Consider the following 72,089-nt stretch of genomic DNA (forward strand, 5'->3'; position numbering starts at 1 on the left):
ATATTTGCTTGAGGACAAGTAAAATGCTGTTTGGGGGTGGTTTGATAAGAGCCCAAAACTGTAGTTTCAATCCATTAATAGTATTATATTTAGGCCAATTATATTTATAATAAATAAGAGTTAGTAATGTTTACATATTTTTGTATATTTCAGGTCTTGGAATCAATTATATGAAGAAATACGTCACTTTTGCAAGATAAAGGAGTCAAATTGCTTGCTAGAGAAATTATATGATTAAAGCCCAAGTTTCAAGGAGAAAAAACCTTTTTAAAGCCTAGTCAAAGCTGAAAAGTCAAAGTCAACGTGGATAGAAAAATAGCATAAAAGTCAATAGAACTTCCACAAGCCGTATCTTTGTACTAAGACCTCGGGATTGGGCCTATTATATGTAAAAAGGACCGGCTCAGAAAAAAATTTATAATGGTCCAAGCCTTGACCTAATCAGAGCAATAAAAGTGGACGAAAAGGGTATTGCAGTAAATTCCCATAGAGAAACCCTTTTTGGACTTAAGTAATTAGGTTTTGGGCTTGATTTAGTAGCCCAAAACACAGCTCCAAAGCCCATGCACGAAATTGTAAACCTAACCCTCTCCTATATAAAGAGGGTTAACGCTAAACAAAACTTGGCTACTCCCCTATTTAGTTTAGTTGTAAACTAGAATTTAACCCGTAGCGATGCCACTCGATTGTTATTATGGGTGAATTTATTGAATCAAACGTATGTTTAAACACCATTTTACACCAATTTATTTTAAAAAAAATTGGCATGGTTTCCCTATCTTTTTTTACATTTGAAATGAACCTGTATGGCGTCATATGAATTATAAATAACTTCACACAACAATGTGCCATTTTAGTTATTTATAAATTCATTTTTCAAAGCATACAATAACTCAAAACATGTCTAAGAAGACAATGAAAAGAATTACTGAGCAACACTATGAACTATGACAATAACTTAACGAAAATTCCAAATCATTATCAGCAAGCAATTCAAACCACACAAAATTAAAAATATATACAGTAAGCACCCACATTAGTTATGATGGCACATGAAACCATATGCAGATCTAACTAATAAGCACCACAGATTAACGGTAAGTATGGATAGGTTTCTCTATTGATCAATGATATTCATTCGTAATTTTGAAGTTGAAAAACAGAGATGCTTCATTTATCATTCATTAGATTCCCTGCATCATCACACAACCAATTAAATAATGGCCAAAATTAATCAATGTTCAAATTGTACCCCACAAAAACAATAGTGCTTAGTCTTCACTGATCATGCATACTCCTTAACTTTCTAGTACATACACCTTTGATAGGAAGAGTGTGAGCATCCAACACAAATATTTTGGGGTCTAATGTATAATAGAAATTTTGAGATGAATTGGTGTTCCTCGCTTGGATGTTCCACAATGTAAATACATAGTACTATTGAACTAATAACCTTTTGAACTACATTATCTCAAAGTCATGCAAAGTATTAAAAATTGAGTCCATTCCTAGTGTGAGATAACCTGCCAAAACACTTATTTTAAGTTTCTGATAAGTTCAATCATAAACTAATTTAGAGGCTCCATTATTGTAAAGTTGATTGATACAAAAATAAATAATAAATAATAAATACTCTGGCTAGCTTTCTCAAGGAATATGGTGGACTGTAGTTGCCAGTCGGTATAAGTCGACGGGGTAGCATAAGTGAATTGCTAAGAAGAAGGCAATAAGGTGACAATCAAACTAAGAATTAAAGACTCACATAAGAATTGGATGAAAACACCATCTATTGCCATTAGAAAATATTTTTTATATGTAAATTATTTGCATGAACGTAAAGGGGTAGATCTAAGATGCAATGTGTTATGATAACTATTATGAGCAGATTTGGTATAGGCAGAGCTTTAGAAGCTTAGGTAGGCTTGGGCACAACCTAACTGCTTAGAGTAGCCTTAAGCAAGACGAAAAAACTCTAGCAGATTGCAAATTGTATTGTTGGGCCAACTTGCGCCTAGAAATTTGTGAAGGTATGAAAGCATTGGTGGAAATGACTCCAAGAGTTAACTGTGGAGGTGCCACGACAATCTCTTGAGCTAATTGGACTTGGTAGTTCTCATGCAATTGTTTGTTTATAACCTATACATCACAAAATTAACGTATGACAGAAAACAAACATTGTATATATGACAATATAATACATATATACCTTAATAATAATTTGGTCGGAATAACTGTAATAGTTGACTGTGGAGGTGTGACTACTACCTCATGAGCTGATTGGACTTGATGTGAAGGTATTTCTGAGGTTGACGAATTAGCACTTATGCGCTCTCTCTATCTTCTTCTGTGTTGAGCCAACTTGCACTTAGAAGGAGTAACACTAAGTAGAGTTGACCGTGGAGATATCTCGACAACCTCATGAGCTTATTGGACTTGATGGTTTTCATGTAACTGTTTGTTCATAACCTTTATTTTGTAATTGGTGAAAGGTTAAATACATTAAAAAAAAAATAAAATAACAATATTAACGTAAGCATAAAACAAACATTATATAGATTGTGAAGTTTTACAATTCATGTAAAGAACCCCCTTGAAAGAATAAAAAAAAAAAAAAAAAAGTTTAAAAATACCTCGACAAATGCAAAGACGTTCATTTGGTAGAAGTAGTTTGTGTCTTATCCATCTTTGAGGAGAAAAAATGTAAAACAATAAAAATTTGACGAGAACATGGCAGACTACAAAATATTGATAATCAATGACTTGTTGAGCAAAAAACAAAATAAATATGACTGCAAAGAGTTAAAGAAGACACTTTTAGTAGAAGATAATTGAATGTTAAAGATCAATGAACAGCTTAAACCAAGAAATATTAGTTGGGTAAGGGTTAGTTAGACTTACACTTTTATTTGTAAGATCCAACGGCGGTTAGATTTCTTCATCTGGAAAAAAAATCTCGTAGCTGTTGGATCTTGCAATTTGGGGTGGGGGGTAAGTCTAACTAACCCTTACCCAACTAATATTTCTTGGTTTAAAAGGGGTAAGTAAGTCTAACTAACCCATATTAGTTTTCTACTCAGCCTAATGAACGCTAGAAGTAAACTTTGTGACAAAAGATGATGTTTCTACATGATAACCATTTATAGAATGAAACATAGTGCACAATCATCTCAATTTGCTTGGGTTGATGTCCAAGTATGGACATAATGGACACAATATATGCTCTAAAGAGCCTCCAGGAATATTATCATATAGGTTTTTTCTGTTAATGACTGGATGTAAAAATATAATCACTCTCAATAGGTTTGTTAGGAATAGAGAACTACATAACAGAACAATAACCAAAAATTTGAACAACAAAACAATTCTTCCTAATAGAATTTTGTTCTTATGAAGTGTGAACAAAGGTTTAAAAATTACACAATTGCACCTTTTATGGAAAATATGAAACTGAATAGAAATACACTCATTGTCAACCTTCACTCCTATGTTTACGGAATGCAAAGAATCCATGGGAACCATCATTCATACCATGCTAAGTTAAATTGTAAGTAATAGGGACCATGTGAGGTGCGTGGATACAGTTCATATAATAACGCCGAAATCAATTACAAATCACAATCCAACTTATTCTAGAATTATGTGCGGCTGCCTACATTATCAGCAAAGCAACCATTCAAAGAAAAAATAACTAAATACCTAGTTCGAGAAGTTAAGTAATGTGAAAGTAGAACAAAATATCAATTTTTAACTAAAATCAATTTTTTCATATGAAATCTGTAGAACAAAATATAATATAATTATTTCGTTGAGAGGAAGGAAGCCCTCACTAAACTTAGAGATGAGAGAATGCATCGAGATAGAGAGAAAAATGTTTCAGGTATAGGCAATATGTAGAGAAGATTGAGTATTAAAGGTATACACATTAATAAAAATTAGTGGAGAATACAATTTAATATGTGAAATCACGTCACTACACTTGTTGAAGAATCTTGGAGCGGTGGAGATAACTTGGAGCAATGGAGAAGAATCACCCTTGTTGAGTTTCTGGTGGTCGAGAGTTTCTGGTGGTGGAGTCTCCTGTACGTTTGTTTCAAACGAAGGGTTTGAGTACGTTTTCATAAGTTTCAAACGAAGGGGTTTTTTTTTTTTTTTTTTGTGAGGGTCTTTGTTTCCTAATTAAAATCAACTTGGTCTTTGTTTCCTAATTAAAATCAACTTGGTCTTTGTTTCCTAATTAAAATCAACTTACTACTAACTCTTAATTGTACTATTAATCGTCAGATGTACTAATTATATAAGCTTTTAGCCGTCGAATGTAGGTTTCACACAAAGCGCTTAAAAATCAAGTTGTTTTATTATATAGATAGAAGTTCAATCTTTTGGTTTAAGTTTACTTACAAAGAGTTAGGGATTCAACCTACTTGGACCGGTTAGATGTGCGAGGCGAGTAGTGTAACATCACACTCGCGCATCTCAACCCAGGTCGAGTCCACGCGACCTGGAGATGTAAGCGAATGAGATTGGTTTCCAATGCAGGGGTTTTTATTTCAGGTGGGGATTTTGTTGGCAAGCTTTTTTGGAGTAAGTAAGACCCTTTAGTTTATAATAAGTAGGACTCTTAAAAGAAATTGATTTCGGGTGGTGATTTTGTTAGCAAGTTTTAGGACTCTTTAGTTTAGAGTAAGTAGGACTCTTAAAAGAAATTGATTTATCACCTTAGGGCTTCGGATCATCCCAAAACTGTTTTCTCCCTGACCGCTCGATATAACAGCATAAAAAACCAAGCTGCCTTATTATATAGATTAGGGTTCTCTCTCTCTCTCCCTACCATTAGTTAGAATAATTTAGCTCTCCCTCTCCCACTTAGTTTACTTTAATTAGGGTTTATAATTGTAGCCTCCATAAAACCTCCATTAAAATACCTTTAAGTTATTATTATTATTCAATTCAATTGCTTCTCTTTCTATTATGTCTTTTTTTCATTCTTTTGTTCATGATAGTCCTACGAATCAAAGCTAAACTCCCATTAGAGGGAGTTTGAATGGAGCTTTGAGAGGACTTGATTTGTTAGTATAGAATTGTTGTTTAGGGTTTCAAGTTTAGGTTTTTCTTGACTTAGAGATAAGAAGAGTTTAACCTAAACTAGATAATAGTGAGTTTGCCATGAGAATGGGAACAAGCTTTCTCTCATGCTAATTAGTTTATGACAGAGATAGTATAAAGTAATTAGGGATTATTAAAAGTCTCGTCTTTATATTTTAACCTTGTGTGAGAATATATAGACTAGGGTTTTCTATACAAATCTATGTGAGCATATTAAGAAATTAAAAAGTGGATTTCAATCTCTCTCTATTCTTCTCCATATTTTAATCAAGACATATTCAATTGCTTTAGTTAAATTAGTATAAGTTAAATTCATATATTTAGTTTTGTAGTATAAATTCACGTCCATAAATATTGCTCTCACCATTGTTTCCTTGTGTTTGATTAGTTGAATTCGTTTAAGTCTAGATATGAGAGAATAGGGGAGAAAAAAGGTTTGATAAGAGCCCAAAACTGTAGTTTCAACCCCTTAATAGTATTATATTTAAGCCAATTATATTTATAATAAATAAGAGTTAGTAATGTTTACATGTTTTTGTGTATTTCAGGTCTTAGAAACAATTATGTGAAGAAATACGTCACTTTTGCAAAAAAAAAATAAGTCAAATTGTTTGTTAGAGAAATTATATGATTAAAGCCCAAGTTTCAAAGAGAAAAAGCCTAGTCAAAGCTGAAAAGTCAAAATTAACGCGGGTAGAAAAAGAGCAGAAAAGTCAATAGAACTTCCATAGGCTGTATCTTTTGACTCAGACCTCGGAATTGGACCTATTATATGTCAAAACGACCGGCTTGGAAAGAGATTTATAATGGTCCCATCCTTGACCCAATTAGAGTGGTAAAAGTGGACAAAAAGGGTATTATAGTAAATTCACACAGAGAAACCCTTTTTGGACTTAAATAATTAGGTTTTGGGCTTGATTTAGTGGCCCAAAACACAGCTTCAAAGCCCATGCACGAAATTGTAAACCTAACCCTCTCCTATATAAGATTAAGGCTAAACAAAACTTGGCTACTCCCCTCTTTAGTTTAGTTGTTAATTAGGGTTCTCTCTCTCTCTCTCTCTCTCTCTCTCTCTCTCTCTCTCCTCTTTCTTTAGTTTAGTATAGTTTAAGAAATTAAAGTTTATAATTGTAGCCTCTATAAAACCTCCATTAAAATACATTCAACTTATTATTATTATTCAATTCAATTGCTTCTCTTTCTATTATGTTTTTTTTTTCATTCTTTTGTTTATGATAGTCCCATGAATCAAAGTTGTTCCCATTAGAGGGAGTTTGAATAAAGCTTTGAGAGGACTTGATTTGTTAGTATAGATTATTGTTTAGGGTTTCAAGTTTAGGTTTTTCTTGACTTAGAGATAAAAAAAGTTTAACCTAAACTAGAGAATAGTGAGTTTGCCATGAGAATAGAAACAACCTTTCTCTCATGTTAATTAGTTTATGACTAGAGATAGTAGAAAGTAATTACGGATCATTAAAGGTCTAGTCTTTATATTTTAACCTTGTGTGAGAATATCTAGACTAGGGTTTTCTATACAAATTCATGCTAGCATGTTAAGAAATTAAAAAGTGGATTTCAATCTCTCTCTATTCTTCTCCATATTTTATTCAAATCATATTCAATTATTTTATTTAAATTAGTATAAGTTAAATTCATATATTTAGTTTCGTAGTATAAATTCACATCCATAAATATTGCTCTCACCACTGTTTCCTTGTATTTGATTAGTTGAATTTGTTTAAGTCTAGAAATTTAAGAGTGGAACTGTTGTGTACGCTATATATTGCATGAATATACATATGAGAGTAGAAAATAAATAATTAATAATGTAAGAATATGTTAGAGAAGCTAGTGTGTTTTTACGTTTATCACTCTCTAGGATTTTCCAACCGGAAAAGGGTCTCAATGTTGCTTCCCAATAATACAACTTTCACATCTAATATCAGGAACATAAATACCCGGCAACCCTGAAACCGTCTCTTTCTTTGCAAGCAATTCCAAACTTCTAAAGTTTATATGCCCCAACCGCATATGCCACAACCAAGATTCACTATTCACGATTGAATTAAAGCAAGATACTTTTCCATACTGGATATTTAACGGAAATAAACGATTTTTAGTCGTATATACCTTAGCCAATAATCCTTTCGTGCTATCAATTATAGTGTAAACTCCATTAGAATTCCGCATATCATACCCCTTTTCAGATAACTGATCCATACTCGACAAATTCTAATGCAAACCAGGGACATTAACACATCCGAAATATGATTTTGAGAACCATTTTTTAGTGCAATGCCAATTCTTCCTTTTCCTATAACTGGAACTGATGTATTATTTCCAAACTTCACTTCTGACCGAATTGTTTCGTCCAAATTAGAAAGCAACTCTTTAGTCCCACACACGTAATTACTACACCCAGTATCTAAAAACCACTTGTTTTGATCAACTTCTGCAACAGTGCAAGCTAACAACAAAGTTTGAGATTCTTCTATTGTATTTTTAGTAGTAATATTAGCCCTTCCTCCCTTTTTGTCATCTTGAAACCCACACTCAGATTGATAATAACCAAACTTATTGCAATTATAACACTAAATATATATGAGCTTTGTTTCTTTCAGTATTATTATCCTTAAGCCAACACTCAGACTAATAATGACCAAATCCATTGCAATTGTAGCACTAAATTTGAGATTTATCAAAATTTTGGTTCTCATCTCTTCGTTGAGTACATACACCATTGGGTTGCCACATGTTTTTGTTGCTTGAATTTTTGCCTTGTTGATGATCACGAGACTGTGAATCACCTTTCTTTAAGTTCGTCTGACTCTGTAATGCTTCTTCAACTCTAACTTGTTTTTCATCCTTCTCATTAATTCTTTGTTTATATGCTTGTAGAGAACCCATCAATTCTTCTATAGACAGCGTTGACACATCTTTCGATTCTTCTATTGCAGTTACTACATAGTTAAAATGATTTAAAAGACAAAGTAGAATTTTTTCCACAATTTTGAGATCTTCTACCTTGTCTCTGTTAGTCCGCATCTAATTTACAAGTGCCGAAGTTCTAAAAAAATAGTCAAAAATTGTTTCCGACTTTTCCATCTGAAGAAGCTCGTATTGTCGTCGTAAAGTCTACAAATGCACCTTTTTAACTTTGTCAGCACCTTTGTAATAATTGAACAGAGTGTCCCAAGCCTTTTTTGGTGACTGAACATAAGAAATCTTTTGATAAACGTCATAATCAATCGCTCAATGAATGCACAATAAAGCTTTATAGTCTTTGCTTGAAATTCAGTTATCACCTTCTTTTCTGCGTCGGTTAGTTTCGATTCATCTATAGTGAAGCCTTTATCAACTACATCTCATACATCTTGATATTTACATAAAATCTTCATCTGAAATTGTCAATCATCGAAATTCTTTCCATCGAACATAGGAATTATATGATGCAAAAAAAAAATCATTAGTTGCCATCGATCAAACTGGATTTTCAATTAACGCTCGCTTTGATACCAGATGTGAGATCTAATTTAGTTGAGATCTCAAACTAGCGGACTTAATACGTGTAGATAGATTGAACATATGATATGAACAATAAACATGACTCATACAACTCAAGGACTCCTCACTCTTATTCTCATCTTCAACACAACTCAAGGACCCCTCACTCTTATTCTCATCTTCAACGTCTTGTACCTAAACTATATATAGGTTTCTGCCAAGCTTTCTCTTTCACAACTATTTGTATTTCTAACCAAACTCCAATTACTAATACCAACATAGTTTCTAACGTAATACCAACTCAAACATTCTAAACACATAACTTTCCAATTGACTTAATTAGCTATTACTCAAAAACTTTCTATTCTCAATTTAGAATTCCAGTTCAAAGTCAACGATGTGCAATGGGGTAGTCCCCTATCGACACAATCGAGATCCATAATCATCGAGAATTTGCAATCAAACCAGAAATGTAGGGTAACCTAATGCAAAATATATTAAGTCTTGAAACCACAAGGGTTAACTAGCATCTCCACACACACACCACCCCTAGAGATGGGAAATTAGGGTCCCCCAAATACACACTGACCAGTGTGGTCAGTATGTATTTGCCCTAATTTCCCATCTAAATGAGAGAGAAATTTTAATTAGCTCATCTAGTGGGGGTAATAGTAGTTAACCCAAACCACATTAACGATTCTCTCCGTGTTTAGCATCAAAGAAGATAGTAGACCGCGGACTCGTCGACTTGTTAGGCATTACAACCTATTGATTTGGGTTTATCACACATAACACAAAGTCACAAAAAAAAAAAAAAAAAAAACACATCTTTTAGACAAATGCAGCCCTCCGACAGTGACTGCAGTCAAGAAAACGAGTGTTACCAACCTCGATGTCAAGGCTCAAGCTACTTGCCCCAAGTTTTCTCGTTGAATGCTGACTCGGAAATATTTTGCTAAATTATCCACTCAAAATTACTTATTCTCAGGTTTAAATATTTCTATTAGAAGAGCCAATCAGCTCCTTGGTTTAGAAAAGCCAATTTGAGACTCTAGACATTCATTCTTTGGTAGTTTTTAATAAGAATTTCATACAAGGCTACATGTATTGATAATGAAACCTTTTATTTCCTTAATTAAACTTATCCTTTACTTCAAAGGAACATTGGTTGAAGTTATATCTTCCAGACTTTTCTTTTAATAGTTTGGTCGAGATGTAGTTATGCCTTATTATCAGCTAAAGTGCCATATCAATAACTTTAAGAGAGAACCTGTCATACTCGACAGCTATGCAGTTCAAAGCACAGGCGCTAGCTAGGCGCGGAGGTGATTATGTAGGAGCTAGCATTCCGCCTTAAGCGCGAGGCGTTAGGGGTGAGCCTAGAGCCTTAGTGTGCTTTTGAATGCGTACCTTGACATAGGTACAACCAGAAAGAGGTTAAACAATTGAATTAAGAATCAGATGAGACATGGACTCATGACCCAGAATCCTATAAAATTGTTCATATGGGCAACAATTTAATATGACTAGGCTTCCAAGCTTCAGCAAATGCATAGCGTTGTATATATATAACCCACCAAATGGCAGCCGAAATTCAGACAGAATTGAAGGAGTTAACTTCAACACTGGTTTCATGGATTAGGTGACACAGGAGGCGTTTCACAGGGCATCTCTAATTATAATAACATTACATCTAAATGTTATTATAATAAAGTTAATAAGCATAACCAACATTATCTTGACCATTATGCGGTATGAGCTGTATAACATAGAAGTTGTCCGCAGATTGTTTATATCTTGATTGTATTTAGTTGCTTGGTATGTACATAACCAGAATGTTGCTCAGCGTCGACAATTTAAATTATATTATCCTAAACATCAGCTAAACCAAACACTTACCCATCAATTAGTTGAAGGCATGTGCAGGCAGGGCAGGTGCTTTGGTCAGACTTCGCTCTCATACTGGGTCTTGTCATGAAAAATTCAACTGATCTGTAATGCATATTCGCTAGAACTCTGTACCGAGTGACCATTCTATTATGTCCACCTTGGCTAACTCCTATATCAATGAATTGCCTAATGTATAGGATTATGGCGTAGGACTGTAGGGGAAAATATAAAACATGACATGACAACGCTGACTGTCCCAGCCTGTGAAGTTGGATCGACTGTTGAGACTGCAACAGGTAGAGTTCATTTGACTGTTACCTCTGATGCAAGAAATAATTTCAGCTCAAACAAAATGCCCTCTGATCCCTTGTAGGTGGCCGTTGAAAATGACAAGCTGGATGATGAGTCCTTACACTCCTCCGTTCATCTGCCACTATTTTGTATGTCAATTTAGTATAGAATCACAAATATATGATGTTATATATAGCAGAAAGGTAACATGGCAAAGGCTTGCATGTTCCTACCAGTGACTGAGCGCGTGTGTTGGTGCATGTATGGGTGTGGGGGGTTAAAGAATCTGTGAAAAATAATTTCTTACATAGGCTTTGTGCTAAGTAATCGCATGGAGATACTGAGAACAACATCAAGCAATTTACACAAATGATGCAGATGTACAGCATATCGTGCACTCTTGGGCAGAAAGGTATCTATTGTACCTGGGGATCTGATATTTGATTGAGTATCTCGGATTTGGAATCAAATAGGACAGACTCTAATACGTAATAACAAATGCAGACACTATCTTTTACTCGCAACAAATTCACATACCCCAAATTTGGATCAGTCTCATATTTGCTGCTTATAAATTCAGCAATCCTTGTAGTTCTATGGCTTTATCTTGCTTTTTCAAAGTTTAAATAGGAATTTTCGATGAGAACAGAAACGCAATGATTTCAGATCCCAAAAGTAAAAAAAAGCACGGAGGTTAAATGATTTAGTGAATTGTCTATTAATGCTGAAGTCAAACTGCGATAAAGTCTAATTTTGGGTCAAGCAACCCATCGCCAAACCTACCCTAACTCAAATGCTTAGAAATTCAAGTAACAAGGATGCAAGAGGAAGTTCTTACCATATATACACACGACCATTGGTGTTAACGGGCAGCTGATAGGCCACCTGTGGAAACTTTAGGCTTTACAGCAAATGGAAGAGTGATTTCTGCAGGGATGGAATTCTCTTCTTCCTCCTTGAAGGGTACTTCAAAGGACAGAGATTGATACAGGCATACCTCATCCTCCTTGCAGTAGTAAACCTGACAAATACAAATCAAGATGGGTTTACACGTGAAAAGGATCAACTCATAAAGGAATTTTTCTTTCTTTTTTCTTTAGCACATTAACAATGAATGGAATACAATGCATTCGTTAGTCGTTACACATGAGGTGAATAGGCGTCTAAATGGAAACTAAGGCATCCCAACAAGATTTCCACCCCTTAGCCATTATCATACGCTGTTCCACCTCTTGCTCCCTTAACAATGAGCTAGGTAAGCATAAAACCAAGACTTCAAACCCAACACATATTAACATCGAGTTTAAATATGTTTTTAATAACAATTTTCTAATACTGATTTCTGATAGCTAACTAGTATTGACACACAATGTTAGGGAGCATTGTTAAACACTATAAAACAGATTGTGCCGAGGCAAATGTTAAGATTACTTGAATTAAGTTTGGACTTGAGACCGATATACTAAAAGTTGACATCTTTGCACTAAGTGCGACTCTAAGAGGTTTATGCCTCTCAAAAAGTTATTATATGTTGGAACTTGGTAAATGCAGGATCAATCCCGAGTCATTAAAGCTGTAATGTTTTACCACTTTATATTCAGTTATATTCAATGAGGATGGCACCATACTATGTTGGTAAACTTGTTTTGCGCTTAGAATTTTCAATAACAATGTTAGCATGTTTCCATCCTCTTACAATCACCTAATGAGAAAATATTGACAAAAAATGATTCCCCTAGAGTCCCGACAAAGTAGCACAGAACTCACGGAACATTAATTTAAAACACCATGGGCATTTATAAGCAGAACTTCAATGCTAGATTACTATTTTTAAAAGGGTGAACTAGTGTTACACCCCCCCCCCACTAGATGGGAAATTAGGGTCTCCCCCCCAAATACACACAAAAATAATTCGGTCAACCCAATTTGACTTTTTTTTGGTTAACCCTTTTTAAAATCAGAGATTTTAAAAATAGTTAGGTACTGAGAACCAATTCTTTTCATCTCTGTACAAAAATTCATTAAGAGGCAAACCTTGCAGTTTATTCTCCCGATGGAAGGTGTGGAAGAAGATCTCTTGAAATAGAGTGAGGCAGATCCCTCCGGACTGAGATTTCCATCCAAGGGTTGAATGAGCACTACATTATCTGGCTCGATTTCTACATTGAATTTACTGCGAGCTTCCTGCACTTGGAAATAACAAACAAAGACTAAACCATGCTAGACTGAATGAACTTCCAGTTAATTAACTGATATTCGAGAAAGCAAGCAGACGTTGATAGCTGTACAATAAATTCAGTCAAGAGAAGACCTTCGAGAAATGATATCCTTCTGGCACCGATATTTTAAGATGCAAGTTGCCTTCTTTAGATGAAACACCATCAACTATGATGGTTTGTGTGTCAGCTAATGACCGCCTTCGAAGGCGTTTTAAAGATTTTGATTTTGGTGCAGGAGGCTTTACTCCTTTCAGCTCTAATGTCAGGACTTCAGCAACCTCATCAGACAAGTCTAAATATCTAATCACACTGTTGTTTGTGTCCGCTATGAAAATCTTTCCTGCAAGATACAGATGCAATCCTTTCAATTCTAGCTTATTAATACAACTAGTAGAAGCAAAGGAGGAGAGCAATAGCGGGTCACATCTCCTTCATGAAAATTGCTTACGTAAAAAAATCTCTCAATTGCCACATTGGTTGACAAACCATGGATATTAGGTAGTTAGTGGAAAATGATAATTTACCAATAGGGTCAAGAAGTGATGTAGAACATTAAGTTGAGTCCAAGCCCATGGGTCGTAAGCCCATTAGTTTAGTTGCTACTTTATTGTTATTAGTATAAATAAGAGGCTTGTAATTAGGGTTGGGGGTGTTGAAGTTTATGAGTTGTGAGATTCAATAAAAGAGAGATTTTTAGGTTTTCTTTTAAACGAAACATGTGAATATTCATACAGGGAGGACAACCTCGAGTTGCTTTGTTATTCATCATAATAACAATAAAAATTGATTATTTTTCAAGAAACAATTCGCAGTAAACAGTAACCAGGTGAACAGTAACACGTTAAATAGTGTTTTGGTGAACAGTACTCATGAATAGTAATCCCGTGAATCAATCTGCTCCGATACCAAATAATGTAGATTTTGACTGGCGGAAGTTTCAATTAAATAAAATCTACACTTTAATTGAAACACAAATTAAAAAAAACCTAAAAATCTCTCTTTTATTAAATCTCACAACTCATAAACTTCAACACCCCGAAACCCTAATTACAAGCCTCTTATTTATACTAATAAAACAATAAAGCAGCGGCTCACGACCCATGAGCTTAGACTCGACGTAATGTTCTACATCAAGAAGTCTATAAAAGGCCATAAAATGCACAGAAGAACACATTTTTAAACAAACTTAACAGAATGCAATCCACCTATACAACTTAACTTTGTGAGTCTTCAACTTTTCTTTTTAAGACATCCGGCTCCACAAGAGATTGGGTATCTTTAATTGGTCTCTCTAGCTCTCCTTATTGGTTCATCAATAAATGCTGATTTGAGGCAGTCACACCATGATCCGTGTTTGCGTCATCAATGAGGAGCATCTCAATAGCAACACATTTTTTAATTCATTCCCCCGACAAGTCCGAGTTGTAATTTATTTGTTGAGTTTGAGAGGTTTCTCTATTAAGAGTGTTATTCTAATTGTGGGGTGTGAATCAGGGAATCGAACCCTAGTTTCATTTAATACGTGAAAATTCTTCCAGATGTCTACATTCTTGATCTATAAAGGATCAAATACAAATGAATTACTGTTGAGATTATAATCATATATCGGGTGTCTAAGGCCTTGCAAATCAAATATATAATTCTAGAGGTCTCTCCACTTAACGTCTTAACACCAATTGGCTTTAAGTTGGATGCTCATCTTTAATATGGTATCAAAGCAGGCTATTTCTCTGGCCTAAAGGACCCATGTTACTCCCTATCACCCGTTTAAAAATTGTCAATGTGTTGGGCTCAAGATACACCACAAGTGAGGGGGGCGTGTTGAGATTATAATCCCAGATCGGGTGTCAGAAGTATTGCAATCAAATTTATAAATCCTAGAATCCACTTGACACCAAGTGGTTTTAACTTCGATGCCTATCTTTAATAATTACAACAACATGGAAAGGTTGAGCGTACCATCTTTAAAATACCATATACAGTAGTATGTACGAGAAGCAGCTGGACAATACACCAAATCAACCAAAAAAATAATTTCGTATAAACCATATCTACTTTTGGACTCTTTTGGATAATAGAAACTTAATTCTAATGTTTGAGAAAGTTATTCTTCTTAACAACCACTCCACTCAAGAAGCAGTAGCTAATGGAGAGGTGAAAATATATATGAATGGAAACAAGGGTATAACAGTGGGCAGCATATGCCTAATAACACCACGGAGGAAGGCACAACCTTCGAACTCACACCCCAGCCTTTTTCTAAGCAGTAGCATTAGGCTGAAAATTTTCATTCCCTACCTCTAAGAATCTACTGAACTGATACCATAATGGAAAACACTATCACAAACCCGAAGTGATGGAGAGGCGCAACAATGAGTATCAAATGGGACCACAGGTCTGACATGAGGCTGGCTGAGGACAAGCCTAACCCTTTTTTTTAATAGGCATTATGAGGTGCTCAATATCCAGGTCGCAGGCACTCAGTTGACATTCACTCCAAAAAACAAAGTGCTACTAAAACTAGAATATGCAATGAGAAAGATAGAATCACCATTTCCTGCTTCAGCAATTCCTGATGGCTCTGAAAGCTGCAGCAACAATATATACATCCAAAGAAAAATTTTATGTTAGTTGGAGATAACAGGGAGCATGGTTGCAGCAAAGGAAACCAGTGTCAGTAACATCTTCACCATAATCATATGGGCCTTACCATGTTAGTCAGCAGCAACACATGGGCATCAATTTTATGCTTAGTTCATAGACAATCAAGTACACAAGATAAATAAGTATTGGCAAATATCGGATTCTTAGAACATGGATCATGCTTCTCAAAAAAACAAAATGGGGGAAAAAAAGTCAGAGAAAGTTAATACTATGTTATTTGCTTTACAAGAACCTTACAGACTCTGTCGTGTTCATTAGTCGATGATGGTGTATGTATATACTAAATTTGGAGTAAGGATTTTGGAAACTGTGTTTGCCAAAACTTATTGCAACTGACTCATTCATGGAATAGTTGATGTCATATACAGCTATAGCATAAATTATCTATTGAGTGAGTGAGCAAATGCTACCTGCATGAAGACTCAAGATCAAACACCAGGAGATTGTAAGCACTAATGCACAAATAGGATATGAACGCATGCGGAAGAATGTTAAACTGGTTATTGGTAAGCCACTATGACAACCGACTAGAAACTCACAATTTCAGTTATTGGTAAGCCCTGTAATTTACGATTTATAACCAAACATCTAGACACATGAAATCCTTTCCCTAAAACACAATTTTAACTTAACAGTCAGCCAGTTTTGGGCAAAGGGCCTTCAAGTTTATTTATAACCTTAAGTGACAGGAAAACTTAAACCCTATATTCTAATGCATATAGGAAAGTAGATATGTAAAAATAAAAATAAAACTAAAAATTTGAGATAACAATATAAAAGCTGAAACTACTAGCGAGTAGCGATACTAAGCCCAACTAATTAGGTCTCCCATTTGGCTTCAAATTGGGGGAAATTATAGTTAACCTAGAATGTGCATCAAGATTTGTGAAGAATTGATCCAGGTGCTACCTTTCGTGTATGTCACAAGTCCACCCCTATATGTTGGATAATACTAAATTACATTTAGTGATCATGACATAAGATCAGTTAAAACTGAACTAAGTACATTTTGTGATCACTGATCAGGGATATCTGGTGTTCCTGCCTTTAGATTTGCAAGAGTATATCAATGTGTCATTGATGTATTTACTGTGTACTGTTTGGTGCCTTCTTTATTAACAATAACATCTCAAACCAACAAAAAATTGGAAGTTACAACTTACAAACCCTACACGGGTATGATAGATACTTTCCAGGTATAACTGAACATAATGGAGGATTTTGAATGAAGACAAAGATGAAGTTAATTTGATTATTTTTTGAGGTGAATACATCAACCTATTGAATGGGTTTAAACAGAAAATTCAAATAAAGTGAATAAAGAAACTGACCTAATCAAATCGGCAATTATAAGTAGGATCTCAGCGAGATTAGACTATACTAAGACATGATCATTCCAGAAAATTAATCCAATTTCAATTACAACTAATCACTCTCTGACTCTCGTAAACTTTTTAGGGGCATTCAACTCAAAACCAATTGGCGATGAGTGAAGAGGCCAAAGAACTTTTATACTATACTGCAAGGCCTTAAACATCCCATGTGGGACTATACTAACATCTCAATACAACCCCTCACGTGTGGATTTACTTGAGCCTAACACATGGACAACATACTTCGGTGACGTGGAGTAAACGGGCCGTTTGGGGGAAATACAATAGTCCGCTCTAATACCGTCTTAAACTTTATAGGGGCATCCAACTCAAAACTAATTGGTGATGAGTGGAGAGGCCCATGAATTTAATAATAGTACAACAAGGTTTTAAACTTCCCATGCAGGACTATACTAACATTTCAGCAGATGTGGCCGCATGATAACAAGAAAGCATTATGCTGTTATGCACATCCTGTATATACCAAAAGTTCCCATATATGATTGCAAATGTTTCACGCTCTTCTTGCTAAATATCTAAATCAATATTTCATTTCGATCCAGGTCAACCGGTTGATTAGAAAGAGAGGCTACGTGTTCAGCTTACAGGTATCTTCCTCTTTGATTTAGTCTAACATTCTCAGAACGAAATATTCTTGAACCCTCTTTACCCAGGATGCTAGCAGTGTGCTAAACTGACAACAAGATGAACAGTTTCTTTTCTTCTCTTCCACTGCCTCTTCAAGCCCAGGCGGCCAACACATTAGCTGAGAAGCATAACACGTTGTGCCTCACCTTGCCCCTGACAAAATAGCATTTGAGAACTGCAGGTTCGCCGGAACCTAACTGTCTTAGATAAACTCCTCCAGCAATCTTCACCCAATTGATCCAGGCAACTTCCAACATCCCCCTAAAGGTATCACAGTCGCCTACATTTCACCTTGTCCCCACTTATCCATTATTGGTACTACGCAAAAATACATCGCCAATTAAAGACCTCTGGTCTTGAACAGCAAAACCTAAACTACGTAGTCCTAAATACTTGGCACACCCTTCACTCCTATGGGCAAGACATTTCCATGTTCACCTTAATCATTACTATATAAAAACTGAATAAGTGTAACACTTCACGCAACTTTGGTTGCTTCACTTCCACCCAACACCTCGAGAGAGAAGGATTTCAGAGATACATTCACTGATAGATGTTGTAACAAAGTGATTAAAAAGAGATACCATGCCATGATGAAGCTTGGGGATGTCCATTAATTTTTTGGGCCTGAATTAACAAGTCTCAATATAGTTTTACGCGATGTATATATGAAAAAAATAAATTAGGCTACTTATATACATACTTTCTAGACATGCCGAGTTTAAGCAAAGAATACCATAACTTTAATAAACAACCATAAACATATTAAAAGATATATACGACATGTTCACAATTTGATTCAATGACACCCACACCCTCCCAAGTATTCTATGTGCAATTTAATTGTTTCATATATGCCAACCTCACATGCGTTGTAGTAAACATCAACTTAAAATACAACAATGATACAGTCACATAAGCATGCTCAAACTAAAAACATAAGCATTCTCTAATAATATCAGACAGATTAGGAGTATATATGCAATATGCCTATCAAGTCCTAATAAGGAATAGCAGAAGCTTTTGAATAAAAACTAAAAACAACAAGATGAGAAACAATTTCAGACCTGCGCTGATAGGTTCAATCCATCCTTGAAACCAGCGTGCCCATTACCAGCTAGTGTCACAACCCTATTACTAGTTGGATCCAGTTTCTTTATCTGTCAATACAAAATATGATTCGGTGTACGAAGTGAGTATCATTCAATGTTCAGAGTTAATAGTAATTCATTTACTAATCAAGTAATCATACTATACGAAGATAAGAACGAGGACCAGCAAGTTTACTGGTCAAAGACTCTAGATAGTTTCTTCCATTATGGGAAAACAAAAATAACAACAGTAAAATTGTATTGTTGTTAATGGAGAAGAAGTTTGGAGAGAAAAGAGAGAAAAAGACGACCCGGCCTCATTAGTTTCGGCCTTGTATGTTGTATACTTGTATCACTTCGGTATATATATACGAAAAATAAGAGTTTAGAATAATAAAAACTTCCCAACAAATTCGGGGGGACTTGCGCCCTATAGCCCCTTGGGAGATGTCACTTAGAACTCTAACAGCAACATCACTGACGCTTTTCATGAAGTCACTATTCTTCAAATATTGTTTAAAAATAAGAAACAATATAACAAAAACGGGTAATTTTGGGTAAAAGCTAAAATCACATCTCCTGTTTTGATAGCATGAAGACCACATCTTGTGATGATTGCTTGCATAGTTAGTTTAGCACTCTGACTGCTGTGTAGTGTGTGTGCAGTAGAGTGATGGAACACTACCTTGTGATTATATGAATCAGCAATAAATATTTGACCATCCTTTCCACATAAGACACCTAAAGGATGTTGGAGAAGTACATCAGAGCCTACCCCATCGTGATCTCCAAACTGCAAAGACAACACTACTATGTAAGGTATCTTATTCTAGTTCAGCATTCCATCACTATATTTTTTTTTTTCTGCAAGTTCAGCATGAAAAAAGTCAGAGTTCAGTACCCGAAATAAATTTTCTGCGAAAACGGGATCACCGCCAGCTAGTGACCTTGATCCTCCCGTTCTTAGATCAACCGCCCTTATAGAGCTACTCTCACTGTCAGCAACATATATCTCCTTGAAATCTACAAATAAACACAATGTTAAAGCTATTGAAAGAAATTACCGGAAAAGCATGAAGTCCTGTTCATCAAAATAAGCCTGCAACATATTACCAGGGGATAGGGAAATTCCAGATGGCTGTGCAAATGATGTGCTTTTAGAGCTATATCAAAAACAAAAAAAACAAAAGGAAAGATTAATGGTTAATGATATTTTCAAGCTTCACGGATTCATACACAAATATGAAGTTCAAGACCTATGACGGGAGAAGCATACTTAACTTAGAATTTGTAAAAACTATCAAACGGAAAACATGAAGCTACAGAAGATTTACCCTCATTTGTTAAGGTATATATGGATAAGTCTAGAATGACTGCCAAATGTTACAAATTTGATCGCAAGTTAAAGAGACTTTCATCACTATGTTGAACTTAACACAACATAGTGATGAAATGTCTTTACCCCACAGTAACATAATTATTATTCATCCAATGTTTTTAGAACTCGGTTATCAATGAGCAAGAGACAAGGGAGCACCTAACCAAAATATGCATGTCTCCATGTTTGATAAAGCATAATCCAATTATTGAAACATACAGATCACTTGGAGAATGTTGAGAAACATAGGCCACATCAGACATGTGCGGCCTAGCATCATGTATATTCTTGGCTGCTCCACTCACAGCCAATTGATTTGAGTGGAATGCTCCAAAGTTAATTAAGAATAATATAATTACGACATGGGGTTTTAGTTCCCATTTGGTTGAGACAAGCCGAAATATTGTTAATTATGTACTCTATTATTGGACAATTTGTATTCAAAAAAAAAAAAAAAGAATACGTTTACATATAATTTAAAGTGTGGACATTAACATCATGATATTTTTTGCATAAAAAAAAAGGAAAAAAAAAAACAAGTGACTTGGATTTAGAATTGGTGATGTCCTACATAAAACTTGTGGCTCTATTTGGAATTCGTTATAAAATATTCCCAGTATGTGAAAGAACAGAGCATCAACTAAAGAATGAGGAAAGAATCTGGCAGACCATAAATTACCTTGAACCATTCAAATTTCTTTCATAACCATCACCACAGAAAACTCTGGTGGCACCATCTATTGTGTCATGTTGCCAGATTTGATGCTGACCAGCCATTGCAATGTAAACCATCTCATTGTTGGAGTCAAAGGAAACGTCCCAAGGAGAGTTGAGAACCTTTAAAAATCATGTTTAGTCGGATATATTTTTCTAAAATATTTAACCCAAAAGAATGAAAATGAAAACAATAATAAAATTACGAGCAATTCAATAACATGGGACTCAAATGACTATGACATATGATAAGCACCTAAAACTATATAATACACCATTTAATAGTATTTTATTTAGGCCAATTATGTTAATAATATTGTGGATTTATCACTATTTACTTGCTTCGTTGGTTACAAGCTTTGGGGTTGTTAAAGTGTGGAAATTAAGTCAATTTGCATGGAAAATGAGCTAAAGTTGGATTGCTAGAGAAGCCCAAGTCTCAATGAGAATAGACCGAAAAGAGCCCAAGTCAATGCAGTCAAAGAAAAGTCAACCTAGTTAGCAAATTCAAACGGGTATAACTTTGGGCTTAGAACTCGGATGGAGGCCCATTACATATCAAAATGACTGACCGGCCTGGAAAAGAGCTTTCTAATGGTATAAGTCCCGTCCTCACAAGGGTAGTAAAAACTAGTGAAAAGGGTAGAACAGTAATTTCAAGGATTTTGGTTTGCATGGAAATTTCTAGAATGGATCCTAACCCAACTTAAGGGCCCAAAATTTGGCCCCCAATTAGGATTTCAACCCACATGTATTTCACCCTATTTGTAAACTATAAAATGATGAGTAGTAGAGCTAAAACCTTAATAATCCTTTCATTTGTTTAAGTTTTAGGGTTAGTGTTACCCTCAATTATTGTTCTTCAAGTTTTTCATCAATAAAAATCCAATTTTTATTCATTGTTGTTAGTTATGTTTTCTTTTAACTATTGTCTTGTTTGTTAGTTCTCCGATGACCATAGGCTAAATCCTTTGTTAAGGAGGGTTAAATGAAGCTTAGGTGAGGAGTTATCTCCATTAAAGTAGAATTTCTATTGTGTAGATTAAAATTAGTTCGTTCTTTACATTATTCTAGACATAGTTGATGTAGAAAATGAACTAGGAAATAAGAAGTTTTCCTAGAGATGTTAGATTTTCTTGTTTCTACATGCTAGTGGTATTTGATATAGAGATAGAGAAATACTACTAGGGGTCACTAAAAAAGGTTGCATCTTTAAATTTAAACTTTGTAGATTAATGAAAAAGATGTAAACTTGCAATGAATGTTTACTATTTTAATAATGGATTTTTACTATTTTAATGAAGGTATTGAATCTAATAAGTGGATTTTAATTCTCTTCATCATTCTTTCTAGCATTTGATCGAGTTCTTAAATTTAGTTCAGCCAAGTTGATTTGATTTAGTAGTTTAATAGTCCAGGGCCATAAGCTAAGATTAGTTGAGGTGCGCATAAGCTAGCCCGGACACCCGGTTAGCCAAAAAAAAAACAGTAGTTTAATAGTAGAATAACAAAATTCACAAAACCAAATCCTCCCTCTTTTTCCCAAATTGATTCTCTTTTAGTTAGTTTTTAAATTCCCTAGTTTTGAGGTGGGTAGATGCCCTTGCTCCCTTTATACTCCAACGAAATTTTTGGAGTGAGGTAATTGATTAAACATCGAGTTAGTGTGTGTGTTTTGTCCTAAGTTACATTGACACGGATACACAGATAGGAAATGTCTGACAAGGTGAAATATCAAAAATTGATGTACATCACATACAATATGTATCCAACACGGACATGTGGACACGTATCCGACACAGATTTATTTTTGAAATATGGAGTGTCCATGTTACATAGGTTTTGTCTTTTCATTACATAAACATCAAATTCAGTTCTATCAACATACACGGAATATTTCATTACAACTTAGAACAATACACAACTTAAAGAAAGAACAGGTAATATGTTCTATAAAACTTGCCTGACTAGTCCCTTTTTCTCCTCCTTCATAGTCTGATCCTTTCGTTCCATTTCCAGCAAGAGTCCGCACAGATTCATTAACAAAATCAATTTCCCTAAGAAATCAAGAGAAAATACATAATTAAGCACACAATTACTAAAAAAGAAGCCATTCCTTTACATATATTTATTTAGAAGAACACCGTGCTTCCAAAAACGAATAACCATACGATATGAATGTAGAGCACATCATATGAACTCAGACAAAGCCTACAAATTGCTTGTCTACCAATTATCAAGGGCGAGAGAAGTTTGGGGAGTGTGATTGGAGGAGTTGGGTTTGGAACAATAAACAGGAATTATTTGCGTGACCTTTCTACCAAAGCATATGCTTTAGTAAATCTACAAGGACAGGAGGTGGATTGTAAATTCTTTATAAGCGGATATGGATGATTCTATTCCAGTCAAACTGCCTTTTTGTTGGCTTGCTTTCCAGGTGAGAATTCAAACCGACAATATATTGAATGGAAGAAGTATAGAGCTAGACAATATTTGCTCCCTAATAAGAGCGTATGGATCATACTCTCCTTAGTTGTGACTTCTCAGAGCTTATTTTGGAGCTATTTTTTCTTCTTTCCATAAAACTTGGAGAACGCATACTAACATTAGGCTGGGAGGCTCTTAAATACGAAGTTAACATCTGCTTTTTAGCAAGGCAACATGGCTTGTGAAGCATCTCCCAAGAGCGATTGTATTGATCGTATGGCAGAAGAGGAATACGAGGGTGTTTGAGCAAGTACAAAAGGAGCCACAAGGTAGTGGAGGGGATCAAGGAGGACTAATATAATAGAGCGCAGTTGTTCAGAGACCGAAAGAAACCAATCAGCAAGTGGTGGAAAGGTTTTGACAAAAGAACTCCATGGAAGAACTGAGCAACATGTTCGCACAGTTTATGAAGACAGTAAGGAATGGTATAAGTATTGTTTTTAGTGATTATGCTGAGTCAGAATCGGTTCTTGAACTGACCACTTGCTTTACTTCTTGTCTTCTGACTTCCATAAAACAATAATGTCAACCGCAAAATTGGTCCTGAAACCCTTCAGGAAGAAGACTTAAAGGACGTCTATACCACTGTTTCCTGACAAAACTGAGCCTTGGCCACTTAAAAGGGGCACCATTGGCGCCTCCTTTTGTTCCTCCTGTCACTACAATTTCCAATGAAACCACCACGAAGGAGAAATCATCTCATAGGATGTGGTCGTGTATCTCCCCAATGTAATTCAGTTGCTCCTATTAATGATAACCCCAACAGGGGAAATGGCAAAGTGAATGTGGTTGTGATCACCATGGTGGACGTCCACACCACAGTTATGCATAACAGGCATTATGTCCTCCTCTTCAGTATGAACCAAGCAGTCCACATTCACCCATCCCACTTGGTAACCATTTTCCACAGAATCGTCGTCCTCGAAAGTACGATATGACATATAATTATGACGGTGGTTTGACATAATGTTCACCAGCAAGGAACCATAACCCTTAAAACAGGGTAGTGGTAAGCTTGATTGCCTTAAAAGTTTTTGTGAAGTATCAACTTGCTGATATCATGATTGACATAACCATTTTCTAAGGTAAGATAGATGTTGGTGCTTTTATTTTTAGGTCAATGAAGTAGAAAAAGATTTTGATTCCATGACTAGTGCACCCAAAGTGTGTTACATTAGCAGCCACAAACTATGTGGCTACACACTTATTTGGTGGGATGAACTGCAACTGGGTCGTTAAAAACTAGGGAACGGAAAGTTTGCACTAAGGAAGCAATGTATCATGAATTGATGAATGAATAAATTCCTAAATAATTATGAACAGGGTTTATTTTTTCTGCCTATAGAATTTACAACAGAATTTCTCTACTGTGAGTGAGTATAAGGAGCAATTCAATATTCTATCTACTGGGGATTGTCTATATGAAACCGAAGTGCGGAAGGAAGGTCATATCTCAATTGAGGATACGTCGAACACGTACAAGTATAGATTTAAATCAGAAGAATAACCGAAATTGCAGCCTCCTGTGAATACACTTTCGCAAAGCCCTCCGCACCCCCTCTGCAAATCCTGGTGTTGTTTATTCTATAAGAGTAAAATGTTTTCAATGCATAAAGATTGGCATTGTATGTCGTAATGGTAATCCTTTTTTCCGCACCAACTCGTAAAACTCTGACGGTGATTAATTAAGGACTTAAGGTTGCTCCGATTCCTGCATCAACTGGTTTTCCACACCCCTTCACTGTCGAGGTTGACTTTTCTTGGTTCGAGGGATTGATGCAAGACATCTATGCTGTCATTAGTCCCGGGATGTCCCATCTTTTTACATTCTTTTAGCCATTTTAATTATTTTCCAAATGCAACAAAATTGGGAAATTAAAATCTTGGGAGTATGAAAATCAACATCATACATAGCAGAATTTGGAACAAATAAATACTTAAGGAAAAAACATTGAGGAATAATAACGTACCTTAGAGCATGATTTTCTGTGTCTGCAACATATAGCAGATTTTTCCTTGGGTTGTATGCCAGTCCCTGCCAGATAATTTTACAACCAAAAGGTTATACGCATGTAATCAACAACAAGACATGCATAAATAAACGACGCAATCTTTAGTACAGAGCCATGCATCTCCAAGTGAGAATTAGTACATTGAATTCATTTTCTTTTTAATATTATCATAGTAAAGTGAATATATCACGGATAGTGAACTGAACCATTTAATCCCAACATCTCATATGTAACATTATAATTCCATACTAATATATTGCTAACTTAGGGGGGGAAATCACGGATATTCAAAAAGCTCCTGATATATAAAATTACCTGAGGGCGATTGAAGGTGGCATCATCAAAACTACCATCTTGTAGCCCCTCCTCTCCGGTACTCCCAATTTGAACAATAAAGCTGCCATCGAGGTCTGTTACCACCTAGCTTCCAAATACGAAAGTGAAAGAAATTAAATTATATATAAATAAAATTCCTTAAAAAAAGGTATAAGTTTATATAGTCAAAATCTCATTCTCATATTCTCATGAAAAAGAATTCTAGTGAGCTCTTTAAACTTACCTACTTTCATATTCTACTTTTTTTGATGAATTCTCATATACTCATATTGTTCATTACAGACTTATACTGGCCAGAACCTTGTAATTGCATATAACTGTATATATGCTACCCTCTTTTTCTCATTTACAAGAAAGTTTCTCATATAACCTTAATCGTCAAAGCGGAGGTTTTGATAATTTTACTTCATTATCAAAATACATCTAGACTTTTTGAAAGCTTACATGGGCATTTCTGTAAATATACATCATAAGTATAAGCATTACATTTTAGAAGAACATAGAAGTGAGATAACTAACAATGCGATTATGGTTACTGTCTGAGATAAACAGCCTATTGTTCAAGGCATCAACTGCAAGCTTCCCCGGAAATTTCAATGGCGATGTCAACAAACGAGGATCATTATCCTTTTCCAAAGACAAGGAAAGAGGAGTGTTCTCTAACATCTTCTTTTCACCATAAAACAGAAGAGCTGCTTCCAACAAATCGTCAAGATCCTGATAAAACACCTAGCACTTATTAGTAACTTCCATTAACTTCTTGCAACTCATTAAACTAAGATTGTCACAAAGAATCAAATGCGAAGAACAAATTCCTTCCAATTGAAATGGGTACTAGATAAGTTTCTAATGAGAGTCCAAAATGGTTATACTATAACCATCAAAATCTTCACAAAGACCTAATATTTTATGTCATCCAATTGACAATGCACTAATAAATGATAAACGGACTTTGCAAAGATGCATAAAACATCTATAGGATGGCACTAATACCTTCCGATGACCTTCGCCTGCTATTTGAGCCAAGAGCTTACCACTAGGACTAACAACAGCAAAGGTAGGCCATGAACTTACACCGAGTTCTCTCCATAAATTCATATCTCCATCGTTGACAACCTGTGTCATGTATAGGTCTAAAGAATAAAATTAAGATGAAAATATAACTCTAACATGAGGCTTAGAAATCAAATATGATTAAATAGAAAGTACGGTACGGATAAAGTTGAGACATTAATGTTAAGAAAGAATGCAAGACAGTCAAAAATAACCACAGACACACACCGGCACAGACTAAAACAAAATTTCGAATGCATGCTACTTTCAAGAAAAGAAAAGTCAAAATCCTGATAGCGAACCTAGTAGTACGGCTCAACTTCCATTATGGAGATTGTGGGTAGGAGGTACTTTGTCTCTTTCAAATTTAGTATATGTACAATTTTGAAGCATTTTTGGTGTAACAAATGTACTATATTTATTTCACTTGGTGGTATTGGGTACACCACACTACTAGCGACACCCACACACACAAAATTAATAAGGCTAAGACACACATAAATTCTATTATCATACATCCTTAAAAGTCACAACCAGTGAATTTGTTATTGCAGGTAAATGACTTGGATCAATGATAGGAAATAACTTCAGCTATGCCGGGTGGCAGTTGTCCCATTCGCCATATGTTCTACAGAAATGATTTTTCTTTTTTCTTTTTTCATTTTTCCGTTCTTTTTTTTTTGCTGGTTACTTTATAATTATATTAAAACTGTAAAAATGTACATGTATGTGAGATTCCTGCAATAAGCAATCTCAAGTTCAATGCTGCAACATGTACAACTGTTATTATCACGCATCCTCAAATATATTGTCTAGAACCAATCAATGTGTTATTCCAGGTAAATGACTAGGATCAAATCTATAAAGGATACTCGGCCAAGATGGGTGGCGGTTGTCTCATTGGCTATATGTTCTACAGAAACAATTAATTTCTTTTCAGCTTTATTTTGTTTTACTATTATTATTTTTTATTTGCTAGATAAGTTATAAAGGGAATTTAAAGGTAAAGGATGAAACAATAAGTTATAGCTGTATTAAAACTACTAAAAGTATACATGTAAGATTTCTGCAATGAGCAATCTTAAGTTCAAGCTCAAACCTTGAAGAACCAAGACATGTTCTCATTTATTGAGTGATGCTGACGATCTCTAATAATTAATATCCAATTATTTATAAGCTTACAAAAGTTGTCATGATAAAGCAAATGCATCAACCAGATAGTAAGCAAACAACAGTAGCCAAAGCTACATTACAAAAGCTGATATTACTTTCACAGTATCATAGGGGTGGTTTCATAGAATTGTAACTAGCAAATAACCTTCAGAAACTCCCAACATATGACTATAATTACATGTCCAGTAGTTCACTATGGGACAACAAGAAGACTAAAAACATAGGTTCATATGACGTGAGCAGCAATTTGATCAAATATAATTGTTCATATGTACACGGGAATCAAACGTTCAGTATAGGTTCATATGTTCAAAAGACTAAAAGCATAAGTTCATATGTACAAGGGGATCAAATAACTCATGAGCAGCAATTTGATCAAATAAACTACGATAGAAAAGTTTGACATACTGGATGGTTGATGTTATAGCGTAACACTGCATTTCGAATGGCTTCTAGGTCTTTTTCATTGTCAAACTTTGCAGAATGCACCCCCACAACAGTGAACTGCAGAAATATACAATGCAGAAAATATTAATATAGGGAAGCATAGATTTAGTGCTTTACACTTGTATTATAAGCATTTGTGATGTTGGGTGTGTGCAATATCTTTGGTGAACTAAGAGTATCAAATTCGTGCATCCAAAGAATTACTTTCAAGGTTATCGGTAGATTACAACGACGACTATCTGTTAATCCCTCATAAACCACAAACTCCATCAATTGACATTTTCCTTAGTTCACAATATTTCAGTTACTGCTACCCAGAAATACTTAAGAATATGATAACCTTGCTGCTACATCTACTTAATAAAGTACAAAGTTTTAAGCATGACGCAGAGGGAAGAGTTCAGGAAGTCGCAATATAGCCAAATTGACTTTCCATGGTGTTATACCAGCAAGAATCGGGTGGAAAAAAAAATGGTTCAGCATCTGAAGTACGTTTAAAAGAAAATATAATTAAAGATGAAAGAAATTACAAAAAGAAAAAAGAAAAAAGAGAGCAGTATAAAGCTACAAGAGTAATTCAAAGGTCTCCGATACAAGTGTCCAACAAAAAATCCCATTCAACATGTGTGATCCACAAACCTTCACTGAAAGGTTGGCACATCAAACAACGCAAAAGCAACACCATGCTAGACAATAATCAAAGGTTGATGCATCATCCTTGATCTCTTTGAATGGATGGGTCCAAACACCGAAGGCATGTTCTCATACCAGTACCCGACTACCCATATTCACCCAGAAACCTGGGCATCCTAAAACAAAGAAATGCCTATTTTTTACAGGAAATTGCAGCAAGTATATTTTTATCTCAGAAGAATTCCCACTTAAATAAATTTGGTGCTATAATATAATATTTTGTGAAAATTAACAGTAGTTCTCATAAGAGAAGAAGTCAATTTCTTAGAGTTACAGAACACAGGAAAATCAGTTTTATGCATGAAATAAAGGAGGAGAATCTTACCGGCTGATCTTTATACTTTTTCTCCAAAAATTCTAGATCTGGCAACACATGGATACAATTTATACAACAGTAGGTCCAAAAATCCAGTAGAACCACCTTTCCTTTCAAATCCTGTCCAAACAAATGGGGAACTTTAGAAATGAAAACGATGTATGAAATGAGCATGTACTTCATAACTAAAATGATGAACTAACTTCCTTTCATTTCCAAAGAAAGTTAGGCTCTGTGTGTAAATGCAGACATGCTGGTTGCATTACTTATTAAGTTATTGCAAGTTGGAATTCCCACATTTCCTTTTAGCAAATAGTTTTTCGCTATAACACATCAAAAATAAAAAAGAATAAATGTTGGAAAGACTGGACTACAGAATTTCAGATAGTGTGGGTACAAGAAAGTTAAATTTTAACTGTTTAGCTGTCGACACAGATCTCCCTGGAAGTTTCAAGAAACTAGATGTAGATTGCATAACAGCCATTTATCCCACTTCCCTCCAAAATTCATCATGTGGTCATGCTAGAGACATAAACAGTCATGGATATTTATGAGTGGGACCCAATCACAGAAAGGGTGGCTCAGAGTAACTAATTGATGAACAAAGGGACCCCACAAATACGATCTTGCCTCCACATATGTACGGATCAAAACACAAATCAGTAGAGTAACATCTAGGATTTAATCTCACATACGATGGAACTTAAGATTTCCCAAAGCTCCCGCCAAAATAAGAACAATTGAAGCATCAGAGAGAGAGAGAGAGACTCTTGTACAATTGATTACTCGGTTACCACAATATTCTAATTACACCCAATAACCAGACACACTTAGCTGAAGTTAATTACATCAGCCTACTAAGCACCCATATATTCTAGTCCAAATTAAATGACGAACTCTCAAACAATGTTGAATCACAAAGGAACATTTATGCATCTTAAGATGTAACAAAGCATGAAATACAACGATAACACCGAAAGATGAAATTATGTGCAAACAGTAGTCTAACTTAAATAAAGAAAACTAAGAATACAAGGGTATCTTATGCGGTCTCTAACTTACACAATTCTAATTAGCATAATATATAGTAGGCTTACCCGGCGAAATTGAAGGGGGGCAGTGTTTAACCAATCGAGTTTAGATGGGAACTCTGGTACAGTAGGAGCATTCCCCCTTATACATCCATGAGAAATTCAAATCAATAGTGTTAAACATATAAACAAATCAGAAGACTAGCATAAGAACTGCATCATGAAGTTGTTATATACCTGGCCTCCACATCTGCTATATAGTTAATAAATTGTTGGATCCTTGAAGAACGGGGAACGCCTATCCTCAGCAAAATTGAGTATTGTCATGTCATGATAGTAAATAATGCAAATTGCAAATAATAAATAAATGAATAAAAGCACAGAAACAGACGACATGCTTCATGAATTCATTTACAAACTTCACTCATTAACTCATAATTTGCAAGAGTCTGAGACCAGATGTTGGGATTGGCCACGCAGGCCATATCATTGATCCCCAATATATCTTACATTCATCGACTTGCAGAAGAGCAATCATCGTCACTGGTGTTGTTACTGGACTTCTTTGTGCAATATTTAACCATCTCAAAGTCTATCCAAGAGTATATCTCCCAGTTGGAGGTTAATAAGTTCCTCAAGTATCTATATACTAAGATACACTTTTTCTGGCACTAAAAAACAATATAACATTTAGGCAAAAAACAAAGAATAGTCCAGATTGATTTCTACCACCATCGAACAGCTTCTGTGCAACTAAATTATTAGAGATGCGTATTTAAACCTTTTATTCTTTTAATTAGATATTATACCGCTAATTTACACATAGTGTAGCAAGCGGAGCTGGTTGTAGCGTCAGCTTCCGTCTAGTTAGTCATGGTCACGAATTGTCACAGTTGAGAATCGAACCTGGTCACGAATTGTCAAAAATGCACAGCCTTACCGACTGCCAATTATTTGCTAATGTTATTGTCTTACATACTTAAATTCAGTATCATAAATAACCGGACGGGTGCGGAGGGCCCAAACACGAATGCCCACGGTGCATTTCTACAGGTATGGGCAACAAATTGGAAAATCATAAGCACCATTGTCTATGCGGAAGCATGCCAAAAGTGCACTTATGAGTGCCTTTAAGACACGGGGCATATTCTAGTAATGAATAAGAATCAACCCCCCCTCCCCCTTCAAAAAAATAATAATAATAGTGATAGTGATAATAGACACATATATGAAAACGAAGGAAGTGGGTTAAACAAAACAATACAACAAAAACAAACTTTTCTGTCTAGCAAAACAATTGATACCTTGATTCTGCTCAAAAATAGGATGGCCGACCCCAAATAACAAATTTGAAATAGCTTTTGGTGAAGTATATTGCATTGCCTGCACAGAACGTACTATTTTATCCAATATATAATAGCTAAAGTAACAATTTAAAACAACACTCACATCTTCTCGTTTGATGATATCAACTATAATACTATTGTAATATTAGTCCTATTGGGCCTATACTTGGGCCCAACCTATGTACACTGTAACTCTGTTATTATAAATAGAGGATGGGTCTCCCTTTGAGACCTAACTTTTACTGTCTCTCTTTCTACATGGTATCAGAAAAAACAGGAAGAGAGAAGTAAGGAGATCAAACCCTAGTCACCACCCTTAGCCACCACCCTAGCCGCCACCCCCTTCCTTCTTCCTGGCTCGGGCGACGATATTTACTGACTTGTGCCATTGAGTCGCTCATCCGGCCGACTTCTTTGCCTCTCAATTGTTTTCCGGCGTTTATCATAGTTTTCCAGTAGGTTTCCGGCGTTTATCACATTTTTCCGGCAGGTTTCCGGCGATTATAACTTTTTTTCTCACATCAAGGTACTATTCTTTGCACTATATCCCTTATCATGACGGATAACGACTCTAAAGGTACGGATGATGTCTCCTTGTTGAATAATTTCTCTTCTTCGAAGAAAATTACTACCGCTCTTCTTAATGGGCGGAATTTCCACTCTTGGGCTCGTTCTGTTCGCTTATTTTTGGGGGCCAAAGGGAAGATGGATCGGCTTGTTCCCAACAAGATGATTTGTCCAATTAATATAGACCCTACTTACAATAGTTGGTCCATGACCAACTGTATGATTCTAAGTTGGTTGTTCAACTCTATGGAGCCTGATGTCTATGAGATGTTTACCTTTTATGAGACTGTTGAAGGTTTGTGGGCTGCTCTCTCCGAAATGTATGCTACTACGAACAATGAGGTTCGAATTTATGAGCTCTACCGTGAGTTGGGTCGGGCTACCACGGGGGCTCTTTCGTCTTAGCTTACTTTGGGTACTTGAAGAAGCCATTGGGAGGAGCTTTCTACTTACACTTCCCTATCCGATATTCTTGGTATGACACCTACTATTATGGCGGCTCTTGAGCGTGAGGAGAAACAAAGAGTTCATCGGTTCCTTATTGGTCTTCACTCGATTTTGAAGCCATTCGCGACTCAAGTTCTCAATCGCACCTCTTCCATCTCTTGGTGAGGCGTATGCCATTATTGAGAAACATGAGCGTCGTGTTCGGATTACTTCTTCTCCAGTGGTTTCTGATGCACCGTCTTCTGCTGATCAGATGGCGTTTGTTGCTACTACTCGACCCCAGGGGTCTTCCGGTGGCTTTCGTTCATTGTTCCATCCGGGAACACTTTCGTGGGCGCTTTTTGTGATCATTGCAAGGCGCAAAGTGGCCACCTTATTGATAGTTGCTATCGGTTGCATCGAGCCGTCCCAAGAGGGGTCGAGGGGCTTAGGAGGCAGCAAGCCTCGTATTGCAGCTATTGCTGATATTTCTGGTAGTCATCATTCAGGGGGAGTTTCTGAGGATTCTGGGACTTTTACCCAAAGACAGATTGATCAGCTTATGCATGCTATGTCTCTGGGGGACATCTAGTACTTTTGCCATGATCGCCGCCGGTACACCTCTTGCGTTCCATATTCGTTTCCCGCCTCCATCCGGTTGGGCCCTTGATTCGGGGCAAATGATCATATATTTGGTGAGTCTAGATTATTGTCTGATAGCACACCCTTTTCACATCATGTCCGCCTTGCGGATGGCTCATACACCACTATTACCCGTAAGGGTATTGTTCAGTTATCCCCTGCTATCTCTTTAGAGTCAGTCTTACATGTTCCTCACTTAACACTTAGCCTGTTATCTGTTAGTCGTCTTGCTAAAGATTATCACTGTTCTGTTGTTTTCTTACCCCATTCTTGTTATCTTCAGAACCTGAGTACGAGGCAGATTTTTGGCAGGGGCTATGAGCATGCGGGACTATACTACTTTGGAGATCCCCCCTTGTCGATTGCACATTTCCACCGATGATCGAGTTTGCATGCTAGTGTGTTGCCCGTGTCGGGGCCGTTATTTGTTTTCTCACGAAGTCTTTGAAAAATTGGCATGCTCGGTTGGGCCATGTCAACTTCAAGTATCTATGTACTTTATTTCTTGAATTAATAAAAGCATGCAAAATACTCTTTTTCATTGTAATACTTGTTCTTTGTCTAAACATGTAATGCGTAATTCTTATATTCCTCGCATTTCTAGATCTCCTTGTATGTTTGATGTGATTCATACGGATGTTTGGGGCCCTTCTCTGTGACCCCCTCTCGGCCATAGGTACTACGTGACCTTTATAGATGACCATACTCGGTGTACTTGGATCTATTTACTTCGCAAGAAATCTGAAGTTCTCCCTATTTTCACTCAGTTTCTCCAACTCATTAAAACTCAGTTCAATATCGTGGTTCGCGGACTTCGGTCTGATAATGCGAAGGAGTATGTTTCCAACGAATTTGTCGCCCGTCTTAACCAACAGGGTATCCTTCAGCAACTGACCTGTCCTTATACACCTGAGCAAAATGGTGTTGCTGAACGAAAAAATCGGAGTCTTATGGATGTAGTTCGGTGTTTGTTGCAAGGTATGCATGTTCCTCAGTCCTACTGGCATTATGCGGTTCTTACCGCTGCCTACCTTCAAAACCGCACACCCAGTAGAGTTCTTAATGGTAAGGCCCCTCTTCAAGTTGTATACCCCAGTCGTGTTCTGTTTCCCATTATTCCCCGGGTGTTTGGCTGTGTTTGCTATGTTCATGATAAAAGTCCTACGCGAACCAAATTGGATGATAAATCCATTCGGTGTGTCTTTCTAGGGTATTCCCCTATGTCCAAGGGGTATCGTTGTTATCATCCACCTAGTCGTCGCCTCTATCATACCTTGGATGTCACATTTGTCGAGCATAATGCATATTTTGGTCCTTATACATCTGTGCAGGAACCTTTGTCTTCCCCAGAGGAGGCGTCTTCCGCTGTTTATCCTATTCCTATCTTTGATACTCCTCTGGTGGTCCCTCCTACTAAACCTTTACAGGTGTATACTCGTCGCACTTCTCCTCATGCTCATGCTCTGCCCACTGCCTCAGGTAACATTCCTTCACCTTCTAGTGATCTACCTACTGTGATTGCTCCTACTGTTGACTCCCCTATGATTGCTCCTGTTGATTCTCCTGTTGTTGAGCCCCCTCGATTTCCTTCCAGGACCAGGCATCCCCCAGACAAATACGGTTTTCCCACTAACCATCCTATTGCGCAGTTTGTCTCTTATCAGGGTGTATCTGCTTCCTATCGGACATATCGACCGGTTTCCTCCATTCGGATACGCGATCGGTTCGAGGCTCTGTGTCGGATCCACATTGGGCCGCTATGCGCGGTGAGATGACCTTGAAGCGAGCGAATCGGACTTGGGAAATGGTTGCTTTACCTCCCAAGACTTCATACATTGGATGCAAATGGGTTTTACTGATGAAAGTACTTGGCGGATGGTACGGTTGAGCGATATAAGGCCCGTTTGGTTGCTAAAGGGATTTACAGTGCACGGGCGTGACTTTGGTGCGACCTTTGCTCCGGTAGCCAAGTTAAAATCTGTTCGACTTCTTATTTCCCGGGGTCGCCTCTTATGATTGGCCTCTTCATCGGTTGGATGTGAAGAATACCTTCCTTCACGGAGATCTCGCTAGGACGATTTACATGGATCCCCCACCAGGCTTTCGCGGTGAGGGGAGTATGCTAGGAAAGTTTTGTCGACTCGTAAGTCCTTATATGGGCTTAAGCAATCACCACGAGCCTGGTTGATGATTCGGTGAGGTTGTGCTTCTGATATGGATTTACGGGTGCCACTCGGACCATACATTGTTTGTTGGCGGAACTCGGGGGCGTGACTTATCTGCTTGTATATGTGGGCGACATTATTATTACAGAGAGGCGATGCATCGGGCATTGTACAAATTAAGGAATCCCTTGGGAAGTCTTTTGAGGTTAAAAACTTGGGTCCTCTACGTTACTTTCTTGGCATTGAGATTGCACGTAGTCCCAAGGGAATCTCTTTATCTCAACGAAAGTATGTTCTAGATCTTCCGACGTCTGAGGGGATCTTTGGGTTGTCGACCAGTTTCTACTCCTATGGTGCCTAACAGCCGGTTAGTTGCAGACGAGGGACCATTATTGTCAGATCCATCAGCTTATCAGCGCCTTGTTGGGCGTCTTATTTATCTAGTTAATACTAGACCAGACATTGCCTATGCTGTGAGCGAGTTAGTCAGTTCATGCATGCTCCACGTCAATCTCATATGGATGCAGTGGAGCATATTCTGAAGTACCTAAAGTCTTGCCCTGGCTTAGGTCTCTTCTATGCAGCCGGTTCACAGGGTCCCTTAGAATGCTACACTGATTCTGATTATGGAGGTTCTATTGACAGTCGTTCCACTACCGGCTTATGTGCTTTTCGTGGGAATCACCTTATCTCATGGAAAAGCCAGAAGCAATCTGTTGTCTCCAGATCATCTGCTGAAGCTGAGTATCGTGCCCTAGCTTTGGGCACTTGTGAGATTATGTGGTTGCGATCTATTTTGGGAGAGCTTGGTTTTTTGCGATCCTCTAGATCATCAGTACTTATTTGTGACAATCAAGTCGCCATCCATTTAGCCAGATTCATCTACATGAGCGGACTAAGCACATAGAGATTGATGTGCATTTTTAGGGAGAAAGTTCGTCTTTGGGATTGTCTCCCGCCCTTTGTTAGGACTAAGGCATGATTGCGATACTCTTACCAAACCCGATTGGGACCTGGCGATCTTTCGCTCTTCCGTTGGCAAAGTTTGGGTCTATTGGATATCTTCGCACCAGCTTGAGGGGGAGTATTGTAATATTAGTCCTATTGGGCCTATACTTTGGCCCAACCTATGTACACTGTAACTCTGTTATTATAAATAGAGGATGGGTCTCCCTTTGAGACCTAACTTTTACTGTCTCTCTTTCTACAAATACTATAATACAAATATACAATTATTGTATGCCTTGCATTCATATTGTTTCTCTGTTAAGCCATTTTTACCTTCCAGTTTGCAACTACAAAGGCAACACAAGAGAGAGCAATGCCCAAGCTTCCGTATCTCAAAACATCACGTCGAGAACCCTGCAACCTGTCCATAAATTGTTTCTGCAAACTCAAGGTTAGATTTATTTAAAATTTACTAGCTTCAGATGTTAGTGCAATGCAAAAATTCAAAGAAACCAGTATCATGGGACCACTATCAGCTAAGCTTCAAGTTAGCTTTGTCTTTCAAAAAAATTATATGCGAATGTAATAATTGTCAAATTGTCAATTTCTCCATAAGCTCAAACTTATGTAGAGGGCAAATTCTATGAATATGAGGAGAGGCGTGGGGAGATAGGTGGACACACCTAGAAATTGGGGTGGAATAATCTCAACCCTCAGCGAGACACTCTGGAAATAAACATAGGTGGGCACTTTTTGATCTTTTGTGCAACTTCACCTAGAAAGAATTGAACTTGAGACCTCTTAAAATCCTGACACTGATACCATGTCATATTGCCCATTCTCCATAAGCTTGAATTTATGTAGAGGTCAAATTCTATGAATATGAGAGAGCTTGGGGAGAAAACATAGGTGGGACACACCTAAAAATTGGGGTGGACTAATCTCAACAAATCCCCTCAAGTGTGGCATTACTTGAGCCTAACACGTGGACAAACATATTTGGGTGACGTGGAGTAAACAACAGGCCTTTTGGGCCAATAACAATAGCCTGCTCTCATACCATGCAGAAATTGATAAGAAGATTATTTTATTGAATTCTTTATGACACTTGTAGAGTTTATATAGAAAATTACAATTTATCAAGATTTACATAAAATTCCTAATATCCTAGAATATTCTAAAGATATTAACCAAATCATCCACTTACAATAATTTGAAGTTTAAGTTAATAAGACTTGTAAAGAACGGGGAAAAAAAACTTGTGAAGAATTAGACATATATAAAGCACAACCTTGCTTAGTTTGGGACCATTCATTGATCTCTAATCCTTATATTAAAAGAATAGTCAAGGAGAGTACATGGCTAGCACATCCATCAACGTGAACCCATCCAAAACAAATGTGCCTTACGCACTTTACTTCCACTCCATGCACCTTCAGAATCCTACTCCACTCAATCTGCACTCAAATCACCAGTCCTTACATCAGCCTTTGGCACTCACTAGTAGAAGATAGTTGTTTCTCTATTCTATTTGGACTTCCATGAAAATATTTCCCTTAAAGACAATGTTTATTCAACGCCAACTCAGCCCAAGTACCTTTGCCATTCAAGTCCGACCAGAAATGTGAAGTTGTGGGTGAACACCACGGTGGTTTCCATGGGGACTAGTGGTAACACTAGTGGGTTTACCGTGGAGATACATTTGGTATGCCCACTAAGAGTGTGTTTGTCAACAAATAATAATATATCACGGAGTTGGAACTAGATATTACCATTGCCCGTGCTTGGATCAGCGGATCTTGATAAATTTGAATGCCAATCCAAGGATGGGGAAACGTTCCCCGATTTTACATTACAATGTATCTTATCAAAAATCCAATTGAAGGATGCGATGTGGGAAGGTGGTAACCCGAGTCTCGAATTCCATCTCCGCACCTAGTGTTTGTGTTAGACATGCTGACACCTATTTTTTAAATGAGCGTGTCGACACAGTATAGGTATACTTCCTATTATTCAGATATTCGTTCTTCAAGGCTACTCCACATGTGCTCCATGGTCTGACTTCACATATCAGTATCTCTACATATAAAGACTTTAAGACTGGCATATTGAACCTCATTTAATTTTTTTTAGAAATAAACAGTATTTAAAACAAATAAATAAAAACTTATTTCCTCTAAAAGAGATATCTGAATTTCATATAATAAGAAAATCATTCATAACATAGACAATTACACATCAACATGAGTAAAAAAGAACTTCCATATTGCCATTATGAAAAACTAGTGAACAATTAAGGAAGTCCTCATGGAGGAAGTGGGACTCTCTTACCGTCTGCTGGAGATGACGCTTTGATCACTAGGATATGTGTCTTCCATTACTTTGGCTTCTGTTTCTTCTTTGAGCATCTTTGGAGAAACTTGCTTTACATAATCAATATTGTGAGATCCCTGCATCTTCTCCTCTGCAAATGAAACATCCCCTAATAAAGAAATGTCTTAAAGAAAATCAGCTATGGGTAATTTAAGACCCTGACACCTTCTAATATTGCGATCTAGGAACTATGGATCCATTATTAATGTGGAATGGTACATTGGTACAATAAGCATATGTTCAAAAGAAATATTTCTATAAAGAGGTAACTCATTATTATTAAACATTGAGAATGTTTTCAACAGTCCTGTTGAACTTAAAATTGACAACACCACACACACTTAAATATGCACTGTATACTTTCTCAAAATTACATACTAGGACAATTAGAAATGCCACAACCACCAAGAATGTCTTTGAGTGAAATATTTCGTATCTCCTTTCTGATTAGCGATGGTCCAGCTTGCTTAAGAGTCTCATCAGATAGTGTAGTTGTGATGGCTATACATCTGCAAACAACACAGAGTGGAGAACATTTTAAAAAGAAGCATAATTTTTTGTATGCCAATAACAAAAGTTAATATTATGAACTAATCAACATTAGGCAAATATATTTCTCCACTCAAACACATGGACAGTGGATTATTATGTTTTTACAACTCTACAGACAAGAGAATCTTCTTTTTCTTTTTCGTTTTGGGTTTTTAGAATAGGTATAGTATGGTGTGGGAACGTTTGAACTTTGAGCTCAGCTCTATGGTAACAACTCTAACAATCTTTACAAACTAAGCTAGCTGGCATCTTACCTAAGTAACGAGTGAGTTGTATATGGGGTATATGTCTGACTCTTTTTTGTGTGTAAAAGTTGAAGATTCTCAAGAGACTCAAGCCTTAAAGATTTCAAGAGATAGTTTGAAGAATTCCTTTCATCGTACCAAAAAAGAATATGGCCCTTACAGACATAGAAGTATGACACAAGGTTGATTAACTAAATATTTGGCTGATTAATCAAGGCTTTCTTTTCTCTCTTCTTAGTTTATCAAATTATATGCTGATTAATCAAGCTGCCAAGAATATATCTGATTTTGCCTGAAACTTCTTGCCTATTAAGACTAAATTGGGACCATTAATTCTTAAATTATGCAAAGCGTAGAAATGCCGCATCATTTCAAAGAAAATCCAATATATCTGCCAGAATATTAAAAATTTGATATCAAATACTTCACAAAATATTGTGAGATATGGATATTTTAGGCACTATATTTGTCAAAATTTTCTGATTTTTCAGGTTCTGATATTTTGCCCCAAATTGACAGGCTGAACTATGATTGAAAGTGGCTAGGATTGTCTAGAAGAGCCTTGAAAACAATTAAAAAGAGATTTTATGCCCCAGCCAGTAGAAAAGTGACCATTTAAGCTTTTACGATCGATAGTACAAAAAAATGGTGGAGTAGATCGTGACATAACTAGTAGAACTGAATCTGGGTGGATGAAATGGCAACAAGGCAGTTGGCATTTTTACAATAAAAGAATAATACATAAGCTAAAATGAGAAGGTTTACAGAACAGCTACTAGGCCAGCTATGTTGTAGGGTGTGAAGTGTATGGGCTTTAAAAACAAAACAAAACAACATCTTCATATCAAGAAAGTGTGAGAAAAATAACTAGCAGTAACACCTATTGTAAGACAAAATAAACAAAAATAGCCTTAGATGATTTGGGCATATACAACGAAATTCTACAATGATCATCAGTACGAAGAGGAAAATTAATTTTTCATATCTGGTAAGAGACCAATAGCGACAACAATATAATCGTCGAATGAATTTAATAAGAACGATTTTATAACGCTAAATATATTAGGTGACACGGATTATAATAAAAGTGACTGAAAAAATAGAATTCATGTGGCCAAAGCCATCCATATGGGACAAAGGCAAAAGATGACGATGACGATAGTGGCAATGTTTCACCTTGATGTGAACTATGATTGGCGAAAGCTTCAATCAATGAAACATTTCACTCAATAATATAATTTCATTAAAAATCACTCGTGAAAACAATCTTTCATAAACCAAAAACCCTAAACACCTAAGAACTAATTGAGGCACCTATCCTATTTATACTAAACTCTAACCTCCTCAAACCTATCCTAAGCCGAATGGGCTTGGACCTGGACTTGGGCCAACATGGCCTAAAACATAATAATAATAATAATAATAATAAACTACTCTCGCACTCTATGTGCCTGTTACATCATTCTCCCCATCTTTGAAAATCTCATCCTCGAGATTATAGATCAACATCTCCATAAGAAATTTACACAGTAAATGAGTAGCCCCTGAAACATCTTCCCAACTTTCAAGTTGACTATGTATCCTGCCTCGATATCTTTCCTTGTAGCAACTACCTTGACTGAAAATCAATACCAAAAAGTATCTTATGCGCTTGCAGAATATAGAAAACTGCAAAATGAAACCTCCTATATCTCCAACATATTTATCTCGCGTTATAGAACAAGCACCAACATGCAAAGCACATAAAACATAATTGTGCAAATGAGACTGTCTAGTCACTGGCTCGATACAGCAATCATAACTAGCAAGAAAACCAACCCAAACAAAATCCACATAAGGAGACAAAGTGTATATATATGCATCTTCGTGCTCATCATCTTCTTGTTGGATCTCTAAACAACTAAAGACATCATCCCAAGGATCTATGGTAGTGTCCACAAAGAAATCAAAAAAATAACCAGATGTAAAAATATCCATACCTTGGATTTTTTTTGTAGATGATGATACCTTTTTTTGCAAAAGTATCTAAAAATCACCCGGGAGATATGGTTCAGTAATACTTTGTTGAGGTTGTGGTTCCCAACAGGAACACCAATATTCGGAACCATATGAATTTTCACACTCCTCGCATCTTAGACAATCATTGGAAGTGACAGAAGAAACTACACTAGCATCCCTATCAACATCAGGTAATTTTTCATAGCAACTAGGGCTATAAAAGTGACTACTTTAGAAAGGGGAAACACCATCCTTTGGCTGTCGGAATCGGAATTGGACATCGACTCATGAGATATATATATATAGTCCTTCTCTAAAAAGTAGCTACTTAAGTTAACTTAAAATAAGTACGTAAGCAAAACTTCACCTATACAATGAATTCAAAGCTAATTTTTTGTGGTTGGGAATCACTCACCATAAAGATCATCCCCACAAAATTGCAATTCATTTGGAAACCTCTAACATAGATAAAAATTGTTATTATCTTTAAAATGAAATCTAACGGTCCAGAAATGTCGAGTTTTTACAATAATTTTTTGCTAATATTGGAGGTTTCCAAATGAGCTAAAATTTTATGGAGATGATCTTTATAGTGAATATATCATATCCACAAAATATTGGGGTTGAATTCATTTTAGAGGTAAAGTTTTACCTACGTACTTATTTTAAGTTAACTTAAGTAGCTACTTTTTAGAGAATGATTGTATATATATATAACCATTGCTTACAACAACGACGTGTTCTTTATATTGATTAAACAACATTGGTGGAACAATACCCATTGAATCTACGACAGAAATTGGTGGCAGCGGTGGTTCTTGTGGTGGCAAGGGGTTTTTTGTGTTTGCATCCATAGATGCCATAAACGCCTCAAAGCATGCTTGAGACTGTTGTTCAAATGCCATCATCGCTGCCAAGCTGTTGTTGAGCTTGATAACAGAAACCTGGAACGGAGGCTGAACATTCCCAATTTGTTTTAAATTTGCCAAAATCGATGGCTCTGAATACTACTTTAATGTGAACTATGATTGGCGGAGGCTTCAATCAATGAAACATTTCACTCAATAATATAATTTCATTAAAAATCACTCATGAAAACAGTCTTTCATAAACCAAAAACCCTAAAAACCTAAGAACTAATGGAGGCACCTATCCTATTTATACTAAACCCTAACCTCCTCAAACCTATCCTAAGCAGGGCTTGGACCTGGACTTAGACTTAGATCAACATGGCCTGAAACATAATAATAAAAATGAAAATACTAAACTACCATCGCACTCTATATGCCTACTACATCACACCTTCAAACAAAAAGGTCAACTGGCAATGTTGTCCTCGCGAGCTTAGTTAAGGTTAATCTCCTCTTGAAATTTGACATATTAACTAATTGATAGTGGAGACTTTGAAAAAGGTTCTTCTGTGAGTTACCCTGCATTGAGGGACTTCTTACGCCAAACAGAATTTATGTTGTTTTCTGTGTCGAATTCTCTTAATGTTAACTTGCATTTTGGGTAAAATCTTTATAGAATGGACATGCCACCCACACCACCTTATTTTAACACGAAAAACAAAATAAACACTAAATACCAAAAGTCAAAACACACTTACCTCATTTGTGCAGCTTTGGCAGCTTGAACTCCAGCAAGTGCATCTTCAATAACAACACACTGGAAAATAATTATGTAGATTAGTAAATTGACATTGTTAGAAGTGTAAGGCTAAACTATAACAACCAAAACAGATCATTGGAGTTTGAAATTTCATACTGAAAAAAGTGCTTCTTAAAGTAAAGCAATCATTTTCTTTCTACGAAGAAACACTGAACCAATAATTACTTATTAAAAGAGTTAGTATACATGTTACATGGGTATAGCACATAGTTTTTCCCATTTAAAAATAGGTATCAAACAAAGGTAAGGCTTCCAACTTAAAGCACCCATGGTAAATGGCCCTTTTCTTGGGGGGAAAAAAGTTGGTTGTTGAATCCATAAACAAATGGTTACGGTTAGAAGTTAAAACTATTTGCTTTTCATAACTTTTTTCAATATACTGTTTGACCTTTTTGGGGCAGTGCTTATAAAATCCCCAAGTCTTAAACATAAAGGTTGCCTTGTCACAAAAGAGACAACCATTTTCCCACAATCTCTTCTATCATTTCTTCTTGGAACTCTATAGCTCAACATGGCATTAGGACCTCAAGATCCTGGATCGATCTACGGTTGGACTGATGAGATGCAGTCCACCCAAATTTTTGAAAAAGACAATCAATACTTCATGTTAACACAGCTTTTGTCATCACCAGTATCCAAACCAAACCAAACATACTCTGCAGACTCTACCCACTTAGTAACCACACACCCTCCAAAATAAAATCCATATTCATAACACCATATTCCAAAATATCCCTTGCATAATCGATGCGCTCCTAGAACTTAATCATACACCTATATGATAGACATATAAGGAAACTGTTGAGATGTATGGTCTTACATGGAATAATTAAAGCCTTGCATTACTGTATATAGTTAGTTCTTGGGGCTGCTCCACTCATCTATAATTGGTCTTGAGTTGGATGCTCTTAGACTATAATATGGCATCAGGGTGGGCTATTGTGTTTTGACCGAAGGCCACATTACGCAAGTATGTTGTCCACGTGTTAGACTCAATTAACGCCACACGTGAGGGGGCATGTTGAGATGTTTAGTTTAGTCCCACAGAAGACATTCAAAGTGTTGCATTAAAGTATATAAATTCATGGGCCTCTCCACACCACCAATTGATTTCGAGTTGGTGCCCCAATGTCTAATAGAACCAATAAATGGGGCATGCATGCAAACTAGTTTAAAATAATTCTAAGACCGAATTTTGGAGAAACAACACGATATACCATACAAAATATAAAGCCATCCCGTCCATTTAGGTAAAGTTTTACAAAACCCCCCACATTAAAATTCCAAAAATCAGGTACAAATAACCCCATTGGCGAATTCATCCTGATATGACGCAAAATATTGACTACATTTATCATTTTTCCAATATATACCCACCAATATTTATCATATTTTTTACTACTTATGCCTTGACCTCAATCTGATATTTCCCAGTATATTGGTAATATATATTAGTCAGGGGTCTTATATTTATTGAGATAATGTTTTTGCATCCAAGTACGCCCCTCCAAAAATCTTCAGGTTCAGAATAAACTAAAGTTTCTAGAAAGTGCTTGTGGAACAAGCCAAGGAAATAGTGCCATCGAGTTTTTTCTTAAGAAGTAGCCATATTTCTGCTTCTTCTTTCCTTCGACCTTTTTTTCAAAAAAAAAAATTAGGTTCCTCCAGTATCACCTAATGATCGCACTGTTTGGTGTTGTAAGTTTGACAGCACTGTAAGTTATATGACCAGATCTTTTATTCAATAAAAATGATACAAGTTCAAATGTTCAAATATATATTATATATATGCAGTCACTCACGAAAAGTTCTGGGAATTTGGAAAGTTAATGGAGAAAGAAATAATTGAACTTATGGATCAACTTCCTTTATTATTTAGAATAGGCTTTTATATATTTTTCCTCTCTCTCCCATGTAGCACATGAATTGCATGAGCATCAGTGCTAGTTGTGGTTTAAATATTATAGGGATGGTTTATTTAGAATGGGAACCTCTAACTAGATACAAGGAAGCCACTAAACGCATAGTTATCAATATCATGTGATACACAATACGTATCGTATCGGAAGCAAAATGATACGTATCACACTATTGTATCGATAATGTTAAGTATCGCACAATACAGGTCGCGTATTGTACAATACGATACGATACAATACAATACACGATACATCAGTGATACACTTTAACACATGAAATCATGAAAAAAATTTATCCAAAAATGAGTTTATAAGAGTCATTTAGTTTTTATTTCTCCTTTCTAAACTTTGGAAAGCCATCTAAGGTTTTAGTCTTGATAACAACAACCCTAATGCAAAGCAATCTTTACGTACTCAACTAAGAGCTTGCTTAGTCCTTAATGTATAATAGTAATTTGCGCACAGTTATTGAAAATGACAACATTTTGTTACCAAACATTAACCATGTTGTACATGATAAACCGTATATATGTATCTTTGTTGATGAAACTTACACACAAATACACAAACACATATAAAACTATAAAAAATTATTTCAAGCATAGCATACGATACACGATACGATTCGATACTCGATACACTAAAAATGAAACACGATATATGATATGATACACAATTTGATAACTATGAGTGAAACGGATAAAAATAAAACAAATACAGTTCCCACGGATCTGTTAGCAGGTATACCTCACTAGGTGGTATATCCAAGCTCTTTGATGCAGCTATGAAGATATCTGGAGCAGGTTTCAAATTATCAAATGCATCTGCTGATACAATAGCATCAAACCTAGCATAGAAAGTAGCAAACAACACCGTCAGATCCAGGTAAGATTGCTGTGTTGGCTGTAATCTACCGCTGCTCGATTTCTGACATAGAATGGCCCTGTTGGGAAATTCTCTTCCATTCTCAAGTTGTATGTCTGCATATACTGACAAATTATATGACAGTAAACAGAGAATAAAAAACATTGCAGAGATGCCAAACAAGCAATGCAGAATGAACTCTTAACCATTTAGTTGAAATAAATGAACTCTCTAGGGGAATAATAATCACTGTGAATAGGTGTACTCTTAACCATTTACTATGACGTCCAATGATTGATTCAAGATAAGATATTCCTTAGTCCTTGAATTAAACTATTAAAGTATCATATGGGAATACTTATGAATGTTTCTAACAAATCTACCTACTAACTATTACCTCTACTTTAAACAGACCATATCTAGATCAAAAAATTAATGCGATAACTAATTTTTAGGGACAATAAATAAGATTGGAGATGACTGCTTTTAGACTTAAGTATTGCAAAACGAGTTTAGAAGCAAATTATCATAAACATAAAACTTCATTTGGCTTACAATGACAGTGGTAATCCAGCAGCAGCCAAGTTTGCATTAACTTTAATTCGATCAGCACTGGACGCCACAGCAACCTTAAGCCCACTTTGTTTACACTAATAAACAACACCAGTATATATCACTAAATGCAATGCTAAACCAATACAAGCCAATAATTTAGTAATGAATTTACCTCCGTAATGAGTTCAAGTGCACCCGGAAATCCAATCCCAGAGTTCGGTTTCGCATACTACAAAAAAACAAACATTATTTCCCATTTACAAATCTAAGTCCAAACAAGTCTAATCTCATAAACTGATAAACCAATACTACCTTATCAATATATATCTCGAAAAACCGCTTCTTTGTCACGCCAGCATTGAACCCTTCAACTCCCTTAACTCTAGCAACTCCTCCAAGAAAATTTGCCTCACCTAAAAAAAGTTCAAAATATATCATTAAAAGAAAATGTCGAAAAAAACACGAAATATATAAACTTAAACTTAAACTTACCGGTTCCCATGAAGGGTATGAAATCTTGAGTAGTAACTTGAACACCCATTTCAGCAAACACATCAACTCCAGCTAAACGAGATGATTCTTCACTGTCACATAAAACACCATCCATGTCAAATAAAACAGCTGACACTTTTCCCCACGTGTTTTTTTCTTCTTCTGTTTCTATAGCATTACTGTTTTCTAGCTTCAGACAACATGTTATTATAGTGTTTCTGTTTTGGCGGGAAGAGAATGGAGTTTGAGGTTGGGTTTGTTTTCTCCGTTGAAGGAGGGAGAAGAAGATGGTGGGTCGGAATTGTTTGAAAGATTGAGGGTAATATGGGGAAGATAATTTGGTGGTTGAGGAAGGCGCGAATAATGGAAAAGCCATTTTTTCTGTTGTATGGAATGATAGAAGATCGTTATATAATGATGATGGATATGGAAGATCGTTATTATGACGAAATTGTCCTCGTTAAGGTGAATGACTGTGTAGTTGAGTTGCTTTTGTTGTTGGTTTTATGGAATTGTGTTTGGGGGTAGTGCGGGCAATCTACTTTACGAGGTGATTGGAGAGCTTTTTCTGTTTGGTTTTGGGATTTTTAGGGCCAGACAAAAATTATACGTTATCCATTAGGTTTAGGGCCTATTTGTTTTTTTTGTTTAAGTTATAAGAGGTTCTTATAAGACATGGTATTATAATTTATAAGAGGGTCTTATAAGTGGGTCTTATAAACTGGTTTGTTTTTTATTTTAAGTTCCTCTAATAAGCACTTGCAGAAAAAGAAAAAACAAACATACAACATCTTATAGATGGTCATTTGACAAATATAACCCTGCTTTACATACCACTACATAGCACCAATTCACGTCTAATTTCATAACCACTTAAATGATAATGCATTGTCATATGCATAACTAATTAAATATCACATTACAACATAATAAAAAAAGTAGATTTCATAACCACTTAAATGATAATGCATTGTTATATGCATAACTAATTAAATATCACATTACAACATAATAAAAAAAGTAGATCGAGTATGTTTTAAGACATCCCCACCAAGTTAAACTCCCAGCTAACCAATTTCGTGAGAAAAATCTTCTTATCCTCCATATCCTCCAATTCAACTAAAGCTTTCCTAAACTTCTTATTTGCAGCAAGTTTCACCATTGCACCCATATATACATCCATAGTCATCTGTTCATTTTCTTTTAGATAATTCAGAATACCCATACATATAAACATAGAATAGGACTCCATGTTCTTCACTTCAATCCTTTCAAGCTCCATATGTGTCACTAGATTTTTCACCACACCAATTAACTCTTGCACACTATCAGATTCTTCTTCATCAACTACCTTCTTCCTCTTCTTTTTTGAACCATCACTAGCAACACTGCTAGTTCCACCTTGTTCAAATTGGGGGGTGCTAGGTTGTGCGCTAACAGGAGGAGAATTGATGTGTACATTATCCCAATAGGAATCGGTTACCTCCACATCAATTTGGAATTGGAATGGTATCATCATTCACCATATTTGAATCATCGTCATCAATCACCACGTGATCATCTGGCAACCCAACCTCCCCAGTAGCATAAGCAACATCCCCCGTCGCCAAAGTGCCCTCAAACAACTTGTACAACTCTTCTGCATTACTCAGAGGCTTCTTCTTATAGATTATTGCAGTCGGGTTCCTCTATATTAATTTGGACCAAACAAAATAATTCAATAATATAATTAACACAAAAATAAAAACAAATTTGAATTACTACAAAACAAATTATGCAATATAATAGCACTTGCCTGAAGAACATCAGCCCAAACTTCTTCTGGCCAATTAATACTCCCAAGCGCAAAATTGATTCCTCCACCACTCTTGCCAACACAATTCCTCCAAGCCACATACATCTTTTTCTGCGCATCCCACCTATTTTTGAAAGCCTTTTACTCAAGGTTTAACTTAAACTTATCATTCAAGGTATCCCTTACGCGTTTCCAGCTAATAGGTTTTAGGGATGAACCTTGGTAACCCTCTTTCGTAACTTCTTCCAAACACAAGTCTAGGAAAGCTTGAGCTAATCTAGGGACATTGGTAAATACATGGTGAACCTTGGCCGCGCTACTCTCAGTACTACCCTCAGTATTGCCCTCAGTCGCATTGTCGACATTATTAGCCATGATATATATGTTCTAATGTAAACAAGCAAGTACCTTAAAAAAAACAAAAAAGAAAAACAGTTCATTATAGGTTATTTCAGCACTTAGAAAATCTAAATAACAATGCATAAACGAAATAACTGCTTATTTATAAAAATCTTGAGTCACATTAAACAGTCAGTTCGGAAAAAAAGAGTTTGATATGGCATTATATAGTGCCCTGCTTATTTGCATTTGTTATTTTATGACTCACCAACAATGATAACTTAAAAGAATCCATATAGACCTACATATAAAAAAGATAACCATTTCAATGTATCCATCACATAAAACTATACAAGTCATTTCCTTAACACTATGCTTTTCCACAACAAAACCAACAATGAAAAATTACACAGACACTCAATTACACAAGTAATTAGATAAGTATTTGTCAAATGTGAAGATCCATTCAATTGTACTAGGCAAGGATGATGAAGTCCCCAAGAAATAAAAAGAGATGCAACATATCCATCAAGAGAGTTTCATACTTACTCAGATTGCGAAGTAATAACTCAGAGAGCTTCAAAATATTGTAGAACAACTAGTATAAAAATTCACTAGCGTATGCGCCAAATAATATTGCATCATACTACAAGTACTATTACTCATATAAATCAATCAACCTCGTCTTAAGACCATTCCAAGCGAATTTCAGATCACAGTCTGTGTTATAAACTTAATAACTCCTAGCAAGGACATCTAAAAGCAACGCCTCTGTTTTAAAGTAGACTCGAAGTACTATATGTTATGTGTAGTAAACCCCTATCTAAACTCTACCTATGTCAAATTTGAGCCTAAAGTCATCTCAAAGTTGCTGCCCCTGGAAGATCACAATATGTAAACCATGGCTGTGTAACAATCAGATTGACACATCAGCTGAGCATCTCATTGATTCACCATCCTTCGAGGGGCAATAAGGAGCCGAAAGCATAAATATATTGGGCTCCTCCAGTTGTTCAAAAACAAGAAGAGCATAGTCAAGTGCAGTGGCGGACATGGAGGGTAGTGAAGTAGAAACGAGTAAGAGCTTGGCATAGAGATGCTCGATCTGCGGGTTGTTTCTGAGAGAATGAAAACATGGATTTTCTTGGCTTGTTTAAAGGAAGTACAAGGCTGTAGAAGCGAGAAGAAATGTCGCCGTGGGTGGTGGGTCGGAGAGGTGAGGAAAAAGAAAGTGCCACCGCCATTGTTTTTAGTTTGTGGTTCTTTGAGCTTGGGGATGAAAACTTCTTATCCAAAAGATATTTATATGTACACTTTTCGAGTTAACTATTCAGTATTTGTAATTAGTGACATTCACTTATTATACATACTCGATCCATACATTTTTATCAAAGTAATATATAACAATGAGAAAGAAGTGAAGTGAAGAAGAATAAGAAGAGTTACAGAACTGGAACCCGATGGATTGTATGAGAAGAACAAGCGTCGCTACTCAACTAATAATCATCAGCTCAATTCTACTCGAGGTTGTGAATATGGTCATCTGACTTGGGGTAGTGTAGCAAAGTGTGACAGCAGCAGCAGCTTTGGGGTAGTGTTGTGGCGGTAGTTGAAGAAAATGGAGGCAAAAGAAATGAGAAAGAGAAGGCAGAAGAGAGAACGAGGGCAAAGGGTAGTGTGCTTGGGGCGTTTGCGTCTTTTTCCAGTTTATAAGACTTACAAAATTGTAGTAGATCCAATTTTGGTATTTACAGAAATCATGCCTTTTATAAGACATTTCTAGTAGAATGCCTCTTATAAGAGGCAAAAAACAAACAAAAAAAATGTCAAAAATCACTGGGCCACATCTTATAAGAGGTTATAAGACATCAATGTCTTATAAGAGGCAAAAACAAATGGCCCCTTACTCTGTAAAGAAAACTCCTCAACTAACAGTAGTGGTTCCATCGACTGGATTTTTTGTTTTCTAAATTTGCTCTTGCTCATATTTTCTATTTACAATAATCTAATCTGATTTTATTTGTAATTTGTTGTATTTGACAAGGGTAAATATCTTTATTCCGTAAAGAAAACTCCTCAAGTAACAATAGTATTTCCATCGTCTGGATTTTTTGTTTTTCAAATTTGGCCTTGCTCATATTTTCTATTTACAATAATCTAATCTGATTTTATTTGTAATTTGTTGTATTTGACAAAGGTAAATATGTAAATGTAATATTCAACTCTAATGGGCTTTTTGCTACTGAGCTTCGGTTGCAATTTGGTTGCGCTTATTTTGAGTGGCCTTCAGTTGCAATTTTTTTAAAATCAACCTTGCCACATTGACTGGGCTTTTGTTGGGCTCGCTTCCGTGGCTTGGTTAATTGGACAACTCTCAATTTCATGCTCATAGAGCATGCCGAAATGCTAGTCCAAATAAAATCAAGTGGCGCTAGGGGTGTCAATGGTCCGGTTAATTTTACATTTCCGCTTTCTTTGCGGTTCCTGTTCTTCATCTAGGTTTCAATGGTTTCATACTTCCACATTTTTATTTTTAAAAATAAAAACAGAATACTAATTTTTTATGGCTGCATGGATGTCCCAAGAGGCCAAGAGTACCATGGCGCCAATTTCAGGGCGGCTATGTGGGATATATAGTCTTTGATCCCTAGGTACCCGCCTAGAGTCCCATGGTTAGGTCCATCAAAGAAGGCCCCCCTCACAAGCCGAATCATTTTTGTTGCAATTTTTCCAATGCTTAGTTTGCTTCCGGTCTAGTAAAAAGTCTCCACCTGTCAATAAATACGGACCCAAAGTTCATTCTGTTTCTCCACTCTTTACTAGCACCCAAAAGTCAAATTTTCTTTATTCTTACTAGTGCCACTACTACATCTATGCTAGCCTAGCACAACAAGACAAAACTAAAACAAAACAAAAATAAAAATAAATAAGACAAAACAAAAAATGAATGAGCCGGACAGAGAATAGAAGGACTTCATGTTTTTTTTCCCCTATAACTAGCATTTCTATACTACACTACAATCCTATATGCCAATGTATTACGACCATAGTTCGTGATTACAAACGGAAGCTCAGAATTCCGCTGAATATTTCAATTTTTTGAAAATTTTGGAATTATATGCTAAGAGTTGAAATATTGATGTAAATGTTATGATTCGTTTAACCTTACAAACGTAGGCAATTCAGGGAGAAAGGGTTGGAAGATTGGATTTGACCAAGTTCGTGTGGACAAACTACTTACGTATCAAGCTCTCTCTGGGGGAACTTGAATCAAGTCAGACATAGTTCTTCATCCTCTTTATATAAGCAAGGTACCCGCGCCTTCTACTCTCTCGCGTCAGGTCAGATTCAGGTCTTCAGGTCACTTGCGAGCCATGATGGCGAGTTAAGAACATTTACTGTGATACGTACCTGAAGCTTCGGTCTCGATGGTAGTCATAAAGACATACGTTACGAGTCGTTGTGGGATGGGGAGAGTGAGTGATAAGTACCAAAAAGTATTTTAAACCCCTTAATAGTATTGTACTTAGGCCAATTATGTTTATAATAAATGAGAGTTAGTACTGTTTACGTGTTTTTGTGCATTTCAGGATATGAAGTTGATTAGGTGACTAAAGGCACCACTTTAGCATGGAAAACGAGTCAAGGTGATTGCTAAGGAAATTCTACGCTTAAAGCCCAAGAATCATGCAGAAAAACATTTTTCAAGCCCAATCAAAGCTGGGAAGTCAAAGTCAATCCAGGTAGAAAAAAAACAGAAAAGTCAACAGAACTTCAAAAGGCCGTATATTTGGACTCGGGGTTCGAAATTAGGCATACTTTATGTTAAAACGACCGGCTCGGAATCATATTTCCAATAGACTCAATCTTGTCCCAAACAGAGCTGTAAAAGTAGACAAAATGGGCACATAAGTAATTTCCAATAGATGTGGCCTCTTTAGACTTAACCTAATGTAATTTCTTGAGCATTCCGATCATTATTCTCCTCTTGCCTATGAGCAACAACCACCACCACAGCCAGAAGATGTCTGCGCTTTTAATATACCTAACGCACCTTGGAGACAAAATCCTAATTTTAGTTGGCGTAATAATCACCATCAAGCAACACCTCCAGGTTTTAATAATCAAAACGTTAGGCCCACCAATAACTACAATCAATATCAACCAAGGCAAGGACAAGGGCAAGATAATTATAATAATAATAATAGAAGTTTAGTCCCAGTTAATAACAACTATCAAAATCCACCCGTTAATAATCAACGTGAGATAACTCCTGTTATACAACTTGTGGCAACTCAACCTTCCCAGACTGATAGATTCGATGCTTACATGCAAACTCAACAACAGATATTACTAGCAATCCAACAATCCATCCAACAATTATCCCAAGAAAAGACCCAACAAAAAGGTGTGTTTCCAGGTCAACCTGTACCTAAACCAAAATCAACAAACACATTTTTTGAATTAACCGATAATCCTAGTAATGAAAATTTAATACAATGAGAATTAAAAGCCGTAACAACTATCCGTTCAGGAAAAGTGGTTGACAACAAAGTAATAATGCCAGAGGATTCCCCACAAATTAATAAAGATAAAGGAACGTTACTAGATACCGTAGTTGAAACAGAAGACCATACCACTGTAGAAGTACTGATATTAGCTTTTCCTTACGTTAGAGATTAGAATCTCTAAATTGGTACAAAAGCAACTCAAATTTCCTTACTCACGATTTTCGTTTTCGTAGAGCTAAAGTAAGGATTCGAACCAACCTAAAGTCTAGGACAACTACAAATTGGTTGTTATAATAAAGGGAACTAATGAGTAAGGTTATAATACTAATGCTAGGTTTTCTTTCCTACACAAACATTAAGAAAAACATTAAAGTTTGAAATCATGCACTTAATACAAAAAATACAAATTACTAAGAAAAGGTGGGGAGCTAATCCTCCTCATGTGAAACTAACATTTAGTTGTTGATTTGAAAAGGTTTATTGATTCTTCCTAGACTCATAGACAAGTCCCTAATGGAAAAAAAGACTTGATCCCTAGCATGTATGGCTCACTTAAGAGCTTATACATGCTAGCAAGTGAAACCAAGCAATGACTTATCTCTAAGCTCATTGCTTGATTCCTAACTAGACACTACACCAACTATCATTTTGGGATAGGATGTAGAGTTAGTTGTTCTTCCTAACAACCTACCAAACCAACAACAATTGTTTTTCCCTCACATGAGTTGGATTAACTCCCCAAAAGGGAAGTTAGCTCATAATCCTTGGGACAAGGAAATTACAACTAGAAAAACAAAAAGAGAGAGAAAGAGGAAGAAGATAAACAATCAAACTCACTTCTTTTTATTTTTTTAGAAGAAAACAAATGTTTCCTCCATTAAAACTATTACAAGCTTCTTACCAAAACTAAAAACTAAAACTAACTCTCCTCTTTCACTAAGGAACTAAAATAATACCATGTAAGGAAAATAAGTCAAGGGAGTAAATGGAGTGTCCCCCACCCTTGTCTAATTTCTTCTCCATTTGAGAGAAATCTCATTTCCTCCCACGTGAATCATCAAACCACATTAATTTATTTTTATCCACCACATTAAAACAAAGTGACACTTTGCCTTTTTTTCACTATTAACACCTAATCTAATTTATTACATGCAAGGTGTCACCTTTGCACCAATAATTTGTTATTTTTGTCTTGACATGCTCCATGATTGATGACTCATCCAATCTTGTCCCCAAGATAGTGGGTCCATGTAATGCGATCCGATTGGCGGTCCGGTATTTGGGCGGTTTTACAACTTCCCCCTATCGTAGAGTTCATCGCCTACGATTGTATGGAGCAGCTCTCTTGTCGCGATTCGAGTCCCGGGTTCGAGAGGTAGGAGCTTTGGAAGTTTGATGTTTACGTGCGGATTTGGAAGAATTCATATATCTGCCGTTCCTCGTGCTTTATCGCGAGAGTTTAACCAATATTTCCATGTTTCTTTGCAAATATCCGCAAAAGTATGAAAACATATTTATTTCATAATTATTAAACACATAATTAACCAAATTTATATGTCTCAATGGGGTTTCATAATACACTTTTGGGTGCTTATCAAGTAGAGTTAAACCACAACCTAAGGGGAAACCGACAACAGTTAAATAAAAGGGTAATACTCCTATCGACCTTTATACTAAATATAGAGAAAAACCACCGTTTCTCCAGAGATTAGCTATGTTAAAAAATGACAATAATTTTGACGAGATTAGGAAAGTTTTCAAAAATTTAACTATCAACCTACCTTTTCTCGAAGATAAAACGTCTTCCAAAACACGTTAAATTTCTTAAAGATTTGTGCACCACAAAGAGGAAAACAAACATACCTAAAGAAGCCTTCTTAACATAATAGTTTCCCTCTTTAACTGAGCACAATGGAATCGTTAAATACAAGGACCCTAGTCGTCCCACTATACAATGCACCTTAGGCGATACTTTCACCACAACTACTCTTCAAGATCTAGGGGCGAGTGTTAACTTACTCCCATTTTACCTTTATAAACAACTAGGTATACACGATCTAAAACTGACTAAAATGACTTTGCAGTTAGCCGATCGTTCAATTAAGTATCCTAAAGGCGTAGTTGAAAATATTCTTGTTAAAGTGCAAGACTTCTATTATCCAACCGATTTTGTCATTCTAGACACAGAAGTCCTTTATGACTCTGGTCCTGATCATCTTAGGGTATAATTTCTTGGCAACTGTCAATGTCCTCATTAATTGTCGCGATGGTTCGATGTCCATTTCCTGTGGAAGCCTTGCTGTTGAGGTAAATGTTTTTAGGATGATGCAATAGACACCAGACAAAAATTTTAACAAAACTTTTCCAGAAAATCAGATGCACCAATTTATTTCCTTCGGCAGTACTGAGGATTCTTTCATCCAAGAAGTACATGCCCTCTTAGAATCTACTCCTATCCATGATCTTGCTCCTGAGTTTGAAGAACTCGTTCCTGAACAAATCTGCGTTGTAGAGGAGGAAAACCCTCCTGAATCCCTCATTCCCACTCCTCCCACCCCTGAGCTTAAACTTCTTCCCACTGAGTTAAAGTACATTCATCTATATCCGGATGGCACTCATCTGATTATTATATCATCTCAGTTATCTACTACTGAAGAGGCAAATTTGATTAGGGTTATTTGTGAACATCGTTTTGCTATTGGTTGGTCTTTAGTCGACATTAAGGGTATTGACCCTAGTGTATGCAAACATCGCATACATTTGGAGGATAATGTGAAAACCTCCTGTGAGCCACAATGTCATTTGAACCCTACCATGAAAGAGGTAGTTAGAGAGGAAGTTTTGAGATTACTCGATGCTGGCATTATATACCCCATCTCAGATAGTGAATGAGTGAGCCCAGTTCATGTAGTCTAACAAGCACCCAAAAGTGTATTTTAAACCCTTTAATAGTATTCTACTTATACCAATTATGTTTATAATAAATGAGAGTTAGTACTGTTTACGCGTTTTTTGTGCATTTCAGGACTTGAAGTTGATTAGGTGACTAAAAGCACCACTTTTGCATGGAAAACAAGTCAAGATGATTGTCAAGGAAGCTCTACATTTAAAGCCCTAGAATCATGGAGAAAAGCCATTTTCAAGCCCAATCAAAGATGGAAAGTCAAAGTCAATCCTGGTAGAAAAAGGACAGAAAAGTCAACAGAACTTCAACAAGCCGTATCTTAGGACTTGGGCCTCGAAATTGAGCTTTCCAATAGACCTGGCCTTGCCCCAATAAGAGCTGTAAAAGTGTACAAAAAGGGCACAGAAGTAATTTCCAATAGCTGTGGCTTCTTTAGACTTAACCTAATGGACTTTGGGCTCACTTTATAGGCCCAAAGTCCCCCTTTTGGCCCATGCATAAAAATGTAACCCTAACCCTCTCCTATATAAATAGGGTTAAGGCTAAACACTTACTCTCCTTCTCCTCCTTAGTTAATAATTAGTTTAGTTTAGTTGTAACTAGTTTTACTTTCTTTAGGGTTAGAATAATTTAGTTTGTAGCCACCACTAATTCCTATCAATCAAAAGCTTTAGTTAATTTTCAATTTAATTGTCCTTTTCAATTATGTCTCTTTATTATTGCTTTAGTGTAATGATTCATGTGACACAAGGTTAAACCTCCATTAGAGGAGGTTTATGAAGCCATGTGAGGATGAGTAGCTAGTAGTTTTATTGTTTTGTATAAAAGAACGTCAAGTTCTTCGTTATGAGTAACTAGAGATAGAGCTCATAACGGAGAACTAGAGTATAGAGCCACCACCAAAGAGATTTGTAGTGAAGCTACACTCTCATGCTAGTGAAGCCTTGATCCAAGAGGACTTGGTGTTCACTAGGGATTAATACAAGCGGTTCAATACTAACTAATAATCAATCGAATTGCGTGACGGATTAAACCCCTTATAATATCTTTATTCATCATTTAAATTCACTATTTTCACCCTCAAATCTACTGTTTTGACTCTCACTAGTGAAGCATATTGATAATCTAAACTTGTATTCAAGTAGTGTACGACTAGAGTTTGGCGAACACGACTACTCCTCCCTATCTTACATGATTTAGAGGGTTTCATATCTTGATAAATTACTGTTTCTCCATCTCCATATCTACTGTTCTCTAATCCATTTAAATTATATATTATCAATGGCACCGCTTGCCATCTAGTTCGCTTACATTACGTGCGTTTTATATTACAAAACACTATTTTCACTATACACAAAACACACTAAAACATTGTTCGTAATTTCTTCGAATTTTTCTAATACTATTCGAGAGCATACGAGTTGTTTAGCCAACTCCCTGCCCTCCCGTGACCTGACCCTAAAAATTTGAAACCCTAGTTTTAACTCACGAGCGCGCGCGCCATCAAATTGCCTTCATTGAGCACGATCTACCTTCTACATCTTAAGCGTGACCCGCTCCCAATTTGCCCTAATTCTAAGCGCGCACGCGCCCTAGGTTAATTAGATTAAATTAATTTTTTAATATTATTTGAAATCTTATCTCACGAGTACAGTACAGGACTCATATGCTAGCAAACTGACAGAATTTGGGGTTATCTAATTAAGGAACGTACATGCACGGACAACCTCCCTCAAATTCCTAAGTGACCTGGCCGTTGGTTTGATAAAAAATATAAAAAAATTAATTAATTAATTAATTAAATATTAGTTTAGTAAGTAAACCCACCCATTACCAAAGCCCGTTTCATAGGCCTGACATCAAGGCCCAACACAAAACCCTTAGTAAAAAACTTTTTCCTAATTCTTAAAACTTTAAAAACTAATAAGGTTAATCTTTTTACAGGACTTCACAATCCACACCATGTACCCGGATCAGTACTATTATAATTGTTCAAATAACATAGACGTGCTTCAAGGCTATTGAAGACGTTATTTATATGCGTAGCAAGGACGCTCCAGGTAACACCTCTATACATCCTTGAATCTACTGTCAGAGGATTCTATTTCTAGTAATAATTAGGCTATTTTTGCATGCTCGTTAGGAATTGCATATTATACTTAAAACATGCATGAGATTAAGATTTGGTATGCATAAACCTGCCATATTAGTTTATCATAGACACAGAAATAATCGCATATCTAGAAATTCACCAATCACCACACACACACCACCTACACCCACCAACACTACATTTGTAGCAATGGGTGAAGAAATAGTAGAGAGACCCCTCTTTGATTTCTATAAGGCTTTAAACGATGGACCTGAGTCCTGCATAGTTCTTGCAGATACTACGGGAGATTTTAGAATCCCCCCTAATATATTTAATCTGCTACCTGTTTTCCATGGATTAGACCATGAGAAGCCTTATCAACACTTACGTAGGATACAACAAGTTCTTACTACATTTCATCATCCTAATCTCTAGCTGACAAAGCGGCTGCTTGGCTCACAACACAAAAGCCGAACTCTGTCAATATATCGGAAAAACTAGTAGAATTATTTATGGAACAATTTTACCCACCACAGAAGACTGATGAAATGCTATCACATATTCATTTCTTTCGCCAAAAGCCTCAAGATTCCTTTTCTGATGCTTGGAATCGTTTCACTAATCTTCTAGTAGAATGTCCACATCATAATCTTAGTAAAGACACACTAGTTCGTGCCTTCTTCAAAGGCCTATCCCAACATCATAAAGAGACTTTAGATATCATGAACAGAGGTAATTTCCTAAGTAAAGGAGCCACAGATGCTTATAATTTTTCTAGATAATCAATCCAAGAAAAATAACAACTAGGGAGGTAACGATTACTCCCGCTCCATTCCTTTTTTTACAGCTAAGGCAGCTAGTATGTTTGAGATTAAATAAGATCCTGAACTTATAACTTTAATTGAATCCCTCACTTGTAAGGTAGATATGCCCTTTCTGTTAATAAACAAGAAGAGAAACCAACTCCCATCATGAATATAAACTCTCTTCGCTGTAATTTCTGTTATAGTATGTCTTGAGCATTTCGATCATTATTGTCCTCTTGCTTATGAACAACCATAATCACAGCCAGAAGATGTATGTGCTTTTAATTATATATATACCTAACGCATCTTGGAGACAAAATCCTAATTTTAGTTGGCGTAGTAATCACCAACAAGGAGCACCTCCAGGTTTTAATAATAAAAATGTTAGGTCCACAAATAACTATAATCAATATCAACCCAGGCAAGGACAAGGGCAAGGTAATTATAATAATAATAATAGAAGTTTAGTCTCGGTAAATAACAACTATCAAAATCCACCCGTTAATAATTAACGTGAGATAGTTCCTATTACATAACCCGTGGCAACTCAACCTTCCCAAATTGATAGATTCGATGCATACATGCAAACTCAACAACATATATTACTAGCTATCCAACAATCCATCCAACAATTATGCCAAGAAAAAACCCAACAAAAAGGCGTGTTTCCAGGTCAACCCATACCTAATCCAAAATCAACAAACACAGCCTTCGAATTAAATGGTAGTTATAGTAATGAAAATATAATACAAGGAGAACTAAAGGTCGTAACTACTCTCCGTTCAGGGAAGGTGGTTGACAACAAAGTAATAATGCTTGAGGATTCCCCACAACAAGATAAAAAAAACTTACTAGATACCATAGTTGAAACTGAAGATCCTACCACGGTAGAAGTACTAGTTAAACCTTAACCTAAGGGAAAACTGACAAAAACTAACGAAAATGACAATACTCCTATTGACCCTTATGCTAAATATAGAGGAAAACCACCGTTTCCCCAAAGACTAGCTATGTTAAAGAAGGACGATTATTTTGCCGAGATTAGGGAATTTTTCAAAAATTTAACTATAAACCTACCTTTCCTCGAAGCCATAAAACGTCTTCCAAAACACGTTAAGTTTCTTAAAGATTTGTGCACCACAAAGGGGAAAACAAATATACCTAAAAAAGCCTTCTTAACATAACAGTTTCCCTCTTTAACTGAGCACAGCGGAATCGTTAAGTTCAAAGACCATGGTTGTCCCACTGTACAATGCACCTTAGGCGATACTTTCACAACAACTACTCTTCTAGATCTAGGGGCGAGTGTTAACTTACTCCCGTTTTACCTCTATAAACAACTAGGTATACACGATCTAAAACCGACTAAAATGACTTTGTAGTTAGCCGATCGTTCGATTAAGTATCCTAAGGGCGTAGTTGAAGATATTCTTGTTAAAGTACAAGACTTTTATTACCCAGCCAATTTTGTCATTCTAGACATAGAAGTTGCCCATGACTCTGTTCCTATCATCTTAGGGCGTCCTTTCTTGACAACTGATAATGCCCTCATTAATTCCGGGATGGTTCGATGTCCATTTCCTTTGGAAACCTTGTTGTTGAGGTAAATGTTTTTAAGATGATGCAACAGACACCATACACGACTATAGATGGCGAAATTAGCATGAAAGAGAGCCTTGCCCACGATTATTTTTACAAAACTTTTCCAGAAAATCAGATACACCAATTTCTTTCTTTTGGCAGTACTGAGGATTCTTACATCCAAGAAGTACATGCCCTCTTAGAATCTACTCCTATTCACGATCTAGCTCCTGAGTTTGAAGAACTCATTCCTGAACAAATCTGCATTGTAGAGGAGGAAAACCCTCCTGAATCCCTCATTCCCACTCCTCCCACCCTTGAGCTTAAACCTCTTCCCGTTGAGTTAAAGTACATTCATCTTGATCCGGATGGCACTCATCCGATTATTATCTCATCTCAGTTATCTACTATTGAAGTGGCAAATTTGATTAGGGTTATTCGTGAACATCCACTACAAGAAAAAAGGCTTTATATCACTGTTAAAAACAGTTACAAAAAGTCTTTTGTCACTGTTTTTTTGTTTTCCAAAACCGTGACGGAGTGAGAGTCATTGTCATTTATTTTTTTTTCCGAAACCATCACAAATATTTGTTCCATACTAGCCTCTCTCTACCATAAAAAATGGTAATAACCGCTCAAAAACTGTCACAAAAAATCATATCATTTGTGACGTTTTTAAATAAATGGCTATGCATTCATCATTTTTAACGGTCATAAAACCATAAAAAAACGGTAACAATTGCTCAAAAACTGTTACAACAAATCATATCATTTGTGACGGTTTTAAATAAACTGTTATGCATTCATCTTTTCTAACTGTCATAAAAAATACCATTAGTCATGACCGTTTGGGTAAAACAGTGATATGTATATATTGTTTTTTTTTTTTTATTAAAAAAAGAAAAAAAAAACGTGAATATATATAAAAACCTCCAAAATTGGGGACCTGCAAATACCTAAATAAACTACATATCTGAATATGATCCATTAAATTTCAAGTAACACTCATATATATTGCTAATTTCATTGAAACATTCCAATCCCATTGGATAACCAATATATATTTGTACTTAATCGTAAAACGTAATGAAATACATAGCACATTTCCAATCTAATTCATATAAATATAATCAGTCTAATCCAAATCCAAATAAAAAAATAACCTAATCTCCTCAAAGTCGATCACCCACATATATGTCTTCAGCCTTATGGTTCATCTTCGTCTTGAGGATAGTTCATAATACATTCTTGGATGAATATAACAAAATCCATTCGAACTTCATTTATCTTTTTGTCGGTGAAGGCCTTTTTATGGCTAAGATTTTTTAGCTAGAATATAAGAAACAACAAGGTTAATATTTTGCAAAATAGAGAAAAAAAAATTAAAAACACAGTTGCTAAAGATATCAAGCATAAATTAAGTTAAAATGTGAGAGACATTTTACCTACTTTCAATGGCAAAGGAGAAGGATCGATCATTATGCCTTGCATAAAGCAGCGCATTTCATGAATACCACATTGTTTACCATCTGGTTGCATAAGGCCCTGCAAAAATATGAAATTGAATTAGGGATATTATACACCAAGTACATATATAAATAGTAACTGTAATCGTTTACCTTAATGTGGTGCCAACATGGTTTTTGAGAACTTCTATTCGCTTGGATCCATTTTACAGCTATCAACGCACTTCAAGTTAAAAATTTAAACAATTAATGTCAATATAAGAAATAAAAAAGTCTACATATATAATAAAAAAGTATACCAATCAATACACATGAAAATAGTTACGTACGTGTTGATAATGATTTCCATGTCACCGGTGCCGAATCCAACCAATAAACATCCATACTAAACAAGTCGATGACCATCACAATCCAATGGAACCTAAAACCAAACAAGTTAACTAGCATTAAATATGTACTTGTAACCAATTATGATCAATTCAACAATACCAATATAATATATGTCCATACCATGGATTGTAAGGAATGAAAACAATTTCATTCATGCTTGTTTCTCTCAATCTATCAAGAACAAGTTTAGTTTTTACTTTTGAATCCGCAATACTAAAGACAGCCAGGTTGACAAATATATATCCATCTCTAGAACTTACAAGAGGAGTGCTTCCTAGCATTAAGTACCTTATATACCATGAGCACCTCCTAGCACCATCTACCTTATATACATAGTTATCTAGTTCAAATCCTATGTGGAAAGCCACCTACTCAACGAGAATTATATTGCATGTTCTCTATTTCCAATTAAAGAAGAGATGCAGAAGTAAGCTTATCCTATGATATCATGACCTCAATCATAGAAATATAAGTTGCATCCACTTTCTGCAAAATAAGGATATAAAACTTATACATAGTAAACTGAAACCCGTGTCGAGCTTATTTTGGCAATAAAAATGTATGCTTGATGACTATTAACTCCCGCAAAAAAATAAATAAATAAAAAAGAAAAAAAAAAAAGGAATTTGTAAGTAGCGCTCCTAAATAACAATAACAAACAAGTAGGTAACATTCGTACATCTTTCCCATATGTATCGAGTATTCATTCATTTTTGCAAGCATTAAGAAACATAACAAAATAATTGTTACATGATATCGACTTACACTTTAAAATGCAAGTATGCATTTTTCATAATATTGCAATAACATGCAGTACGTACACTATGGTTCAACACTTATATATTAAAGTTTGTACTTGGCCTACATTTTTTTTTTACTCGACATTTTATTGTGGCAAGCACCTTGCACCCTTGTCAGCACACGAATCTACAACTCTGTTTATACCAGACATTTTGATTGAGACAACCCAAACCAAGAAATCACTTTAGACATTTTGACAAGTGTTAAGGGTTCCCTCAACTATACGGTCCAAGAGTAATGGTCATATTTACGTATTTTCAAAGAGTTTGAACAACAGAACAAGAGTCTTATATGCATGCTAGATTCCACCATACAAAATCAGTGAAACCAATCAAATTATAGAAGACGGAAGAATCTTTTAAGTTACTGCCTTGGAAAAAGTTTAGACATACAAAACAGTAAGCCTCTTGACAATCTATTAAGTATATTTAGGTTGCACGGAGATGATAACTTTTTTGACACATACTTCCCCCAGGATTAGGCTATATATATAGAGGACCAGTTCCTCTTGCTTGTGATTCTAGAAATTGATATATGCATGGGATAGTTGACAATTAACACTTACCTCCCTAGGCATAGAGTCTTTGGAATAACACTGCCAAGAAAAAAAAAATAGACACACAAAATTAATACAGTCGTTCAAATAAAACTTCTTCTCATTACTCCAAAAGGAAAAACAAATTTGTGATACAAGGAATAAAACACTAAAGTTCATTACTTGTACTTAACTTTCCATTACTAGGTAGCAACTGCAAGAACTTATAGTATGTACAGACATTGCAAAGGTTAGAACAGATTTCACTTCTACTTCTGGATGGAAAGTTCCTCGAACCTCCAAAAAGTTGGTTAATTAGAAAACACTTTTAGACTCAAATGTTAATTATTAGAATTGAAGAATCATATTTCTTGGTGTCTATTAGAAAATCAACATCCCTTCAAAGGTTAAAAAAAACATTAAAATAACTTGAGACATAATTAAGAAAGAAGATCAGGAGGGAAAAAAAAAGAGATTCTCTTACGAGTCTATTCGACATATTTCCTTGAAAGATAGTGCAGTATGTGTTTCTCCAAAACTAGTTTTGTTTAGATTGTCAAAGGTAGAGACCAAGTTTGTACTCAGCACACAAATCTTGGATTGATTTTGTTCAGACAATTGCAAAGGTAAATATGAAGGAGTTAGACTCGGATTACATACTCTTGGATTTTGTGAATAACAATGCTGTCACTTGCCTCCCATTGTTCATGTACGTCCTCTACAAACTGTAAAGATTCAATGCAACCCGTAAACACAGGAATGTATAACTAATAATGGAACAATATCTTATCAAATAAACACACTGCCCAACATTGCCTTCTCAGCAACAAGCGGAATAAACTGTGATATTTTCTCTTTCTTTTCTTTTTAAAAAAAAATGACATGCCACGAAAGGCATAATGGTTGTACAGGCATCTAAAAGTTTTAAGTAAATCTAAACATAGAATGGAAAAGTCGCAAACTAAATAGAAATTATTAAGTTGCACATACCTCCTGACTCTTTGTTACAACAGGTTCACTAATTCCTCTTAAACGCTTGACCACATGATGACCATTCAGCTAAGAACATAGACATATTAGTTTCATAGAATTGTCTACCCAGAAAATACAGAAAAAGATCTCGCTCTGTCCTACTCCAAGTTCAAGTGTCTCTTTATACGATCGACTTCAAACATCAAAATTGGTACACAAAATATAATAGGTTCAAAATGAGAGTATCTTTAATTAGTTTAACTCTTTCGAGTAGTAGTTGCTTACCCAAATAAATAACTAGAAACAATACAATTAATTAACCGAACCATCATTCATTACATCAATCAAGAACAAAATTAAGATTTTGATACTAATTATATTTCGTACTTCCTGTAGTGTTTTGCATAATTATTGTGGACCTAATTTAGTTGTTTAGAACTTACCATGATCGCACATACCAATGGGCCAATCGTACAATGCCCGTACACCTCCCTCATATAATGGGAACTACTCCGTTAACCATATTCTAGTGGGACATCAGCCTTGAATATGGCTGCGCGGAAGCCCAGACTATATAAGTCCAAAAAGAGCCTCAACTGGCTAACATGTGCACACCTCAACGTTTCTAATATAGACGGAGAAAATATAATCAATCTGCCACACAAGGGCTAACAATAAACTTCCATTTCTTCTGGGCATTGCCACAAAGGCACTTAGTTCATTCCCTTTCAGAAGTGGAAGGCCCTACTCCTTACGACATCGGCACTAAGGCATTTAGTTTCCTTCCGAAGGGGTAAAATAAACATCAAGGAGTTTTGGTAGTTATAACCTAATCAAACTATGTATACACCTTTCATTTTTGTCCTTATCCACTTAACGAAGTTTCAAGTCAATTGTATACGATATTTCAAGCAAATCTCAACATAAAATAATCAAGCTTAAGATCATGCATTCTAAGCAAATATCATTATGTCAAGAATATGAATTTCAGCCATAATTTAAAATAATAATCAAACAGACATTGTATTATATAGAAAAATACTCATCAATCAATCGGTTCAACATATTTATAATAACCAAGATTAAAACCATGTTTAATCACACTCTACTAAAACAGTATTAACTTTCTCTATATAAGTTGGATTGACACAAATCCAAAGGGGTCAGAAACTAAACTCCAATCTCTACAATGTTTGCTCATACCCAAAAACCTAATTCCCACTCAGAAATTCATTTGACCTGATTGTAAACCGAAGGTTATCAGGAAAAATCCTGATTGTCCTTTCTTCACTAAAACTGTCGTAACTTCCTTTGTATAGCTTGGATTAGTACAAGGTAAAGTGGGTTTGAAACATAATTAAAGTACCTACAACTAACGTTTAGACCATGAAAGCAGGTTCTTAACAGAAAATTCACAGAACGCGACCAAACACAGAACTTGGTTAGAAAAATCCTGATGGACCTCTTTGTATTAAAACAGTCTTAACTTACTGTGTAGATATTGAAACAAGGTGAATCCAACTGTATTGGAAAGAAGACTTGCAGATCTAAAAATCTTATTCAAACCCTGAGACCTCATTCCCAAGCATGAATTTTCAGGACTCTTCTGAACCGACCCTAGAAAACTAAACCAAGAAAACTACTGCTTACATACTATATTATCAATTCATCTTCCTACACATATATGTTATGACGAATAGAAAAGCATCATAAGATAAAAATAAATCATACACATAGTTAACATAAATAAAATACTAAGTACTCACTAGTTTCACGCAATAAGAATCAAATGAGGGGTTGTTTTTCACGAGTGACAACGATATCCCCGGTCCTAAACAAGGCTCACTCACAAGCGTTTCTCTCCTAGCTTCTTCTTACCTCACTCTTCTTCTCCTTCTCCCACACAATGTTAGCTATAAATATATTTCAATCTATTTATTTCTAGATTATTTCCTAACCATTTAAAATAAATAACCATGTGATAAAAATTGGGGATGTTACAACAACAATCCAAGAGTTTAAGACATATAATGTTTAATCATCTTTTTGATTAAATTTTAAACATGTAAAAAAATAGCGGTCGTTGTTACAAATGGAATGCTAGCAATCAACAAAGTTTCAAACTTTATACTTATTAAACCGAAAAAAAAAAAAAAAACATTCAGTTCGCAAGCTTGTATCATCGATTTTGATATTTAAGAAAATAAAAAGATTCTTTACATTCAAATATTATTCTTACAAAACTCATGACAATTTGATTAGGTCAGATGATAAAATCATGTCAACAGTACACTCACATCAAAATACTACAACAAAGACACAAGCTTTTACATTTTAAGGAATGAAGAAACCTGAAAATTTAAGAAATTGAGCCAATTACCAAAAACATTGCACAACCCTAGAATGCAAATTTCAACACTTAAGGTATTGAATAAAAATGAAAATTGATGAAAGAGAGAGATAGGGGGTTACCAAAACTTGAGAGAGAGAGAGAGCGAGATGCAGCTCTTGCCAATTCTAAGAGAGATTTGAAGCTCTTATTGTCAAATCACTACCACCAAAAGATTTATTGTCTAAGCCCTCCCACCAAACCCTCACTTTCTTCTTAGGGTTAATGAAAGAAATAAATATTGGACGAGGTAACAAAATAGTAGTGAAATATTGGGCGGGGTAGTCAAATATTAGGAGCACTAAAAGCAAGGGTCAACACCTTCTCTCTGAAAAATCATCTACGACGGTCACCGAAACTAGAAGAGCACAAACTGTCTCGTCTCTAATTTGGGATGAAAACTTATGTCCTATAGTCAACTAGTCAACTGTAATCAACCTAAAAACCAACTACGACGGGGTTCAAACTGTTTAAGACGGTAAATCTCGTTCCTAATACAAGACGAGGTATATTGTCCCAAGGGTGTGTCCTAATTATGAAATTCTGGTGTAGTGAAAACACATACAAAAAACCAAAAGATAAAAAGGTAGAGCGGAAATTTGAACAGACCAGGCCAAGCAAGACGAAACCTTTAACGCCACAAAGCAATTCTTGTATTTGCCAAGGAAATAAAAAACGAATTAACATACTATCGACTAACTCTTGGGAGACTACAATATAATGATAGTTCTTCTTTGGTTGGGGAGTAAAAATGAGAGATCAATTAAAGATGTGATGATACAGTTTTTGGATTGAGAGCGGTTTCTGTTCTGTTTTGAGAGTGGTGAGTGAGTGAACATTTTTGAGAATGTAGATCGTGGACTAGAGAATGTTTCAATGATAGAGCGTGAGTGAAAAGAGAGTCATGAGAGATCGAGGTTATTTTTTTTGGGTGTTCATAAAAGGCACAAAGAGTGAGTGAGAATGAACATGGGCATGTTTTCAAAGTAGTTTTTTTAATGGGCTGGAGTTGTGGGCAGGACCGAAAAATGGATGGGCTGTCACATAAAGGCAGGGGAATATGTAACTGTTTTAGTAGAATGGTCACAAATATTACTCCACGCATATGCCCTTACCTAGAAAAAAACATTTGTGACAGTTTCTGATCCGACCGTCACCAAAAACTTTTTAAAACATTCACAAAAGCCTTTTCTACCATTTGTGACCGTTCCGAACAGAACAGTCACAAATACCATTTTAAAACAGTCACAAAAACCCTTTTTTCTACTAGTGATTGTTCTACGATTGGTTGGTCTTTTGACGACATTAAAGGTATTGACCATAGTGTATACAAAAATCGCATACATTTGAAGGATAATGCGAAAATCTCTCGTGAGCCACAACGTCGTTTGAACCCTACTGATATAATGAAAATTACTTCTTTTACTTCTACTAAGCTAATTATACTAGGAAGATGTAAACTATAATTTGTAATCTTTTTATCAAAGTTCTACTCGCAATTATCATGCAATAAAACTAGAGTAAGAATTCGTTCCACTCCTAGTTGCTTAGAAAATACTAATTCCACTAATGATTAACAATCAAACAGCATGAGAGTAATGATTCTAATATGGTGAAAACTAATATTGAATATATTCTAAATTAAACTATGACAATTAAATAATAAGATATGAATATGAAGAAGGAATTAGGGAGATTTGAAATCTACCTTGATTAATCCCTAACATGCTAATATAGAGTTTGTTACAACCCTAATCTTTATGTTTTCACACAAGGTTTAACATAAATGTTAGGTCTTTTTATCCCTAATTATTCATGATATCTCTAGCCAATTAATAATTAGCATGAGAGGAAGTTAAAACCCATTTTCATGGTGAATGAACTACCCTCCAGTCTAGATTTATTTTATTTATTGCTAAATAGAAAACCCTAGACTTGAACCTCTTTAATGTTTTATACTAACACATCAAGTCTTCATCAAAGCTTCAATCAAACCCCTCTAATGGCGGTGTAGCTATGGTTCATTAGACTATCATGGAATAAATCATAAGAAGAAGAAGACATAATTAAATGAATACTTGTATTGAAAATAACTTGAATTGTATTAATTTCTAGCTTTACACCCCCAAGTTCTTTCATCTAGAGGTTTACCCCCCTAAGACCACACCACATCCAAGTCAACCATGCTTGACTGTTATCTTTTTGGTCAATGCATATAAAAAGACTTCATTACCCCTTTGCCTTTTTAATAGTTTTCTAACTTTACCACCACCCCCAGAACTTAGGCCAATTAGCTTTACCCCCCACTTTTTTCATGTAGATTTCACAAACATAGATGCTCATGCAATATATTTATGAAAAGATGCAATGACTATTACCTACATATTAACCTAAGTTTCTAAAAACTATTCTAATTTAAGAGCTAAATTGAAACTTCTAGACTATTATCATCACAGAAAAAGAAAACAATACAAATATTCCTAAGTGCATAGTATAAATACTTTTTATTTATATTTTTATTATTTTTTTAATTTTTTTACTAGAAAGCAAAATGCATATTATATATATATATATATATATATATATATATATATATATATATATATATATATATATATATATATCCTAATAAGCTTCTTTAAATTCTGCATGTTTCTATGCCACCCCCAAACAAAAACATATTTTGTCCTCAAAGTATAGAAATAAGAAGGATAGAAAATATCATGGAAACGCGTAAAAATTTTAGAGCACATGCAAAACAAATTTAGAACATACTAATACAGGTAAAGAAAAATAGACGCAACTCCTATATGAGTTTCACCCCGTTATGGGAATAACAAGAATTAAATTGTTTAGGATATAAGCAGACACTAACAGAAAGTAAAACTTACCTTATATTCAGCACTAAGCGTTGTCCTCCCCTCCTATAAAGAAGTGAGGTTCCTTTGCATCGTGCAAAACCATGATAATCTGCCAGGCCTCACACCATTTATAATCTACGTTTTCTAACCTGTTAAGCGCCACTTGGTCGGATGGGGTGTAAGGGGCAACCCAATTAGGTTGTAGCTGCGACCAAGGCCAAATCATAACACAAAAAGAGCGTACAATGCAATTGGTGGGTCGCATAATGTCAACCCCAACCCAATCCATGAAACGGGTACAGAACTAAGGAAAGAAATATAACATTATACGACAAACCAAGACAGGCATAAGAAGGTACTTATGCTTCAAACTATGGGCTCGTGCTAATCTAGACACTAAGGTCTGGGGAAGGTTATAACATACGTCCCTCAGTTAGAGCAAGGAAGACGTCACAAGTGGCATTATTCACAGAAGAAAAACACCATTCCCCTATAACACATTTAGCATAATAAAGAACATAATAATGCTTAAGTTAAGGGACATGCTACCAAGGGCTACGTTATATTGCCCTTGGTCCTCTACACGAAAAATCCCAGCCCCATAGGTCTCATGGAAATACTCATAGTTGTAAATGTACATATTATCAGCCATATAGCCCCATGAGTTTTGGGCAGCAGGCATAGAAAGTCCAATAGCATAGGCTAACAAAAACTTGCTTAAATCCATTGTTTCATCATCAATGGTGACAGAGAACACTTGTTCCCCATCTGGTCGATAAAAGAACCTACAATTATCATAGAAATAAGTAGTAAGTGAAGGAGAATAAGATTCATCAGCACTTACCATTAGAGGCTGTCGTCCTAACTACACAATCATGTTGCGGAACCAGAACCCATAGGTGTCACTCTCGAGCAATTCTTCAAAGGACTACTCCGGTATGATTTGAGGAGATTTCATGGCAAACAAACACACTAATGAAGTCCTGGAAGTGATTGCAAAAAACCCCAGAAAAAAGAACTGGAGGTATGTTGAAGTAAGAGCGCGAGTGCGCTCCAAATGGCCTATGTCAAAGTGCGGGCGCGTTCTCTTCTAACAAAAGAAAATTCTGCCATACTGGAATTACAGCGCAAGCGCGCTCTGTGTTAATGCAATATAAGGGTGTGCGCGCTCCTAGCAAGACCTGTGATATGAATTTGAGAGGTGCAGAGTGAAGTACATGGCGTGCCATGTATTTATAGAGCACTAGTTTCTTAAACAAAGGTTCCCAAGTTCCCAAATTGATAAGGAAAGAGATGGAATAAGAAAAAGTCTTCTAAAACCAAAATAGAAATAGCCGAGAGCAAACTCCAACACCAAATCTATATGGTTTTAAACATGGAATCAAAATAGCAATCGCAATGCTTCTAACCCTTGAGGTTGTACCAAACAACAGTAGTTAATTTTAGCTACACTATATTAG

At 35.9% G+C, this 72,089-nt stretch overlaps 1 protein-coding gene across 3 annotated transcripts; it reads right to left on the minus strand.

Annotated features, from left to right (window-relative positions):
- Window positions 1–10,325: 10,325 nt before the first annotated feature.
- On the minus strand, window positions 10,326–47,677 carry LOC147516350 (haloacid dehalogenase-like hydrolase family protein). Of its 3 annotated transcripts, none has more exons than XM_086588992.1 (29): window positions 47,187–47,670; window positions 47,007–47,107; window positions 46,867–46,923; window positions 46,695–46,789; window positions 46,023–46,122; window positions 43,295–43,353; window positions 39,269–39,399; window positions 38,849–38,981; window positions 36,851–36,938; window positions 31,728–31,806; window positions 30,661–30,721; window positions 30,490–30,565; window positions 29,402–29,512; window positions 28,345–28,440; window positions 26,704–26,826; window positions 26,230–26,427; window positions 25,690–25,794; window positions 25,333–25,397; window positions 22,839–22,932; window positions 20,841–20,998; window positions 19,897–19,946; window positions 19,685–19,806; window positions 19,469–19,576; window positions 18,760–18,852; window positions 15,559–15,595; window positions 13,100–13,347; window positions 12,823–12,972; window positions 11,627–11,809; window positions 10,326–10,924 (listed from the first exon to the last, which is right to left on the minus strand). In XM_086588992.1, exons 1-28 carry the CDS (start codon window positions 47,560–47,562, stop codon window positions 11,651–11,653), a joined length of 3,273 nt encoding a protein of 1,090 aa, XP_086445118.1. In that variant the 5' UTR covers window positions 47,563–47,670; the 3' UTR covers window positions 10,326–10,924; window positions 11,627–11,650. The 3 variants fall into 3 exon arrangements, 2 of the variants coding, with proteins under 2 accessions (XP_086445118.1, XP_086445117.1); XM_086588991.1 differs by having other exon boundaries at window positions 10,326–10,930; window positions 47,187–47,669; XR_015211020.1 differs by lacking the exon at window positions 15,559–15,595 and having other exon boundaries at window positions 10,326–10,930; window positions 47,187–47,677.
- Between the last annotated feature and the right edge of the window lie 24,412 nt (window positions 47,678–72,089).

Source organism: Coptis chinensis, chromosome 2 (genome assembly GCF_015680905.1).
Source record: "Coptis chinensis isolate HL-2020 chromosome 2, ASM1568090v1, whole genome shotgun sequence".
Lineage (NCBI taxonomy): Eukaryota > Viridiplantae > Streptophyta > Magnoliopsida > Ranunculales > Ranunculaceae > Coptis > Coptis chinensis.

What these genes read in the sequence shown, in the direction of transcription:
- LOC147516350 (XM_086588992.1), bottom strand. Translation starts at nt 47,562, where the DNA reads ATGGCTTTTCCATTATTCGCGCCTTCCTCAACCACCAAATTATCTTCC. An exon ending in TCGAGATATATATTGATAAG is followed by an intron (nt 46,924 to 47,006) that starts GTAGTATTGGTT and finishes GTTTTTTTGTAG; the next exon opens with TATGCGAAACCGAACTCTGG. An exon ending in GCCAAAGCTGCACAAATGAG is followed by an intron (nt 39,400 to 43,294) that starts GTAAGTGTGTTT and finishes TGTTGTTTGCAG; the next exon opens with ATGTATAGCCATCACAACTA.